The 67801-nt window shown below is 50.5% G+C and overlaps 5 protein-coding genes across 6 annotated transcripts; 4 read left to right on the top strand and 1 right to left on the bottom strand.

Moving 5' to 3' along the window:
• Window positions 1–3077: 3077 nt before the first annotated feature.
• Window positions 3078–5436, top strand: SLC32A1 (solute carrier family 32 member 1). The gene is made up of 2 exons (XM_065645891.1): window positions 3078–3455; window positions 4249–5436. Exons 1-2 carry the CDS (start codon window positions 3078–3080, stop codon window positions 5434–5436), a joined length of 1566 nt encoding a protein of 521 aa, XP_065501963.1.
• An 8937-nt stretch (window positions 5437–14373) lies between these two features.
• SGK2 (serum/glucocorticoid regulated kinase 2) lies at window positions 14374–27999 on the top strand. Of its 2 annotated transcripts, none has more exons than XM_065645565.1 (14): window positions 14374–14425; window positions 19077–19146; window positions 20382–20439; window positions 21260–21309; window positions 21899–21956; window positions 22548–22631; window positions 22950–23081; window positions 23907–24019; window positions 24555–24591; window positions 25160–25246; window positions 26610–26705; window positions 26982–27137; window positions 27537–27626; window positions 27844–27999. In XM_065645565.1, exons 1-14 carry the CDS (start codon window positions 14374–14376, stop codon window positions 27997–27999), a joined length of 1239 nt encoding a protein of 412 aa, XP_065501637.1. The 2 variants fall into 2 exon arrangements, with proteins under 2 accessions (XP_065501637.1, XP_065501636.1); XM_065645564.1 differs by lacking the exon at window positions 14374–14425 and adding an exon at window positions 15421–15595.
• A 1698-nt stretch (window positions 28000–29697) lies between these two features.
• On the top strand, window positions 29698–41591 carry IFT52 (intraflagellar transport 52). The gene is made up of 13 exons (XM_065645645.1): window positions 29698–29913; window positions 31774–31861; window positions 32121–32250; window positions 33044–33119; window positions 33207–33278; window positions 34123–34249; window positions 35250–35336; window positions 36059–36127; window positions 36874–37028; window positions 38040–38127; window positions 38633–38741; window positions 39272–39417; window positions 39919–41591. The coding sequence occupies exons 1-13, from the start codon at window positions 29795–29797 to the stop codon at window positions 39967–39969; spliced, it is 1317 nt and encodes a 438-aa protein (XP_065501717.1). The 5' UTR covers window positions 29698–29794; the 3' UTR covers window positions 39970–41591.
• A 749-nt stretch (window positions 41592–42340) lies between these two features.
• Window positions 42341–60710, top strand: MYBL2 (MYB proto-oncogene like 2). The gene is made up of 15 exons (XM_065645985.1): window positions 42341–42470; window positions 42568–42628; window positions 47826–47919; window positions 49072–49143; window positions 49503–49595; window positions 50243–50463; window positions 50624–50780; window positions 51554–51823; window positions 53039–53422; window positions 54998–55137; window positions 56113–56212; window positions 56842–56955; window positions 57510–57626; window positions 57865–58011; window positions 60068–60710. Exons 1-15 carry the CDS (start codon window positions 42341–42343, stop codon window positions 60194–60196), a joined length of 2229 nt encoding a protein of 742 aa, XP_065502057.1. The 3' UTR covers window positions 60197–60710.
• On the bottom strand, window positions 43175–43927 carry LOC135994770 (uncharacterized). Its single transcript, XM_065645614.1, has one exon. It carries the CDS (start codon window positions 43925–43927, stop codon window positions 43175–43177), a length of 753 nt encoding a protein of 250 aa, XP_065501686.1.
• Window positions 60711–67801: the final 7091 nt, after the last annotated feature.

The raw sequence follows: 67801 nt of genomic DNA, 5'->3' as shown, positions 1-67801 counted from the left end.
TACGTGCGCCCCACCAGCGGGGGCGCGGGTTCAGCTTCCCGGCGTTAGAACTGGGCGTGGGATTATCGAGTGGGCAGAGAGACACCTTCGGAACCCTCCACTCCCCCACCTCCAGCATCCCCCCGGACCTGCTGCAGCCCCCGAACTCTCCTACATCCCCCGAACTCTCCTACATCCCCCGAACTCTCCTACATCCCCCGCACTCTCCACTCTCTTCGGCCGGGGGGTTAGGCTGAGGGGTCCGTCGGGCAAGGAGGGGCCACTGCCGCATCCAGCAGCGGAAAAAAAAAAATATATTCCCTGTCCCCGGGGCATCCCCGCCCGGAGAAACGGTCCGAGGCCGCAGGCGGGGATGGGGGAACGGCCCAACGTAGGGAGCCCTTGCCCCGGGGTACGACCCTCTGCACCGGCCCGGAGGAAAACGACTTATTTTCAATCTCCTTGTAGTTTTAAAGGATTTTTTTGATGTTGTGTTGATTTGGTTTGGTGGGGCTTTTAAATTTGGTTTGGGGCTTTTTGTTTGTTTCTATTGCATATTTTTCGTAAGAGGTGCCTCCCGAACCTAGCACATCCCTAACACCCAAAAGCCCATCTCTTCCACCCTTGGCATGATGACAGTGGTTGGGATCCCCCGGACCCCCGGCATCGAGGGGTGCTGGGGGGGACCGCATTGGGGCTGCGGCTGTGTCCTACCGGCTCCCAGCCGGGCAGGACCGAGGGTCGGGGGGCCGAGGCAGGGGAGGGAGTGTGCCAGGGCGATTTTATGAAATATTCACGCACCAGACAGCAATTTAGGTGAATTTTCGTTCCTCCCTGATGCCCCCTGCAGCCTCCAGAAATAGGTCTCCTTCGTGTCTTCTTTCACAACGAACTTGTCTTAGGCTAAATTAAAAATAAAATAAAATTTAAAATTGTAATAATTAATAACAATAATAAATCGTTGAATTAACCTCCCCAAGTGATCATCGTAGCCGTCGTTTTCCAGAACTGTCAGGAGGTGAAACGGCGGCTGCGGTAGCCGAGGCGATGGCCCCAGCCCCCGGCGTCCTCCCCCGGTTGATTTTCATCCTCCCGGTTGATTTTTATGCTCCTGGTTCAGTTCCAGCCCCGCCCGGCCCTGCCGCGACCCCGGCTGCGGGCAGGACGCTGCTAAACCCGGGGCGAATACGAGCCCCGCTTGGCTTTCTCGACCTATTTGTGCACTGACATGTCATAATTCCGCCGCAAAGCCAAGGATGCGCTTCGTTCAGCCGCCTTCCTCCCCTCGCGGGGACGGGGCTGCTATAAAAAAGCCCAATTTTGGGGGGAGGGGGCCGTCTGTCGGAGTAGCCCCTGCCGCGCCAAGAGCAGCGACCGAAAAACCCCCTTATCCCCTGAGGGATAAAGCCTTCATCAGGGATATTAATATATATATAGTATGGGCTTTTTTTACGGATTTCATCCGCTTTGCACCCAATTTCCTTTCGGATTCTGGCAGGGGGGAAAAATGTATTTAAGGTTTCGTTCCCCACGTCTGCTCGGTGCTGCATTCCCACCTGCACTCGCAGCCCGAGCGCTCCCTCCGCTCGCCCTACTCCTCAAAAACGATATTAGGAAATAATCTGGCGCTGGCTTTTCCGCCCATCTGTAGTAAAAAAAAAAAAAAAAAAAAAGTTCTTTTTTTACCTTCCAAAGCAGCAAACGAAAGACAGATTCCCCACCTCCTTCAAGGAACTTCTATATTTTTTTTTATAAAACAACGATGCAAACGATCTCCCCGCAGCAGAAGGGGACATGCCCTCACACACAATCCCAAAATGCCAACACTCGTCCTGCCACCCGGTGCTTGTCTTTGCCACAGGACAGGAATTTCTCGTTGTCGTTGTTTATCGTGTTGGCTTCTCACCTCGGAAATATTTTAAATAAAGAAAAAACCCTAGGGCTTTTTAAATGCAAAGAATTATAATGGTTTGGAATCAAAACGAAAATATCGTTGGGTTTTTTTTAAGAAAGGAGATTCTCTACATTAAATTTTGGGAAGCAAGGGAAGCAAGAAAGCCGCAGCCGAGCACTCCCGCAGGGTGTCCCGCAGCTGCAGGGCGGTGCCGGAGCGGTTCGGGGGCAGAGCCGCTGCCCCCCCGGCTGCCAGTCCCGGCCGGGAACGGGAACCCGTTCCCCTCCTGTTTCGGAGCACACAGATGACAGGAATCGTTGCAGAGCCCGAAACCCGGGTTCCCTGTGCGCGGATTTCCGCACAGCGTTGTGCTCCCCAGCGGTGGCGGGATACGCTGCCCCCGCTGATATCCCCAGTCTCCAAGGGGGCCGCACGTTTTAGGGGGGAGAAAAAGAAAAAAGGAGGGGGTGCGAGGAGGAAAATTCCGTTAAGAACCAGCCAAGAACCGTCTGTCCGCCCCTTCAATGGAGGCTCTTTTGTTTCTCCGTGGGGAAGGGGCTGGCGGCCGGGGGCCCGAGGCGCGGGTGTGGGGCAGGGTGTGGGGCAGGGCGGGCAGCGCAGGGGCTGCGGAGCCGGGGGGGGCGGATGTCCGCGCTGCGGCGATGCTGGCGGGGCCCGGCGGGCGTGGGTGGGGAGGGGGTGGGGGGAGAAGGTTGGGCTTGGCCGGGGAGGCTGGTACCTCCCCCAGAAATGCAGCAATTCTCTCCCCTCTCCCTCTTCTCTCCGCGAGGTGGGCGCACTGCGATGGAGACGCGGCGAGCTCTGCCAGGGGCTTGCGTTGCCCGTCTGGTGACAGCCACCGGCTGCTGACAGCCTCCCCCCACCAATCCCCGCCCGGCTTGCCCCCCGATCCCGCCGCAGGGGCCGGCGGAGAGGCGCGGAGCAGCGCGGAGTAGCGCGGAGCGGGCGGCGGAGCGGGCGGGCCCGCACCTCCCGCCGCGGTGTCATGCCCCTGGGCACCCCGGCGCGGAGCCGCCCGAACTGCGCCGGGACTCGGAGGTAGCGGCTCGGAGGAGCCCCCAGCAGCGGCCACAGCCCCTCGCCGGGCGCGGAAGTCCCGTCCGCCGCCCCGCCGCTCCCTCGCCCCGTCGGGTGTCTCCGTCCCCGAGAGTCACCGAGCAGCGGAGTTACCCGAGCAGCCACCATGGCCACCCTCCTCCGCAGCAAGCTTTCCAACGTGGCCACCTCGGTGTCCAACAAGTCCCAGGCGAAGATGAGCGGCATGTTCGCCAGGATGGGCTTCCAGGCGGCCACCGACGAGGAGGCGGTGGGGTTCGCCCACTGCGATGACCTGGACATGGAGCATCGGCAGGGGCTGCAGATGGACATCCTCAAGTCTGAGGGTGGCGAGGAGGGCGGCGAAACCCCCCTGGAAGGGGACATCCACTACCAGCGGGACGGCACCGGTCCCCTGCCGCCCTCCGCCTCCAAGGACGCGGGCGTCTGCTCGGAGTTCTCCGGGCAGGGCAAGCCCAAGATCACGGCCTGGGAGGCGGGCTGGAACGTCACCAACGCCATTCAGGTACGACCGCCACCGCCGGGCACCGGGAGAGCGCTCCCCGGCCCCGCTCCCAGCCCACCGGCAACCCCGGGGTGATGGCAAACCCGCTTTGGGGAAAAGGAAAAAAAAAAAAGGGGGGGGGAGGGAGAGAGGGAAAAAAAAAAAAAGAGAAGAAAAAAAGAAAGAACAATATAGGGGAAAGATAGAGAAAAAATAGAAGGAAAAAAAAAGCAGAAAAAAGAGAGAAAAACAAAAAGGAAAAAAAAATTGAAAAGGAAAGGCCCCAAACCTGAATTTCTCTGCTTTGACCCCCATCCCTGGAATACAGACCCGGGGAGGGGCACCGGGCCCCAAAACCGTCCTGCTGCACCACCCCGTGTGTCCCGGGGTGTGAGGGGACACCCCGGGGGGGCCTGGGCCGGTGGTGGGGCTGCACCAGGATGCACAGAGAAGGGTTGGGGACAGAGAGAGTAGAGGTTGGGGCACAGCCCAGGCGCCAAAGCTATGCTGGCTTGTTCTGGGTGCTGCAGGGTGAGATGCTGTGGGTGTGCGTGAGTGTGCAGGTGTGATTGTGGGGGTGTGATTGTGGGGGGTGGTACGTCAGAGAGGAAGGGGGGGTGTGTAATCGTGTGTGGCCGCGACTGCGTGGCGTGACTGTGTGACCGATTGCGTGGGTGTGATGGTGTGCAACCAAGACAGCGAGTGTGCATGTGACTGCAACTGTGCGACTGCGTGTGCCCGAGTACGGGCGCCTGCGGGTCCCCTCTGTGAGATGGAGGGGACGCAACACGGTTTCCATTTTGTCTCTTTCTAGGGGATGTTTGTTCTGGGCCTGCCCTATGCCATCCTTCATGGTGGATATCTAGGACTCTTTTTAATAATTTTTGCTGCAGTGGTTTGCTGCTACACTGGGAAAATCCTTATTGCCTGTCTTTATGAAGAGAATGAGGATGGGGAGATAGTCAGGGTGAGAGACTCCTACGTGGACATAGCGAACGCATGCTGCGCGCCCCGCTTCCCCACCCTCGGTGGCAGAATTGTGAATGTGGCTCAGATCATTGAACTGGTCATGACCTGCATTCTCTATGTGGTGGTCAGTGGGAACCTGATGTACAACAGCTTCCCCAACTTGCCTGTCTCCCAGAAGTCGTGGTCCATCATCGCCACGGCAGTGCTCCTGCCTTGCGCGTTCCTGAAGAACCTCAAGGCAGTCTCCAAGTTCAGCTTGCTCTGCACATTAGCCCACTTCGTGATCAACATCTTGGTGATCGCCTACTGCCTCTCCAGGGCACGCGACTGGGCCTGGGACAAAGTCAAGTTTTACATTGATGTGAAGAAGTTTCCCATCTCCATTGGCATCATTGTCTTCAGCTACACCTCTCAGATCTTTCTGCCTTCCTTGGAGGGGAACATGCAGAACCCCAAGGAGTTTCATTGCATGATGAACTGGACTCACATAGCAGCTTGCATCCTTAAGGGACTCTTTGCCTTGGTTGCCTACCTGACCTGGGCTGATGAGACCAAGGAAGTCATTACAGACAACTTGCCATCCACCATTAGGGCAGTAGTCAACATTTTCTTGGTGGCCAAAGCCTTGCTCTCGTACCCCTTGCCGTTCTTTGCGGCTGTGGAAGTCTTGGAGCGGTCCCTTTTCCAAGATGGAAACAGGGCCTTCTTCCCCAACTGCTACGGGGGGGATGGGCGGCTCAAATCCTGGGGCCTCACTCTCAGATGTGCCCTGGTAGTTTTCACCCTGCTCATGGCTATCTATGTCCCACATTTTGCCCTCCTGATGGGTCTTACTGGGAGCCTCACAGGCGCAGGGCTCTGTTTCCTGCTCCCCAGTCTTTTCCACCTCAAACTCTTGTGGAGGAAGCTTTTGTGGCACCATGTCTTCTTTGATGTTGCCATTTTCGTCATAGGTGGTATCTGCAGTGTCTCTGGGTTCATCCACTCTTTAGAAGGCCTCATAGAGGCCTTCAGAACCAACGCTGAAGACTAAGGAGGGGCCAGAGCCAGTTGCAGTAAGAGAATCGCGTTGAACATCCACATAGCCAAATAATTCTGCATCCCTTTAATGGAAAGAGTCATTATTTTCGTTACGTGCATCCAACAATTTCTATGTCACAGAATCTGCAAATTAAAGGAAATAAGAAGATATGAACGTGTCCACCCTGCCATCTTTTTAAATAAGCTAAGAGTTAAATATATTTTTTTGTTATTTAGAATTTTTTTGAAGGAAAATGTCTGGTGCCCCATCCCTATCTCCTCACTTGTTGCCTGAAGCTTGGCTCCCCGCAACTGACCTGTTGGGAAAGAGTCGCAGTTTTCAATACTCCTTACAGATATGCAATTCAGTGTTTCAGGAGCTGAAACACAGGTGCCGATCCGACGGGATTGGGTTACTGCGCTCACAGATGGAAGCAAACCAGCCGTGGGTGCTGGGAGCAGGGACCTTCATTTTACACTGTGTGAGATGGATGTAGATGAGACCCAGATTGTACGACCAGCCCAACAAGTCCAAGCAGCGGCTGATGACCAGTGATGCCAGTTACCTGCAATGTTTACACCGTAGTCACATAGATGTCAGGACTGCTTAATTCTTCCATCCAAATTCACACTGAGGAATGGCACTTCCCATCGGCTACAGTATTTTGTCTCTGGTTGAAATTGCAGACCTGGAGTCCACTTCTCGGTGACTTTTGTTTTGTTTTGTTTCAACAATTGTTATTTCTAAATTATCAGAAGTTTTAAAAAAATAATATATTGTTGGATTTGATGTCGTTCAGGATACAGGAACAGAATTACGACACAATTCATTCTGTGCAATCTACCAGATCCGTGGAGCTGTTTCCAATGTACATGTGGTGTCATTGTGGTAAATAAGATGAAAAATGTATATCAGAAAAAAAATCTATCTTTAACATATAATGTGGTACATAAATATATCAAACAATAAAGAGAAAACATAGTCGATGAGGCTGGCCTCGTTCGTGGGGGGCTTCAGAGGAGCTGGGCAGGGGCAGAGGGAGGTTTATCCTCACTGATGGTGGGATTAAGCTGTTTGCAAGAGGCAGGACACATATTTTGGGAAGGGATCGTTCTACAGTTGGGGGGGCTGCTTTCAACCCCCACTCCCCTCATCTTGGCTTTATTCCCATAGCACTCACGTTCCAGAGATGGATGGAGTTCGCAGATTCTTGTTCTTGTGAAGGAGAGGAAAAAGCCCTCACGAACTAAAAAATGCAGTAGAGGGGGGGAAAATAAACGAAATAAGGGGCTTGAACCGAATTAACTCTGCCCTACCCACAGGTGTGGAGCCTCGGGCTGATCCCCGCGGCGGGGGCGGTCGCCCCCACCCCCGTGACCGAAACCACCTCGATTTACACCGATTTGAAAGCCACAACAACTAATTCGTTGCCTGCTCGATGTGGCTGCACAGCGGGGATGGGGGGGACGAGACACCCACCGACAGCGCTCCCGCAGCCCGGGCACAGCAAAGGTCCCCGTGGGGCTTCTTTTATTGCCCCCTAAATCATGTCGAGCCCCGGTAGGGACTGGCCGGAGCTGGCGGAGCTGCCCCTCGACGGCAGCGGCAGCTCCGCAATGCGGTACCCGAGGGTGGGAGGCGGGGGGGTTGGACAAGCCGGGGAAAGGGGCTGCGGGCAGGAGGGAGTGATACTTCTTCCCAGAGAAAACAGCATTTCGGGTGGTTTCCCGGGCAGCCTTCGAAAGGAAAGCGCCGGGAAGCTGTGGGGTTTATTCTGCACGGGGACAGGGATGTGTTGTGCCGTGTGGGGGGGGCATCGCGGTGGGGTGCCTGCCGCATGGATTAGCTGCGTTTCCCTCCTTGCTGGGCCTCTGTTTTTGGAGGAATGCAGCTCTGCCCCATCCCCATTCTCAACCTCACCCCCATCCTCAACCCCATCCCTACACTCTTTCCCATCCCCACTCTCTTTCCCATCCCCATCTTCATCATCTTCACCCCCATCCTCATCGCGGTGAGGTGACCCGTGATTACCCGCCCCTCCGGCAGGCACCGGCAGCCGAAGCTGCCCTCACCCCCAGCCCGCCCCCGGCGCTGCCTGCTCGGTCCGCCCCCGCCGGCCGCCCGGGGTCTCGGCGGCGGCGCAGCGCCCTCGCCCGACGGCGCGTCCCGGCCCGGAGCCATCGCACCGGCCGGCCCGGAAAGCGGGCAGACAGCCCGGCCGGGGGAGCTGAGCGAGCAGCTCCTCCTTCATGGGTGCCGGCTGCTTACTCTTCTGCCCCGAGCTCTGTGTTCCAGCTCTGTTTTCTCTCCAGGGTGCTGAGAAGGGACTTAACATAGGTGGAGATCTAGCCCACCTTCTCCCTGCGCTGTGTAGGGCTGAGATAACCTCTCGGCTCCTGGAGAACTGAGGAACCCTGGGAGGTTAACGCACCCCTCTGCACGTCTGTGGTTTGCATCTGCTTTGCATGCGGTGGTTTGAGGATCCTTTTCTCTCTGTGTTCCCCATTTGGATTGCAGGAGGCACAGGGATGCAGCCAGGACAGCTGCCATGCCGCAGTGGGAGGGCAGCTTGCTCACCTCTCCTCGCGGGCAGCTGCCTGTGCCTGGATGCGGGATGCTCACCGACTAACCTCTCCCGTGCCTTTGTGTTTTTCAGGGGCCGAAGGTTCTCTGGTTCAGGGCATGTGATGATGGAAACCATTTTATGAAGCTTTAACTTTGCAGAGCTTTTAAACCTAATTCAGCGTATTTTTTTCCCCTTGTGAACAGAAACAGCTCCTGCTCTGAGTGTATTTGGGGCTCTAAGATGATTTGTGCCTTTTTTGTGATGGCGGGGGGAAAGTGAGGGCAGCTGAGGGCTCCTTGCTCTGCCCCTGCCCCATCCCTCAGGGTGCAGAGCAGGGGACCAGGAGCAGAACGTGCCCTCAGCCCCTGCAAGGACACCTCAAATCCCTGAGTCCTGCCCGGGCACAGTCCCCCAAGCCCCTTGTTCCCCAGGCAGCTGAGATACCCCCTGGCTGGAGGGACTCGGCGTGGCATTTCAGCCTTCCCCGTGATGCCTGGCAGCAGGTTGAGCGGGTCCCAGGGATGACAGGGAACCTCAGCGTCTGGCTTGCTGTGGTTTTCAGCTGTGGTAAAGCCAGTGATTATCCAGTGAGCCCCAATGGGTTTTGTCTCGCTGTCAGTTCTGCTCAAGCGCTTTCTCCGTGTTTCTGCCAGGTGCCGATGCGCACTCGTGGCTGACGTGCGACGAGCTGGCGAAACAAGCCCGCTCAGCAAGCTGGAGCCATAAGCCGAGGCTTTGTCCTTTAAACTTGTCCGTGGCTGGAATGAGTGAGGCTGTTGGTGCAACCCTTGTGACTTGGGCTTGAAATACAGGCAGTCCCCTCCAGCCTGCTGCAGCAGACATTTTGATGCTGTGCTCATGCTAGTGAAAGCGTACGTGAACCGTTGCAGGAGATGCGCAGCCTTTAAAGTAGAGGATGCAGAGGAATGAGCAAAATAAACCCCAAAATAGCAGCAGGTTTAACTTGGACAAAGCAGAAATATGAAAAGCCAGCATGATGGTAAAGTCTGATCTCTGTTCCAAATGGCTTTTGTCTGCAGCTTCATAGCTTCTGGTCATGTGCTACAGCAATCGTCTAAACCTTCTCATCCTGAAAATGAGACAAACAAAGGCCCTCTCTGCACTAGCAGGGAACAGATTTCTTTCTCTCTCTGTGTCTTTACAGTTCCTCAACTACAATAGAGACCTCTATTGGGGTTTGTTCCCTGAGACATGAGGGTAATATCAAATCTCTGTTATCCTCATGCACCCGCATGGCTGTGCCACCCATGGGACCGTTGGTGGAGGGGTCTGGGGCCCCTCCTCTCCATGTGCTGCCAGAGCTCACAAGGGGTCAGATGTGGCTCTGCCTTCTCCCCACGCACACAGAGCCAGAGCCATTGGCTGTGGTAGCAGTTGGCTACCTTGGCCTCGTGAAGCTTGGATGCCCCAAATCATGTATTCCAGACATTTCAGAAAACACCTGTTTTGATGGCAGCACCAATGTTCTACATCATCTGATTTTATACATTTTTTTTTTAATCCATCTGTGTATTCAAATCCTACCTCAGCTCACCCTTTTGCTTTTATAATGGCCTCCTGGTCCAGCGACCCTTTTTCTTCCTCCTGTCTGCTTTGAGATTCACAGGCCCAGCTGAGATGAGCGTGTGCTGATGGCGAGAGGTCAGTAATTTAACAAACACTTGAGGAATTGTGCTGCTATTCATGTTTCCTCAGAGCTGTGGGACCTATCGACCAACTACACCGTGGTCCACTTCTGCGAGAGGGTCAGGCACAGGAGGGCTTTTCGGGGTGAAAGAAACCCTCCTGGGTAATCAGAAAACGCCTCCTGAGTATGAAGTTTGTATTTCAGGTGAGGAGCTGGAGGCTCCACCGGTAGCCAGCAGTGACTCCTCCAGCATGTTTGACCATCACACCGTTATTTGGGCACCCACGCAGGGATGTGGTGACCACGGGTGCTGGGCACCTGCAAGGGGGAAGGGAGAGGAACAGGGAGCAAATGGGGGAGGACATGAACGGAGGGCAGTAGATTTTGGCTCCAAGAGGGTTTTGCTGGGCTCAGTTCTGATGTGCCCACAGGGCTTGGTCCTTGTCAGCTGCTCAGGTGCTTGTTCCTGCCTACGTGTGGCCCAGGATGGGGAGCGTGGAGCCACAGGAAGGTCACACAGCAGGCAGAAGCGAGGTTGTAGGACTGTCGCACCTGCAAAGTTCAAGCGTCTAGAAGTCCCTGGCTCTCCCGCTCTGGATGCAGTGCTGCCAGGGAACAAGGCTTCACCTCACTCAGCGCCTTCCTTGCTGGCAAGTTCCGTGGATTGCTGGTGGATCGACAGTGGGTCACGCTCACGTCCAGGAGCTCTGGCTGGTTTGCGAGGTGACCCATGCCTCGTTACCTCTGCTAGGACCTGGCATGTGACCCGGCACAGCCTCTGGTGAACAGAGCACTTTGTTCTGACCCTTTGCACTTCCCTGCCAGCCAGCTGCCCTCTAATCCCCCCAAGGAGGGATTTTCCTCTCCCACCCTGGCTCCCTGTGCCTCGGTCCCCTCGGAGAACAGTAGCAGGGTAATCATTTACTTCCTGCCACAAGCCACTCCTTCGGACTTTTCCTTCGACCTTCAGACCAAATTGCCAAAATAAAAACAACGGGAGGGAGAGCGGTACACGCTGCTTTCCACAGCGGGAGCGTTGGCAGCACCCACCGGCCACACTGCCCGAGCCCAGGAACCCGGCTCCTGCGCCTCCTTCTCTGCAGGTAACGTTGATTTACTTTATCTGGGATGATCATGAATCTCCCTTCTCCTGATGAGGTCCAGAAGCTGTTTGGTAGAAGCACAGGGACTCTGCTGGCCTGTGGGAGAGCTGCTCCCAGGGTCTGGCTCAGGGTCAGCAGATGGAAGCAGAGAGGGTTTCGTTTCCAGCTGTGGAGGAATCCAGAGAGAAGAGAAGCAACCTCCTTGCTCCCCCTGGAAATATTGTACTAGGCGGAAAGGTTTCTTGCATTAACTGTGCTTCCCTCAGGAAACTTCCATCACAAGGAGCTTCCATCACCCTGTGTGTGTCCACAGCCCCACATCAGCTCACCTGCCCGGGTGAGCTCCCGTGGGGAGCAGCCACAAGTGTTTCTGACCCTGTGTGATTTCAGGAGCTGGCAGATAAGCAGAAGTAGCTGGCGACCGATCGTGTGTGTCCCCATGTCCCTGAGCCCCCGGGAAAGGAGCCTTGTGTTGCACTGGGCTTTTGCAGCCAGCACCAGAAGGCTGAGATTTGCACCAGAAATTTCAGGTGGTTTTGGCTGCATCTCTGCAGCCAGGCTGGGCCTGGTGAAGCTCAGGGATGCCGTGCCCAGCATCCCTCTAACGGGGCATCCCGGAGCCCTCGCCGGCAGGACAGGGAGGGCTGTTTCTGCTCGGTACCGGAGCAGGGGATGAGATGGGCTCAGCAGGTTGCAGCACAGAGCTGCTGCTCTTACACAGGGACTGACGGGACCTGACGATTCATTGAGCAGCACTTGGCCCAGTTTGGACTGGGCTGCTCACTGGGTTCAGTATATAAAGCTCTGCTGGAGACAATCTCCAACTGTGTCAGCACCAGTTGCTTCCTGGCTTTTGCATGCGGATAAAGAGAGGTGAAAACTTGTATCCCGTGCAGTGGACGGGGCCGAGGATGGGGACAGAGCAGGGCAGAGGGAGACATTCCCAGGGACGCTTTGCCCACGAGCTTTCCTAAAGAACCCAGAGCTGTGTCAGCAGCAAGGGGCCTGTTTTCAGGCTCTCTGAGCCGTCTCCAAGCTGCTAAGCCCTGCTCAATCCGGCCGGGAAACTGCCTCTGTGCCCTTGTCCCCGCCAGGCTGGTGACACTCGGGGCTGGAGCGCGCAGCCTGCATCAGACCGTGCTGCAGAGAACAGGGGTGCTCATCCCCCCCAAAAACATTGTTGATTTGTTTTAAGAAAGGCTCTAAAACATAGTGTGCAATGCGTCCTGAAGTCCTGCTGGGGAGGGGAGGAGAGGACAGCAAGCAGGTGAATTGCACCTTCCCCAAGGACAAGGCTGGGCAGCCAGGAGAGGAAGGGTCGCTTGATAGTCTGCTCCCAACTTCATGTTATTTATTCACTGACATTGTGCCCACACTTTAAAAATGCTTGGAAGCAAGAATGTCCCAGCAAACTAATTTAAAGGCAATGATAAGATCAGGCGTTTCTTCCTCTGAAGATGTAAAGGCTTTACAAGAGATCGGTAATATTCTGCCACATTCATATTTGTAGAAACAGAGGCACAGAAAGTTGCAAGAGTTGCTCAAAGCCATTTTAGCTGTTCTTCAGAATAAAAACCTGATCCCAAGTGGCCTCCTCTTAGCTCCTTTCACCAAAACATGGGAAACCTCCCAGCTCTTATGTGGGATTCCTTGGCAAAATCAAAGGCAAGGCTTGAGGCAGAACCCTGGCTTTTGGAAGCTAAAAGAAAAATGTAGATGGGAAAAAAGAAATTTGAAGAATCCCAGTGGTCACCAATAGTCTATTTAGTCTTTCATGAATCCTCTTAAGATGAAGAAATAGGCTCTGACCTTTTAAAGAATATCCTATCCTATCCTATCCTATCCTATCCTATCCTATCCTATCCTATCCTATCCTATCCTATTCCTTACCCAGCAGAGATAAGCGAGTAGCCAAACATTTTAGGTCACCTTTCACTGCAGGTCGACGGAAACTTGCTATGTGCTCTCTAGTGAAATGTTTGTTTTACTCTTATCTGGCCCCTTCCCTGCAATTCCAATTGCTCAGGACTGTGTGGTTCCACTTCAGTGACACTTCTATGGTTATGGTTATGGATATTGCTAGATAGGGAGATTAAGAGAGTGCACCTTTCCCTATAAAAGAGCATATATGCATAACGTATAAAATATTAGAAAGAGGAAAGGGTACTACTCTGTGTGCAGAGAGGGGGGGTCTGGACCTGTTGTCCACTGTGTCCTGCCTCGGAGAAGCTGCAAACGTGGCTTCCCTGAGGTGAGCGGAGGGACCGGGCTCAGCTGTTCAGGACCACCCAGCCCTCGACCCCTTGCAGGGCCTGGGCATGTGGAGGCAGCTTTCCTCCCTTGGCATGAAAAGGAAAATATTTCCAAGCACAGGCAATGCTACAAGCTGTGCCAGTGCAGCTGAAAAACCAGCTTTCTGTAGCCATGGCTGGTTCCCACTTTGCCTGATTTTTCCACCATGGTCCGACTGAGCCCTGCCCAGACAGGGGACATGCACAGAAAGGGTTAAATCACCCCAGAGCTGCTCGTGCCTCTGGACCCAGATCCAGCCAGAGGTTTTCCTGGCACAGAAGTGCTCTCTGGAGGGCAGGGAAACACTTCCCGTGCACAGAAGACCAGTAATGCTGGCAAAACCCAACCCCGACACCAGCAGCTCTCCAGCTTTACTGGAATTGTTTAATTTTGTTTAGGAGCCTGTAGGTGCTGAGCAGGGGAACAGGCCAAGGCCAGTCCTGGTATAACAAGTGCAGGGCAATGCCTGCAGCACCTGTAAGGATGTGTGCCTCCGTGCCTATATAATGTACATGCCTATATAATGTATGTGCCTATATAATGTGCATGCCTATATAATGTATGTGCCTACACAATGTATGTGCCCTGCAAGCGCTCCCACGTCCAGCAGCCCTGTCAGCATGGCATTGATGTGTCCCATCGCAGGCAAGGGATGCTGCTGGTTGTGACTGTGGATGCCTAGGGACAGCGCGAGGAGGAAAGTTCCACCTCTCTGGTGGTGTCTGATGTTGAATCCCCAGGTGAGGACCTGCTCTATGCCAGGGATTTGCTGGTGGCCCGTGTGTCCCTGGGCTTCCAGGGAATGTCGTCTTTTGTGCCAGGGAGCCATCAGTCCCAGGGCAGTCACCCCAGGCACAGGGAGGACAAATCGACTCTCAGCACCTTCAAAGCATCAAACAACAAAATCCTTTCTCGAGAGCAGAAATCTGTGAATTTAGCAGTTGTAGGGTAAATCTCTTCTGGTGTACAGAAGTCAAACAGCCAAGCAGTACCACCCAGCTCTCCTTGAGCACCCTTCTTCTGCCAGTCCCAAAGCACTTTCCAGAGGGGTGCACAGAGAGGGACACTGGAGCGGTGGCAGAGCCCAGAGTGACCTGAGCACCCCGATCCCCACCAGCCCAAGCATGGTGGGTGTTGGTCGGGGAGCTGGTCCCGTGTCCCAGGGCCGTGCCCAGCTGGTGGGCAGCCAGCGCTGCACCCGAGCGCTTGATCCTCCTCCGATTCCTGTGCCCTTCGCCTTTGCAGCCGGAGAAATATCCGTGTGCTCTGCTGCCCGAGGACGCCCGGTGCCGGTCGCTGAGCTCCAGCCTTAAGGAGAAGGGACCATTTCAGCTGGCTTTATGTACGTGGCCTGGATGGAGCCCTCCTCCACCGCCCTGGGGAAGACAAAGGGTAATGCTCCTGGCTGGTACGGTGTCACTACACCCCTGGGGACAGCGAGGGCATGGAGGGCTGGGCTGTGGAGCACCTGGCAGAGCCCCATCGCACACCTTCCAGGTGGGCTCCAGCCTGGCTCCCAGCGCCCGTGGGACCCGCAGGTGGCCCAGGAGGTGGTTGTGTGCAAGGATGTTGGCTGAGCAAAAAATTAAGGCTTTGACCTGAGAGAGAACGATATTTCAAGCAACATGCTGCTTCCTTTCTCTTGTTACACATTAGAACATGATATAGAACATGATATGTTTCCGATGTTTTGATCCTGGTAGCTGTAGTTTGGGGAAGGGGTTTGTCCTGTGCGGACTAGTCACTCTGCTCCCCCAGGGAAGCTGGTTTTCCTCCTGCTCTAGCTGCACGTGGGAGATTTTATAGGAAATGACAACGGAAGCAAAAAGCGACTGCTTTGTTTTTAATGAAGAGAGAGGGAAGACACCAGCCCTCCTCTAATGCCTCCTTTTGCACAGAGCTTGGTCTCTCTTCTCCCATATCACTGCATGTCTCTGACCCCAGGTGTTCCCCTCCACATGTATTATGTTTGCATTTAATACAGCTGCAAAGCACCAATCTGGCTGCCCCAGGCTGCGCTCTTCCAGCATGGGTGGAAGATGCTGGAAGCAGCAGCTTCTAGTGGGTTTGACCTGAACCAAACAACAGTTTTGACCTTCCTCCAAACCACAGGACAGCAGACAAATTTCAAGCCTACTAAGGTATAGAAGATCATTCTGAACACCTGAGATGCTGCCTGGGATGTAATTGGCTCCCACCCATCACCCGCACCCCTCTCTCCTCATCCCAAACTACCACTCCCACTTAAGTTCTCACTCCTGGGGTATACCCAGCAGGTGTTTCTTCATTTTTTGCAGCTGATCATCCTTTCCTGCTCTCTTTAAAGGGCTGCAGGGTGGCAGCAGTGGCCTAATCACTCTGAGAAGGTGGGGCTGTTTGTGGGTTGAATGAGTTGCTGTAGGAGACCAAGCTATTCTCCTCTGAGTTTTAGGAAAGAGCTGGTGGCAGGTTGGGCTGGTGCAAGGATGGGAAGTGTTGAGAATGAGGTGTCTCTGTGCTCGCTGGCTGTGGACTGCTTCCCCTGCTTCAGGACACAGCCTCCGCTGGGAGATGTGCTCCCAGGTGTGTTTGATGTTTTATTTTCTATTTTCATGAGATTTTTTCAATATGAGACTATTTGTCCAAGCTTTAGCTATCTGCTTTATTTATTTTTTTTCTCTCCAATTTTGCATGTAGTTTTTCTTTAAAATGTGGAGGGTTGCTTGTGAGTTCCAGCTTGCTTGAAGCCAGGGTTGCTTGGCTGGGGTTCCTGCTCTGGTTTGCTGTGTCCCCGGGGTGTAGGCAAAAGGATCCACAAGAGAAAAGCAGACAAGCTGGGAGCTCTGTAGAGGGCAGCTAAGAAAGCTTCCCCAAGTGAAGAAGTCCTTTAAAGTCTTTCCTAACCTTCCCCTGGACTTGCTGTGTGCTGTAGTACTTCAATGGGAATGAAAGCAGAGCTCAGTGCTGGCCTGGAGGTATCTCTTAGATCTGTAGCACGGGAAAGCTTGAGGTTGGTGGGGTTTTTTTTCTTTGCTAGTCAAAGCATGTGTTTCCAGGAGTCATCCTTCTGAATTCCCCCTGTGCCCCTTCTCTGAGCTAAAACTGGGGCATCTCCCCCTTATGCTGCTTGCAGCCGCTGTGCTGGGTGAAAGCTGTGGGCTGCCTTATGAGCCCCTATCTCAACCTGCTCCTCCAAAACCTGTGCTGCTCCCCAAACACCACCTGCTGCCCTGGTGACAGCCTGCCAGGCCGCCTCGCCTCTCCATGCTGGCAACCAGCCCTTTCCAGAGCAGGAGAGGACGAGGCACTTGCTCGGAGGGGTTTGCAATCTAGGTTAGGTAGGAGATGCTGCGAGCTGTGACATCAGGGGAGAGGGTGGGAGGCAGCTTTGCAGATGACGAGTCTATGAGGTTGCCTCTCCGTGCAAGGTACGCGTTGCATTAGTAATGTGTTTGTAGCAAATAACGCTGGGCTAGCATGGGAATGTGGGTCAGCGCTGGCAGAACTGTTGAAGGGAGAGGGAGCTGCTCGTGCTGTGCTGGGAAGAAAACGTATGTTACTGAGGGGCGTTTGGTGGGGGGAAATTTAGCTGCAGCAACTGCTCTAACTTGTAAGTAGCAGCTTTATGTTGTGTGAGTGGGTTCCTGCTGCCTGGGGGTGCCTCTGGCCTTGGGTGTTGGGGTGAAGTAGTCTTTGGGGAGTGGGGTGCAGGGTGTGGATGTTTGTTCCTGGTGTGTTACAGTCACATCATATGAGGAAACTCCTAGACTTGCTTGCTGATGCTCTCTGTGGCCCTGGCCATGCCTGGAGCATCCCTGCTGCCCCAGCAGGCACAAGGAGGGATGCAGCTGAGCATGTACAACCAAGGATTCCAGAGTATTTTCGTGACCTATTTCTGATTCTGTTGTTCAGTGTGTGTGCGCTCAAGAAATCTTTGTGCTTTAGGGGGAGTGGGCTTTGTGAGTGATAAGGAAAAGCCTGTTTGGCTGCTCAAGAGATTTAAACCAGAAACTAACCTGGCTTTGAAGGCGGGCTTCGGCTGAAGAAGGTGGCTCTGAGCCTGAATAGAAAGATATGGGATGTGGATATAATTATCCTAAAAAATGTGCATGGTACTTCAGTGCAGAAACACAGACTCTTGCTCAGAGCAAGTGCACTTAATGAAATAGCTTTGCTAGAAAACGCTGCCCTTGGTCAGCAGGGACTTGTTGAGTAGCTTCACTTCCAGCAAAGCAGCAGTGGAGCAGAATGGGGCTGGTGGAGGGAGGCATGAACGGGCTGCCGGGCTGTGACCTTGGAGCGCTGTGCAGCCTTTGCTCAGTGGTGATACTCTTGCCTGGCTGCAGCTGTGGGGATCTTGCTAAAGCAGCCTTGTCCAAGCCCCTTGGAGCAAGTTGGGAGCTTGTCCTGCATCCTGTGCTGCCAGCAAACACCTCAAACCAGGTGGATGTGTTTGTGGTTTGCCCATGTGCCCCCCAAGATGCCTGAGCTGTGACATCTCCACCTGTGCCTGAAGGGAGTCCTTTGTTTTCCCCTGAGTCTGGGATCAGAAGAGTGTTTATGGCAGCATGTGGACCCTGGGGCCAAAAACCAGCTTGTGAGGGTTCAGATTTGGAGAGCAGGACTGATGTCCCTTTGCTGTGACCATGATATCTGTCTGGTCTGTTGAGCAGCCCGTGGGACAGATGCAGCCCCTAGGCAGGCATTGGATGACCTTCAGCAGACCTCAGTGAGCCAGGGAGAGCCAGACTGTCAGGGAAATAAAGACTGTGTCAAGGGGGAGGAGATGGGGGTTGATCTGTCTGGGTGCCGCCTGCTGGGACAAGCTCTTGGACCTGCTCCAGGGCCAAGTATTGGCCAAGGTCAGGGTCTCAGACCAGCCTGATGTGGTAAGCCCATTCACTGAATGGTTTGTTTCTTTAAATGCCTGCTTTTTTCTTCCCTGTCCATTCAGAAATTCTAAAACCACATCCTGGTTATCGGCTCCTGATCAGATCTGGAGGTCCCAGAGCTGCTGGTGGTGCCTGGTTGGTGGATCTCCAGAGTGTGCAGGTCCTGCAACCTGCCAGATCCTCAGAGCCGTGTGGGGAGGGCTCTGCAAATGGGCTTGTGTTTGCTGCAAAGCTTGTTGTTGTCCTACAAATTCCTTGCCCAGGGAGATGGACTCAGGCAATTGCTGCTGCCGAATCCTTGGTCTGTAGAAGAGCTGTTCCAGGATGACAATTTGCTTGTATCTGCGAAGGTGGGTTTTTTTTTTTGAGGAGGAGCGAGGGAAGCGCATGTTTCTGTGGACGTTTTGATTCTTTCTTACTCTTGAGTAGCAATATTAAGGCTGAGCCAGGGAGTTAAACTGAGTCCAGGAATATTTTTATCTACTCCTAAGCAAAACAAGGAACTCCTCTGCGCAGGTTGCACTTCTTGGGCTTTTCTCTTGCTCAGCCTGTGCAGCAGAGAGCAGGTCCAGGACTTGGCATCTCTGCAAAGGGCGAGGTGTTGATGGGCGGTGGCAACCGCCTGAGCAGCAGGGATGATCCCTGGTGGGAATCCCGGCTTCTGGCACCGGCTGCGTGTCCTTGGGCAAGTCACTTACTCGCTGCGATGTGTGTGTGCTGGCTTACCTCCTGCGGGGCCCTGAAAGGTTTCATTCATGTCCCTAATTACTCGTGGAGTCCTGAATGAAAGGAGCAGTGGATATGCCAAGTGCGTGACGTATCCCAGTACAACATCGTCCTTGTGAACGCTCTCCTTGTCCCTCCTGGGGACCCAGGGGTGGCTCAGGAGGCTTGAGGGTGGTGCTTTAGCCCGCGTCTCCCCTGCCATGGGAGAGAGCGACTGTTTTGCGGCACTTCTCCCCATCCTGTGAGCTATTGAGGGCTCCTGGCAGGGCTGGGAGGGGAGCTGTCCTGGTTCCTATAATTTCCTGGTTATTTTGGTATGTGGGTGGAAGGGGGAGGAGGGTGGCTGTGGAGGGAAGAGCAAGGTCAGGGAAGAACAAACATGCCTCTGTGCACTTGTGATCGTGCCGCCAGCTAATCGCCTTCAGTGCTCCAACTTTTCCTCGCAGAACTCATCAAGCAGGGCCGTGAGAGGATAGGACAGACCATCAAAGCCTCCGGCTCCAGGCTCTGCTCATAGTGAGTATGAAAACCTTGTAGTGAGTATGGAAAACCTCCCGGCGGGATGAGAGCCCTTTAAAAAGCTCAGCCTGATAACGCGGCGGTGAATGGAGCTGGCTGGCACCGGGCAGATGTGGGCAGGCCCTGGGGACAGCTGCCAGCACCCGCTGCCATCGCCTGCCCCGCTCAGCCCGGCCAGCGAGCAGAGGGGCTCTGGGATGGCGGCGGGTCTGTGCATGGAGATGTGCAGGGGTGGAGAGGTGGAGCACCCACAGGTGAGATCTGGGGGGGCTGGTGGGATTTTTGGGCATCCTTTTTTGGAAGGGGCAGGGTGGCTGGGGGACAGGGGCTGTCAAAGCCTCTCTGTGGTGTATGAGAGTCTGATGGGGCTGAGGGGGAATGGACAAAGCACTCTGGGACAGAGGAGAAGGGTATGGAGCTTTTATTTTGCCTTCTGTCATTTCTTTAATCCTGGCTTTTGCAAGGAGCATGGGGGAACCCTTAAAACCAGAGGGAGGAATCTCGGGGGTGGCAGGACCCATCCCTCCCTAGCAATGCTCAAGCAAGCTGGCTCTGAAACAAGTGTTCAAGTCCAACTTCTCCTGCCCCAGCAGCACTGGGTAGATGACAGTCCTGTGCTTTAATGCCTCTGCTCACCGAGCCCACCCCAGATGCCATGGCCAGCCCCTCTTCCTGCAATGTCAACAGCCCCAAGCTGTCCTGCTCTGCCCTGGGGGAGCTGTCTCCAGCTGCTGCCAGCCCAGATGATGGGGGGACCCATTGGGACTGTCCTGGCTGTCCTGTGGGGATGCTGGCTGGGTGGCAGGGCTGGGTGCTGCAGCATCCCTGTATAGTGGAGAGGGGGCTCTGTCTGCATCGAGAGGGGTCTGACCACGGCCGGAGGGGTTCAACCTTGTCTGGCCCCGATGCTCTGCTGCTGCTGGGGCTGTGCTGGTCTTCATACGTCAGCACCCTGACCAGTTGCTGCAACTGTAAATTGAGGGTTAACTGTGGCATTTGATATGCTTGTGCTTGTTTGAATCACTGGTGCACCTGGGAATGTTCTTGCCCCCGTTTCCTGTCAGTGTGCATCCCCGGTGCTGCCCAGGGTAGCCAAGGAACTCAGCTGAGGTCTCCTGTGATGGAGGGGAACACGCACTGGGGTTTGTGTTGGTTCCTGGCAGGTTAATGGTGTGAAGCTGTTTCTCTCTTGGATTTTGTTTCCAATACTGGCTTGCTCTTCTTTTTCCAAGTGCTGAACGAGTTGTTTTTTTAATGGATCGTTCCCGGAGCCCGGACAAAAGCACCCAGGTGAGACCATTGTACTGACCCAGCAAGTCCTCACCATTGGGATGAAGAGAGGAGCTGGTGCCTGCAGTAGAAAAGCAAGGAGAGCCTGCATTAGCTTGCTGGGAGTCTTGCTGCTTCCTTGCCTCTGTGAATGATGCTGGGTGGAGAAAAAGGAGAGCAGAGAGGCCCTATACAGCCTTCTGGACCAGGCATAATGCTCCCAGAGTCTGAGGAAGGGAAGATTCTTGAGGAGCAGGAAGAAGAGGAAGGCTGTATGTACCTCCTTCTCATTGGGAAGAGGGAGGCTGCATCTCTGGGGTGCTGGGTGTGCATAAGGCCACTTCCAAGGCTCCGGACTTGGCAGTTTTGGAGCTTAGTGGGAGCGGGCAGAGAGCTGCAGGGTTTGAGGGGATGCTGGCGTCCTGCTGCAGGGGTGCTCCTCTGTCTCAGATGTGCACAGGCAGTGGGGAGTGCCCTGTTTCAGTGCTGCGGTGAGCAACCAGACCATGCAGTGCCTTTCCTCTGGCAGCACAGCAGGGCTGGGAAGCCTCAAGTGAGGAGTTAAGCAGTTGCTTAGTACTCTTGCTCTTTGGGCAAGTATGGGATGAGGTCTTCAGCCCAGAATCTAGCTTACTGCAGCATCCAGCTCAGGGATGGTATTACTTAATGCAGAGCTCTGTTCTCCCTTTCCCCATCACTTAAAAGTTTGCCAAAACATCCACTCTGTCTTTTGCTGACGGGTGTTTATCAGTGGCTCTGTGCAAGTGATGCTGGATTGAGGAAAGGAAAGCACAACCTGCAGCATGATCCCTGTGAATAACACGATTGTTATCTTCCCTAGCCTCCAACATCAACTGACAACATCAACCTTGGACCTTCTGCTAACCCCAAGTAAGCTCCCTGCAGAAGCCAGGTAGGGTATGGAGCGTGCAGGGAAGAGATCTGTCAGGGGAATGCCTGTGTCTCGTGTGGGTGGTGTCTGCAATTCCTCACAATTACATTACTTGGCCTTTAATGCCATGTGTATCACCAATGCACCAGCTTTCAAGACAAGCAGCTATAGTGAGTCCCTGTTATCATAATTGCCCTCTCCTGTCCATGTCTGCAGCCCCTTGTCCGACCTCTCTTGAGGGGTAGGAAGGGAAGACCTTCGTCTCTGCTGGCTCCCTGACTCTTTCTCTAGAAATGGGGACAAGCTGTGTCCCCTGTAAAGGTGCTGTTTGGTCCTGACAGGTGCTTTCACCTGCTGCTGTGTTCTGCAGATGGGATGCTGAGGGATTGCTCATCCTCTGCTGGGTGCAGGACATACACAGTGTGAATCCCCTTCTTGCTGGCTGTGAGCAAGGGCCACCTGTCCAGTGCCCTTTAATCCCTTTCACAAGCACTTGTGTTTCCATGAAGGAACTCCGCTTTGATGGCAGTGTTGGTGTTGCATGTTTCTCTCCCAGAAACATTAACTTGCTTCATTCTTGCCCAACAGTGCCAAGCCAACAGACTTTGACTTCCTGAAGGTTATTGGCAAAGGAAGCTTTGGAAAAGTAAGTGTATTTGTGCAGGTGGGCTGTAGCTCTCTGGAGGCAGTTTGGAAACAGATTTCCCTACTGGAAGAGTTTCTGGCTGTGTCCTTTGCTTGCACCACTCCTGAGGGGTTTGGCCTGAGTGGGACTGGGCCCAGAGAAGACCTGAGATAGGGTTTGCATAGCCCATTCTTATTTTGAGCTGCCCTGCAGCCTCTCTAAGGACAGAAGGGTGAGGTGTTTTATGCTCAGAATGGTGATGAACAGTAACTGATTTAAAATAAGCCTCAGACTTTTTCAGCTAATAAAAGATCTCTAGACAAATCTGTGCCTTGATAGCAAGGATCCATTATTAATGGGATTGTCCACTAATAGTCCAAACACACTTTTTAGGTAAGAGAACTATGTGGAGATGTCATGTTCCTTTTTCTGACAGTAAGAAAATGCTGGCAAGTCAGTGGGCTGGAGCTTGGTCTCTACAACTTTGTACTTGACCCCCTCAAGTTGTACTCTGTGTATAATAACTCGCAAGAGTGTTGAGCTAATGGGGAAAACACTCACCAAGTGGCACAAGGTGAGACTGAAACTGGTGACCAGGACCTTCTGTTGCAGGTTCTCCTGGCTAAGCGCAAGTGCGATGGGACTTTTTATGCTGTGAAAGTCTTGCATAAGAAAACCATCCTAAAGAAAAAAGAGGTACGTCTGCTGTCCTTGGCTACTTCTGCAAATAGAGGTCAGCGTATGAGCAATCCTGGTAATGCAATTGGTGTGTATTGTGGCTGAGTGAGCATTCATGTAGACAAGTCACATGTTAGACATGGATTTCTTGGTGCCATGGGAAAATGGAGAAGAACTGAGATGAAACAGGTTAGAGAGGAGAGATTGGTTTCCTTTCTGGAGCTGACCCCCTGGAACTTGCAGCTTCTACTTGCTTTCAGAACAGCAGTGAGTCCATATGGCGGACTGCACTGGACCTTTGCCTGAAGCTCTAACTCCTTTTCTACTTCTTTACAGCAAAACCACATCATGGCAGAGCGCAACGTGCTCTTGAAAAATGTCAAGCACCCCTTCCTTGTGGGACTCCATTACTCCTTCCAGACTTCGGAGAAGCTTTATTTTGTGCTTGATTATGTAAACGGGGGAGAGGTGAGTGCACGTACAGGCCTTATTTTAATCTTCTCTGTGGTCCTTCCCAAACAAACTGCTTTATTGCCTGAAACTTTCTTGTCAGAAGATAATTATGTTGAAGTATAATGTTGCCTTGGCTGCTGGCAAGGACCAGCTGGGAGTGGCTGGCACTCACCTGTATGTTGAGTGAAGATCTTGCTGGATATGACCCATGCCAGCTGATTCCTGAGGCAAAAACGCCGAGAAAAACATGTGCTGGGGTGTTTTAAAATTCTCTGGAGAATATAGGAAGTGCTGATGTTGGTGAGCTTTGGGCAAAAGTCATCTGTGGGCCAGCTCTGGATCCCAGTCTAGAGCTCTGGTGATTCCACTGCAGCAGGTCAGACTTCTTCTGTCCTGTAGAAGCTCCTCTCTCCTCAGCTGTGTTTTTCTGTGCTACCTGAAACTGGCTGGGAGATACTGTTAACATGGATGTCTTTTCCAAGCCTAACTCATATTGGGGATCTTAGCGGGTTCAACTCTGTGCATGTACCTCTCTTCATGGCCATACTACACCTATAATTGACCTGTAGGTTGTAGCATACTAGGAAATTTAATTAGATCAGCAGATGACCAGTTTTGGGACAATGTATTAAGTAAGGGGGTGATATGAGGAGGACAAATGAAGCAATTTCTGGAAAGGTGTTTAGATTGCTAAAGTCATTTGGTTTCGGCTTATTTGGTGCTGTTCATGTGTCACTTCTGCAAATCGGTTTTCACTCTAGTAGCTGGCTTTCAGGCTGGCTCTGGTTATCCTTCAGTTTTTTTAGAGAAGAGACGATCCACCTTATGATCTCTTTGTAGCTCTTTTTCCACTTGCAAAGGGAGCGCTGTTTCCGTGAGCCCCGGGCTCGATTCTATGCTGCAGAAGTCGCTAGTGCAATTGGGTACCTGCATTCCCTAAACATCATTTACAGGTAAGGCACATCTGCCAGGGACAGCAGGGACACCAAGTTTGCCCAGCCAGGCTGTGTGCAGTGCTGGGGAGAAAAAGGGCTTCACTGGGGCCCTGCAAAATGCAGGGCTGGGGTAGCTGAAGAATCTCCTGCCCCAGACAAGACAGTGCACAACTGGCACTTTATCCTGCAAGAGGGATGCTGTCTGCATGGAACTTGAAGGGCAATAAATATTCCCAGCCTGATAGTGCAAAAGAGAAAGGTTAAGTGTACAGATCTAAAATAAACCTGGCTCAATAAGTAAGACATCGTCTCTCAGTAGCAATTCATCCATAGATCTGCAGGCTAACGCCTGACCTTGTATGACAGCAGTCCCTCTATGTTTGCATGTATGTTGATACCAAACAGTGATGGGAATCTGCACTCTGTGAAGGTCTTGGTGAACTGGATTGGGAAGTTTTGTTAGGTCCTGTTCTTAACTGATGGTGTTTCAGATCTGGCTTTCCTAAATATTTGGCCAAATCTGCTCAAACAGCACTTTTTTTTTGTCTTGCAGGGACTTAAAACCTGAGAACATCCTTCTGGATTGCCAGGTATATTCACAGCTTGTGCTGCCTTCCTTCTGCCTTTAAAAGCACCAGGACTATAAACAGAGGGCTACAGTTCTGCAAGCTGGGCTATACTTGCTTCACTGTATGGGTTTTGTATGTATGTATTGCTGCATTTCTGTGCAGATCCTGCAAGAGGTAGTGAGCCTGCTCTCTGCAGAGCTGCACACTTGGAGCCCTCTCGGCTTGTTCCCAAGAGCTGGGACCTGACTTCTGGGCAGGGATTAGGGATGCTAAGAGCAGGGATCGAGGATGCTAAGAGCATGTCATGGCTGCTGCTCTGGTGGTGACTGCTGTATCCACTGGCTCTGCGATAAAGCAGTGGTAAAGCACAGCAGTGCTGGATCTCTTCATAGCTATGCAGCTGTAGCCAAACTAAAAAAAAATCCAGACCCTTCTCTGTAGGCTCCTGTACTTGTACTGTAGGAGGGGAAGCAGATGAACAGTGGCGAACTAAAACATGCACGAGATGCAATGTGAAGGCCAATGCTTGGAAGTCCTGTCTCCTCTCTAGAAAGAGTGGGCCAAGCTGAAATTTCCCTCCCTTCTTTAGGGACATGTAGTATTGACAGACTTTGGACTCTGCAAAGAAGGAATGGAGCAAGAGGAGACAACATCTACTTTTTGTGGCACTCCTGAGGTATGGCGTGTGCTGGGCTTTCTCTGTGACCTGGGGGCTCAAAGCCTTCAGAGACTTGCTGCTCTGGGGCTGAGACTTGTGCGTGTGCTCAGCTTCTCAAAATATAGTCTGAATTAGAACATTTTGGGCTCTTTCAGGCTGTCAGCCTGAAGCTGGAGTACAGATAAAGCTTTCCCTACTTAGCAGAGACATTTCTACCTGTGACAGCTGCTAGGTACTCCAAACTTGCTGTGCTATCAGGGCAGGGATCCCTGTGCTTGGAAGTGGCTGGTCTTGTGAAACTGGGGCTGCTGCAGGTGCCTGTGGAGACAACCTTGACCCTGGGAGCCTGTGACCAGGCTGTTTACCTGCTCCGATACCCTGGAGCTGCAGAACACGGATCCTGCTGGCACCGACACATGCAGGACCTTGCTGTGCTCCTCTGTGTGTCCTTGGTGTGCGGGAGCTGCAGAACACCCTGTGCAGGGGAGAGGATCAGGCCTTTTCTTCAATGCACCTCAAACAGGTTTTGCTACAACCTGTCTCCAGTCTGGCTTCTAGGAGGATTTTTTTTTTTCCTGCTTCTTGCTGAGCTGGGGATTTTGGTAGCGCTTTGGTCTTGGTAATACACCTGTCCTGCTGCCCCTCCTCGGGTGGCTTGAGGAAGGGTCTGTAAACAAGGCCTTTCAGTGTTCAAGCTCAGTAGAACGGACAGGAGTTTCCTGGTGGTAGCCCATGGCTTTCAGTGTGGACTTGCTTGTGCAATAGTTCAGCATGAACCAAGCAGGAATGTTTGAGGTTTGTTTTGTGGATTTTTTTGTGTGCCTGGCTTGTGGGTTTTTTTTTTTTGGATGAGTTATGTGTTTTGGGTTTTTTTTCTCCTCTCTCCTAGATAAGGAGACTGATAGTTCACACTGATAATGCTGTGTCAGACCAGGGTCAGTGTGCTGCTTGCTCTGCAGGCAGCTTGAATTCTTGATTGTTGCTCCCTGATGATGGTTATTGGCAGTTTTGCTGCTTTGGACAGACTTACTGAGACTGAAAGCTGCAGCTTTCTCAAAACCACGAGAGCTTATTAGAGGTGTAATGTGCCACTGCAGGACAGGCTTCACAGCTGAGAGGTGGGTGGCAAATCCTTGTGCAGGTTCTCTATAGGAAGAGAACCTTCTGTAGCCAAGAGAAATGCTTTGGGGGTTTTGGTAGGTGCCTTTCAAACCCATTGCTCTGAAGCAAGTGGGGAGTCTATCAAAGCAGGGTAGGAATTGCATCTGTGTGCTTCCTAATGCATTTGCTCTGCTTGCACTGCAGCTATGTTTGCATACTTAGGAGGGCAAAGCCCTTCCTTTAGAATTTGACTCCAATGTTTGCTTCTGACTCTTCCCAGTACTTGGCTCCTGAGGTACTAAAGAAGCAGCCGTATGACAGGACAGTGGACTGGTGGTGCCTAGGGGCTGTCCTCTATGAAATGCTGTTTGGACTGGTAAGTTTGGAAGTGGTCTGTTTTCCTTTACATGCTGGAGAACTTATTTTCAAAAGTTGTGGTGTGAGATTGGTCTGGTGTTCACATGGCACCTGATATAGACAATCGAATTCTGAATTAGATGACCCGGTTCAATCATACCATTGTCCTTTTGAAAAGAAACATGTGGCAGGTCTCCCTCACCTACTTGCTGCAGGACTCGCTTTGACCTGCGATGTGTGGTTCCTTATGGTAGCTCATGTTTTACCTGGCTGCTTCTCCTCTCTTTCAAATTAGCCTCCTTTTTACAGCCGGGATGTGTCTCAAATGTATGACAACATTCTGCACAAGCCACTCCACATCCAAGGAAGCAAGACTGTGGCAGCTTGTGACATCCTCCAGGGACTTCTCCACAAGGACCAGAAGAGGAGGCTGGGTGCCAAGACAGACTTTGTAGGTGCTTTTCATTATAGTCAGGAGGGAGGATGGGTAGAAAACGTTTCTATTCTGAGCCTTTCTTTTGTGATAATGGCACTGTCTTGGAAAAAAGCTTTCCATGCAGGTTGATGTCTCTCCAGCCTCCTAAAAAGGGCCTATGGGGTTGACTTGGATTTCCCAAGGCAAAGGTGTGGTGGCAAGCTAGGACACCAATGTGTGAGGGTGTTTTCTCCCTTTAAGGGAATCCTGGACCATGGTCTCCATGTATTAAGGAATTGCCATGTGGACCCTACATGGATATGTGATAGCTGCAAGGCTTGCTTCAGCCACTTGATGCTGTGAAACCAGCTAGCAGGTCCTCAAAAAGGAGGATTGGCAGAAGAGTGACTCTTTCTCCCCTCACTTTCTATGCAGCTTGAGATAAAGAACCATGTATTCTTCAGCCCGATAAACTGGGATGACTTGTACCACAAGAGGATTACTCCTCCATTTAACCCCAATGTGGTAAGTGGGTATTTCTGTTGGTATCTCTTAGCTAGTGGTATAAAAGAAATCATCTCTACATGTCTTATACTGACACTGAGGGATGCCGAAGTGCAGGTTAGGAACTGCAAACGCAGTGGTGATGACTCTGAAGAACAGGTGTGTTAGACTGTCTGAACACAAGCAGTTTGGGCTCTGCTCACTCAAAAAGATTGTGTATCTCTGCTCCTCGCCTTAGGCTGGGCCAGCTGATCTGCGCCACTTTGATCCAGAGTTCACCCAAGAAGCGATCTCCACCTCCATCACCCACACGCCTGACCTAGCAGCCAGCAGCTCCAGTGCCTCAGATGCATTTTTAGGGTTTTCTTATGCACCAACTGAAGAGGACATCTAGGTTTTATACAGGCTTTGAGAAGCCAGATTTTAACTGAATGGGTTTTATGTTTGAGTTTTTTCAATTTTTTTTTTTTCTCTGAAAGGATTGGTACTGTCCTTTGCTTGCGGTTTAAGGAAACTGGGACTAATACACTAACTGGCTGGGATGGAACAGAGCTCTTAACTCTTGCTGTTTGGTGGATTTCTCTCTAAGTGACTGTTCCCCTGACAAGAGAAGTGAGACACTGATTATTATTTTCCCCTGAGTGTGCTGTGTCACTTGGCAGAATGATATTCACTCTGTGGTTGTATTTATGGTTGAGGTATGTACCACCATTCACATCAACAGCCTCTAACTGGACACTGTTTTGTTTTGGAGGAGCTGACTGCCCAACTGCTTTGCCCTCCTAATACAGAGGGAAGCATCACACTACCAAGAGCAGTGGCTTCCTTGCTTTAAGTGGACTGTGCCACTTAAACCACCCATCTTGGACTAGGCTGAGAAATGGTTCCAGTTATTGCTCCAAAGGTGGCTGCAGGTCTGTAGCTCCTGACCAGTCCTGTGGCCTTTCACACCAGCCCGTCCCTCGCCAAGGTGAGCAGATCATCTCTCTCTGGTCCAGGGCTGGGATGCTGCTGGAGGAACAAGGAGGCTGTTACGGAGGAGATGGTGTGTGGGGAAAAGGTTGGGTTGCTTAGCAAAACAAAAATAACCTTGCGGTCAAACCCTCCTTGGGGTAGGGGCTCCTTTCACAGCACGTGTGCTTGACTTGCCTGAGGCACGGAAACACTGCACAGAGCATGATCCAGAGCAAAGAGGGCAGCCCCGTCACTCGTGTACAAGTTATGTATTCTGCCTTAATTTAAACACTGCTGTATTCATTGAATGTCACTTCCTACTTTCCTTTTTTTGAAGTCATTTTGTTGTTGTTTTGTTGTGGGGAGGGGAAAGGGGGCTCAGAGCTTCTAACTGCAACATGGGGATAAACAAGGAGGTTTCTAAAAGGTGTGTGATGCTCACCCTGGTGGGAAGCTTCTGCTGGAACTTTTTTCCTTAATTACCAAACTTTGTTGTACCTGCTGAAACCATCAACGATGTGACATGGTTTATATTAAAATGCATACACTGCTGTGCCTCCATCTCTGTGCTGTGTGGGAGGGAAGTGTGGAGAGCAGGGAGGTGGGTGTTGCTGTGCCCGAGAGTGGCTGTGCTTAAGTACAGAGTCCCTAATTTTGGTAGTGGTGTGTGTTTTGTTTTGTGTGGGGGGTGTTTTTGTGTGTGTGGTTGGTTTTTGTGGGGTTTTCTTTGTTTGTTTGGGGGGTGTATGTGGTTTTTTTTTGGTTGTGGGGTTTTTTGTATTTTTTTGCTTTTACTGCCCCAGAAACATGTTCCTGCTGTGGCGTTGCCCAAGGGGACAGGGCCTGCCCTGGGCTGATGCCAGGCACGCGTTAGCCAGGCCCCAGCGGTCCCCGCCCGGCCCCGGGGATGCACCGAGAGCACCCGGTACCACCCGCCGCGGGGCGCGGAGCCCCGCTCCCCCCCGCCCGCCGCAGTGGTACCGTCCCGCTCCCCCCTGTTTCCGACGAGTGGGCCAAACCACCACGGCAACCTCCGCGCGGCGCCCCCGCGCATGCGCACTGGTGGCCGGCGCGTCGCTACGCGGTAGCGGCCGCGTCCCCGCTCGGTGCCGCCGCAGAGACATCCCCCCCCCACCCCGTTCCCCGCGCTGTCCCCGGGCCCGCTGCGGCCTCCCGCCGGGGACTGGGAGCGTTGGAGGTTCGCTGTTGTCCTTCGGGGTAGCCCCGGTGGCGCTATGGAGAAGGGTGTGCGGAATGTCGTCGCGTTCAACGCGTCCAAAGGGGAGAGCTTCACTCTGGGCAGCAGCTACAAGTCCCTGCGGAAAAGGCTTCGTGGCAACTGGAAGATCCAGAGGTGAGGGGAGAAGCCGCGTCTCTGTGCCCCGAGGGGCCGTTGGGTGTCTGGAGGGGAAGAGGCTCCGTCAGCCGGGCCTGGCCCTGCGGGGCAGCGCGGGCGGCCCGGGAACCGCCCGTGTCCTGGGCTGCGGGTGGAGGGAGCGGGTCCCGCTCCGTTCTGCTCTGGTGAGACACCCTGCAGTGCTGGTCCAGCTCTGGGTCCTCAGCACAGGACAGCCATGGACCTCCTGGAGAAGCCCCTCAGTTCCAGAAGGACAGGGAACTGCTGGAGAGAGCCCAGCGCAGCCACGAAGATGCCGAAGGGAGTGGAGCATCTCCCGTGTGAGGAAAGGCTGAGGAGCTGGGGCTCTGGAGCTGGAGAAGAGGAGACTGAGGGGTGACCTCATTAATGGTTATAAGTATATAAAGGGGGAGTGTCAGGAGCATGGAGCCAGGCTCTTCTCGGTGACAACCAATGGTAGGACAAGGGGTAATGGGTGCAAACGGGAACACACGAGGTTCCACTTAAATATGAGAAGAAACTTCTTCCCAGTGAGGATGCCAGAGCCTGGCCCAGGCTGCCCGGGGAGGTTGTGGAGTCTCCTTCTCTGCAGACATTCCAACCCACCTGGACACCTTCCTGTGTAACCTCATCTGGGTGTTCCTGCTCCGGCGGGGGGATTGCACTGGGTGAGCTTTCGAGGTCCCTTCCAACCCCTGACATTCTGTGACTCTGTGAAATCATCCGAGGCTGGACCAGCTCTGCTGGGAGGACAGGCTGAGAGAGTTGGGGTGTTCAGCCTGGAAAAAAGAAGCTCCAAGGAGGCCTTCTTGTGCCCTTTCTGGGCTTACAAGGGGCTTTAGAAAGATGGGGACAGACTTTTTAGCAGGGCCTGTTCTGACAGGACATGGGCTGATGGTTTTAAGCTAAATTCAGCTGGACATGAGGAGGAAATTGTTGCCCCTGAGGGTGGTGAGAGCCTGGCCCAGGTTGGCCAGAGAGGTGGTGGATGAACCATCCCTGGAGACATCCCAGGCCAGGCTGGACGGGGCTCTGAGCAACCTGAGCTGGTGCAGATGTCCCTGCTCGTGGCAGGGGTGGCACTGGGGGAGCTTTGAAGGTCCCTTCAACCCAAACTGTTCTGTGATACTATGAACTCTGATGGAGAGACCAGCCACTCCTGAGCCAAGAGGCCGGGGGTGCCTCACCCTGCACTGGGCAGCCCCGGGGTAGGGGCACCTGCAGTTTATAAAGAGATCCTGAAATTTCTGTAGGGTCTGCACTGAATACCTGAAAAGTCTTTTAGAGTGTGTATCATAAGATGAAATCTCTTTTTCACATTGATTGCACTCTGTGGCATTAGCTGTAATTTCACTGGCAGATGCTGTGCATAGTTGTCCTTGGAGCTTTGAGCTATCTTATCTGTAGAAGAGACAGAGTTGAAGTTAATAGGATGAAACTCCTGATACAAACTTTTGAGTCTATTTAAAGTTTGGGATAAAAAGAAGTCAGCCCTTAGTCATCCCTTTTCCTAATGATATTTCCTGTCTGAGTAGTACAAAATCTGTCCAGAACAAAAAGAAAAAAAGAGTAAAAGGAAGCTCATCAGGTGCAAAGTTTAATAGCAGCTTTGGTGGTTTATACCAGTTCCAGATTTTCCAAAGTACCTTGTTAGAAAGGCTTTTCTATTTAATGAGTGGAAATTTGTAAAGATTATTTTTACTTGAGTTGTTAACTTTAAACCCAGGTGAAAGGATGCGAACTGACTGAAGTGATTTGCTTTGTGTTTATTTGCCAGTTCTTTCATTTTTCTTTAAGTAAGTTGTGGTTCAGGAATATATCCGAGAATAACATGTATCTTTATTAATCTGTTTATAGCTTAAAAGATGAGATCACGTCTGAGAAACTGTTTGGGGTAAAATTGTGGATTACAGCAGGGCCAAGAGAAAAGTTCAGTGCTGCTGAGGTAAGAAGTCAATAATTGTTTGCAAATTAGTTATGTTTCAGTATTTGTTTAATGTGAAATAGAAAAGAACAACACAGAAGAATTTGCAATAGTACTGCTGTATACAAATTTACACAAATTGAAATTTGAATGCTTTTTCTTTCAAGTTCATTCCAAATAGTCAAAATTATTCACCTTCCCTCATCTCAGTATAACTTCCTGCTGTCATGTGTGTTGCTTCTGTCACGTGTATTTTTTCTGGATCTTTGCTGTCTTCTAGTTTATGGTTCTCAAGAAATTCCTGGAGGATGGTGGAGCCATCCTGGTGATGCTGACAGAAGGTGGAGAGTCCAGATGTGGCACAAATATTAACTTTTTGTTAGAAGAATATGGGATCGTTTTCAATAATGGTAATGGCGCTCACTGACACCTTTTCTTCCCTTTTCAACAAAATCTAAAGTGTAAGTTCAGCCTTTTTAGGTAGAAGCCAAGCAGGTCCCTCTCACAAAGTACCTTTTGGTCTAAGAGATGCTTTTTATTGAAATGTACACGGCCGTGTGGTGTTGGACCACACCAAGGGCTTTCCATGGGTGTAGTACCTTGCTAACAACTTGACCATCTCCATTCCTTTGCTGTAGTTGTCCATTTTAATGGTATTTACTAACAAAAATTAATTCCACTGACATTTCTTAGTTAAAAAGCCTTTCATTTCAAACATTTTTCCATGTGTTTTAATAGATTGAATCACTTAATACCCTGAATAAACAGTGGCACTTTTCTATAGCAGACCAATAAAATGCTATTCATTACTATTGATGTGAGAAAACAGAACAAAACAAACAAACCAAACAAACAGCTGTGTCTTGGTTTACATGAACTATTTTTAGGGTCTTGGGTCAAATTTCTAGACCATGCCTTTTTTGCTTCAACAATATTGGATTCATCACGCTTTTAGAAGATGTATAAAAAAAGAATTTGAACTTGTAAAACTTGATACATATTCTTTTAACTGGATCATACTTTTGCATCTTCTGCTTTCCAGAAGACATTGAGTGCTTATTTTTATTTGAACTTGCAAATGTATTCCTGTTCTAAATCTATATGTCTAAAAGCAATCCAAGAGCTAAACTCATTTTTCATTGCTATATCTAGCATGCTGATCAGCTAAGATGTAAATTTCTTTATTTTTTTTCTTTCTTCAAGATGCTGTAGTACGAACTGTATATTTCAAGTACCATCACCCAAAAGAAGCACTGATCTCTGATGGAGTCTTGAATAGGTAAATATTTGGGATATATAAATCTTTAGAGTAAACTCTTAGAATCCCTATTGTTTTCAGTAAGTTTTGCTTTTCAACACCTTGTAGGGGAATCAGTGAAGCTGCAAGAAAAACAGTGCTTGAGACAACAGATGAAGATGGAAGTGGAGGTGACTCACAGTAAGTGTTTTCTTTTGAGGCAGCTGATGCGAAAAGATTTAGAATAATTTGGAATTGGCAGGTTTATAATCTAGCAGGAGTATGTTATGCTTGTGTTGAGGTTTTCTGATGCATTTCTTGTGTCAGCTTCTTGCTTCTCAAGGTTATATCTGGAAAGAAGAATCTCTTTAACAGTGCTGGATAACCAATGAAGGAGCAGGCGTGAAAGGGTTTGAAGGGAATTAGTACTGTCCTGACCAAATCTATTTTGTCCCTTGTCTGTGGACTTGAATTTGATGGAACAATGTAAATATGGATATCCTCTAGACAGTGACTGGTCTGGCTACAGGTGTGAGCAGCACTACGTCTTTTTAAGGAGTCTTAATCCAGGGTAAGATAGGCATTTATCACAGTGCTGCAGAGGAGTGAAAAGGCATTGAGAAGAGCACAGCTTTTCCATAAATAACTCTAAATGTTTGTATTCTTCCTTGCAACTAGTTTTTAGACTAATAAATGACCGTGTGGTTGATCATAAAGAAAAATGTATGTGTAAAAACATTTTATGTATTTTTATTTCAGAATATATATTAATCTATGAGTTAACTACCTTCCTCTCAGGTACAGGACCGTGCAGACAGAAATCCAGGGTGTTCTTTGTTCCTTATTTAAGACAAATCATCAACCTGGAAAAATCCATAGAGACTAAAATGTCATTATAATGATCTGAATGTTCTAACCCATGCCTCTTGGCATTCCCACAGCAGTGCACAATTACAGTTTGCAGTTTAGGGAGACAGACTGAGTTTTATATGTCCAGCCTACCTGATAGATGCAGGTGCTTACTGAGTGTCTGTATTTCCCGCAGAGCACTCACTTTTGTGTATCCATTTGGTGCCACGCTGAATGTGATGAAACCAGCAGTGGCTGTTCTGTCAACAGGATCCGTCTGCTTCCCGCTCAACAGGCCTGTTCTTGCGTTCTACCAGAACAAGGTACAACTCTGCATGTGACAAACCACGAGTTCTCCCCCTGCCCTGCACAAAAACTGTGAGTGGATTTTCTGGGAGCACTTAACAAACCCACTTCTAGTTTTGATGCATCTGCAAACGCCAGATGGGCCTACTGACTCCTGTGTCCTTCTATAGAAAACTTTTTTGCATGTGGTTCAGAGGAAAATTGAGTTAAGGAAGAGGACTGTCACCTTGGAACCAGTAGATTTTTATATGTTATCTTACCTGTCCAGCCCTGTTAATTAAAAAAAAACCAACCAACCAAAAAAACCCCCAGAAATCTAGTAGTAGTTGATGGGTACAAACAAAGGATTAATATTGTTAGTGAATGTGAACATGTTAACACACTATTTACTATGTAGATGAGTTTCTAACACTGCTGTGGTTCTTCAATATCTTTGTTAGGAAGGTGATTTTTTTTTGTCCTGATGATGCCCAACTTCATCCCCCCATGTTGCAGCTGAAATAAACCCCATAAACCAAAGGCAATCAAAGCAGCATGAAGTGAACTTACAAGTACACTTACTGCTCGCATTTTAATATTTACAGCTGTCAGAGTAAGATATAATAAAATTCCTACACCCACACAATATTTGCACATAGATCTGCTAATAATGCGTTCATTTCACTTAATTTCTTTTTACTTGATTGAAAAAAAGAGTATTCTTTTTCTGTAAAAATAACCTAAGTGCAGCTATTGTTGATGATGCTCTGGTTTTTTTTTGATTGCCAGCCAATTGTCTGTCTACTTTTATGGAATGCAGAGCAGTATTTTTAATAAATTTATGAGCCTTAAGAGCAAATACACTTACAATGCTGCTGCACTCTTGTGAGCTTGCCAAGTTTGAAACTGCTTTTGCCACTACTTATTCCAAAACTTCCTAGTTCTTTAAATCACTTTGCAATTAGACATCATTAACAATTGCCTCTAAAACTGTGATTCGAAAGGAGTTTTTTGCTATATTGTGTGTTTTGTTGATAGAGTCAAGGTGGAAAGATAGCAGCACTGGGATCTTCGCACATGTTCAGTGATCAATATTTAGATAAAGAAGAAAATGGTAAGATCATGGTAAGTTTTTTTTTTTGTTTGTGTTTTGTTTGTTTGGTATTTTTATTTATTGTTTGTCTGTTTTTAGTTTTCTTAGTGGATATCCACAGCACTTACAAAGCAATCCAAGCTCACTAGCTCCACTTTAGAGCAAGATAGCTATGAAATGAATTCAGTATGGAGATTCTAAACCAATACTAACATCCTGAGGAATATGTTAGAGCGCAAGTAACAGGAGGAGGTTTTAAAGACAGACTTTATTATTTATGTTATAGTGCACTGAAAAGCTTTTGCTACTTCTGTTCACCACTTTATTGTTACTATTATTTAAATATTCAGTAGGGGTTTTTTTTTGTTATTACTTTCTCATAGCTTCCTTAGTGCTTGATTATGGCTACGTGATTAATAACGAATGTTTGCACATATAGCTCCTGATACCTGGAGGTTGTAAGGCACTTTCTAAAGTGGGAAATGTAACATTGTTATGTGTGAGAAGGGGAGTTTCCTGCTGAGGTGCTCATGAAAGTCTGCACCTCATACCAAGTATGCTTATTGCCGTGACTCATTGCTTCCGTATGGAAATACAAATAAAGCTTGTGTTTTCTCCAGAGATATTATTTCATTTATTACCTCTTTTCTTCCTTTTCACTATATGTTATTTAGTAGATTTAATATGAATGTTTAAGCATTATAATAGATTACATGGACTCCCCAGAAGTTAATTAAGTTTTGTCCTTCTCCAGGATGTGCTTTTCCAGTGGCTCACAACATCAGATATCCATTTGAACCAGATGGATATGGAGGACCCTGAGGTAAGACATCCATCAAAAGGATGTAAATTATATTAATAGTGTGATCTAGCAGCACCAGTTTTGGCAAACCATGTATTTAGCACAAAACGGCCAACAGGTAGATGGATGGTGTTGTTGCTGCGGACCCTTTATTCAGCATCTTGAGATTGAGTAGATGGATGGATTAGGCATAAAAAATAATGGTATTGTGTCTCTGTCAGACTTAGATTGCTACTCATTATCAGATTTCACTTGTGAAAGTCTGTTCCCAATTTGCTCATGTTGATGAGATCATTTGCTGCTCCAGCATGAGTTTGCGCTTCACTCTGAGCCCTCAGACATGAGGAACGTGCGTGAAGCGAAGGCAGATTTTCTGTATGTGAGTAGGGATCGACCTGTGTATCAATTTTAGTTGCTTTTTTCACTGATGTTTGCAAATGCTGTTTTTATGTGGAAATATCATGTGATAAAATTGCGTACTCTGTGTGCATAAAAAGACAGGTTTTCACAGTTGACAGGTGAGCTGGTTCTTTTAATTTTAAAGAATTAGCAGAAATCCAGATACAACGTCCATGTGGCGAGTAGCTTTACAGCTGGGAGTGGAGTTTGCACAGTCCACCAGTCCAGTGAGCTGCACTGCAAATGGTCATGCCTGGTAGAGACTGAAAGAATTATTTCTAGGTGAGATATTAAGCGAGATATATACTAGAAAGAGACTATGGGTCGGTCTTTTTAAATCACAGATGTGTGTATATGTGTGTGTTCAGATTTCAGACTATACCATGCTCCCAGATACAGCTGCACTGAGCGAGAAGCTGCGAGTCTGTCTGCAAGAAGGAGACGAGAACCCAAGAGACTTCACAAAGCTATTCGATACGTCCCTTTATCAGCTGGATACAACTGCCCTCCCTTCAGTTATCAAGTCAGCAGCTGTGATTTTTTTTTTCTTCCATTGTGTATTCTGCATTTTCTGTTTGTGCTCAACTGTGTCTGCTCAAGAGCAGAAAGGACTGAGCTGTAGGCAGCATTCTGAATGTGGATATACCAGAAGGTTGATTTATATTAATACAGTCTGACAGTGATGTTTTCTCTTGCTTCTTGTCTTAGCTGCAGTTTCTGACATAGTGTTTTCCTTTTTTCTGACTCCTGCTGATTCAGTGAACTGATATTTTTAGTAGAACTATCTAAAGTGATGTCAGGTACTTTCTGGAGTGATAACTGAGAGCTGGTTATTTTTCCACTTATGAATGGCTTTGCATTTACTGAATCTGCATTTCATTCATCTTTGCATTTCCAATAATTCTGTCTTGAGATTGATCTGCTGCTTAGTTTTACCGGTTTTGGATTGCTAGCAGCTTTGTCCCTCATAATTCATGTTACCCTACCATTCATGTGCGAATACTAGCAGGCTTAACACAGATGCCATGAGACTCCACTCTGTTACAGATGCTTTCTTCTTACTCTGCATTTCTTGTGTTTTTGCTGATGTGAGTTAATAGTGGAATCTCCCTTTTCATCCCATCACAAATAGCTTTAAAATAGCTTTTGGTTACAGACTTCCTGAAAAAACTTTTTGAAATCCCAAGTCTGCTTTTTTGAACTGGATCACTTTTTTCTCCTGTGTGTTCATATCTTTAAAAGTTACTTGAAGAACTGAGGTGTGACTTCCTTCTTTTTTATCATCTTATGTATCCACTTATCATTATCTTCTTCTCTGTCATAAGTTTAATTAATTTGTTCACTGTAGAAGTCATTTATTACTGATAAGCACTTTTCTGGGATCCTTCTAAAATGAGACGTCCTGGTTTTATTATGCTATGACTGCACAATGTTGACCCTGGTGTCTTTATAAAAATCAATCTCTATAATCTGAAAGTGGAAATGGATGTTGTATCGTTTCTTCTCTCATACTTTGCCTTTTTCTGTGCTGCAGAGCTTATGAACAGCTGAACGTAAAACATGAACCTCTCCAACTCATTCAGCCTCAATTTGAGACTCCGCTCCCTGCCCTCCAGCCAGCTGTGAGTGATCTCCTTGCTGATACGGCACATGCAGAACCCTTCTGTTTCTTGTAAAACCTCCTTATAGCTGCACGGTTGCAACTGAAAGTAGCGTCTCAAGCACTGCTCTTTAAAAACACAAGTCCAACTGCATGAAAAAGAAAATACCCTTCCCAGAATTAATGTGAATATGTTTCCAACGTGAGCTGTTATGGCGAGCTTAGTACCTCAGCTATCACCTGGATCTCGCAGAGCAAAACTGAAAACTGCAAATGCAGTATGTCTAGTTGTGATGCTAGGTGATAATTCTGGCATACTTGTGGCTGAACTCTTTTGGAATATTCAGTTATTTTTTACAAAAAACAAATGGATTTTTTAAAAAGGTGCACTTTTGTACTTTGGAGTTGCTTTTGACTTTATAAAAGGTTTCTTCAAGTCCAGTCTAAGTCCATAACTATTGTCTTAGAGATCTGTAAAGTGTAAGAAAAAGATGTGGCAATAAACTGTGCTAATTCTTCACTTCAAGGTTTTTCCACCTGCTTTCAGAGAATTGCCGCCTCCTCCTCTGGAGCTGTTTGACTTGGATGAAACTTTTGCATCTGAGAAAGCTCGTCTTGCAGAGATTACAAACAAATGTAAGCGGAGCAGGCTGATTGTTGACACATTTATATATAAAGTCGAAGTTTTTGGAGGAAAATTATTATATTTAATTTTCAAACACGGGTCTTGTTTATGAAAATCAACTCGTCTCATCCTGGGCCAAGAAATTGGAAGGCCTTGGAAATTGATAAAATGGCTTTATGTATGATGGTATTTTATTTTGTTTGTTACATGACATTTTAATACATTTCTGCCTGCTGTTTCCTATATCACACATAAATTGCTTTGCGTGCTCTTGCTGATTTATTTAACATCTTTTTATGCTTTGAAGGTAAAAAGTTAATATTATAATTATTAGTTAATAATATTCTAAAGACACCTTAAATCTAAACAGGATGAGAATGTACTAGCTTCAGGAATACATCATGGCTATTCCAGTGAACTTAGTTAAAGGACTTAACCTTCCAGAATGCTAACACCAAATGAGATTAATAGTATATTTTTGCCCAACTGATACGGATCTGTGTGATATTCAACTGCCTTCTTCCTTGGGATGCTTGTTTAGGTACTGATGATGACCTGGAGTTTTACATACGAAAATGTGGCGATATCTTAGGAGTGACAAGTAAACTCCCAAAGGAGAAGCAAGATGCCAAACATATCCTGGAGTACATCTTCTTCCGAGTGGTTGAGTTTAAGAAACTGAATCAGGTATTTTTAATAACAGAATTACAAGTGAATAGTTGATAGTGTCAGCACTGCAGCTCATAAATCTTTGTAGCAGCTACACTTGTCACACTGAAGTGTGTTCCAAAATACTTACGACTTTTAATCTGTATAGAATGTGTAGTGCTCAATTTATTAAGTCACTAATTTATTTTTATTGGAGGATTAATACATAAAAGTGTAGTTAGAGGGTTCATTAATGGTGCGCTGTGTGGCAGCAGTGTGCTCTCATGTATGTTCACAGCGCTTGCTAATGCCGCAATGTAGCCGTGAAAGCAGCATTGCTGCCGGTGGTACTGTGTTGAAATAATTCCTTATAGTAAATTTGATGCTTCAAAGGCTGTTTGGAACATATTGGCAGATCAGCTGTTTCTACTGACAAGTATTTCCTGTTTCTCAAATAGTCTAGGTTAAGACAAAAATCTGACATTTCTACCCTGTTGATAAAATTCTTTTTTTTTCCCCTCTCCTTTTCCCTTACCTAAGGAACATGATACTGACACAAGTGAAGCTGGATTCCAAAATGCTGAGACCTGACTTTCCCCAGTTTGAGATAGACCTTTTAGTAAAAACATTTTTTTCCATTTTTTTAAGCCTCCATGTTCAGTATATTAATTGGTTCAGTATGTTAATTGGAGCCATCTCAGTAGTTCACTGAATGTTCAGATCATTTATGTGTTATCCTGTGTGTTTATCGTGTTAAGTGTTTTATTGTTTATTAATGCCTTTTGAGGAAGAGCTTGTATTTTGCAAGCACTTTCCAAATGATTTCCTATTTTTCTACTTCTTTATGAAAAAAATCTCATACTAAGAAATTGTGGTTTGGGTCCTCCTTTCTGGCTCCAGGATTTATTTTCTTGTAAGGCTTACTGGGGGTTCTCCTGGTGTACATGTCCTTAATTGCACTGTGGGAAAGATTGTGATTTTTGGTTTGCGAACTGTGGAAAGAAAATACAGCCATAAATATAAGAGCTGCTGAAAATATGCTGGACTGTCACTCCAAGGCAGTCTCCCTTTGTCTCTCAGCCAAAGTGAACCGAGGAGAGGTAGGTTTGTTACTGTAGAAGGAAAATATTTCTTCCAAGGGAGGGAAAGAATTGAAAATAAGCAATAATGACATTGTTGCAGGTCATTGCCTCATAGGAGATTGAAAATAACGTCATTTTGAAAAGAAGGGACAGCATTTGGATGAAAAAGGCTTCTAAGATTTAACAGGTTGTTATTAAGAAAATGTGATACTGTGTAGAAACTCAGGAATATTTTTACTTACAGTTATTTGATATCTAGTCTATTCCCAGAGAGAGTCAGCTAGGTAATGCACAACAATGGGAATTCAAGTGAAATTCGTTGACCGTGAAATGTTGAAGCTCAATGCACAGCAAAAATAGAGCCAAAGATACCAGTGGTGAGAAGAAAAGATTGGTCAACTCTATTAACACCACGTGGCTTTGTTGCAAGGACTTTTTTTTGTATCAACACTATGAGATTGCACTTTAAATACCACCCTTTGGGATGTCAATCTGACACTCAAACTGTGGAACTTAAATTCTTCCCCCACCCAAGCCTCTACGCAGCCTTTGCGACAGTTGTGCTTTATCTTGCTCTGCCATGTCTTCTAACTCAAAAGCTGCTTTTTCCAAAAGATCTGCTCATCTTTTATCCCACAAAAAGTGATTTCATTTTACGTTCCTCATGCTTCGGATGCCAGCTTGGCACAGGGTTTTCTGAAGGAGGTGCCCCAAGGTACCTGCCAAGTTACTGACCAGTTGAGATGTGCTAACAGAATGTTAGCAGAAGTTTGTATATGCTTATTCTGCAGACATGCCTTTTTTATAGCAGCATGTTTGAAATTTTCCATTTCTTCTATTTATTTTTATTTAATGGCATAGTTGTGGTTGTCACACAACGTACTGTGTACGTTCCAGCTCCAGGTTTACACAATAAGCTGAATCTTTCCTCTGCAGTCAGCTGGCATCGACAGCAGTGGAACCAAACAATGTGTGATCTTCTTGCTAATTATAGACCCGGTTTGTACTGTTCTGTGGTGTTTATACTTCAAACTGTAAATACATTCTCTTTCTGGGCCCTTTTCTGAGTTGTTTGTCACCTGTTCCTGGTGTTGTAACATGGTTTAGATAGAAGTCGTCTGAGCAGCCAGGGAATACAAGCAGCTCCCTGTTGATGTTGGTCTGTAGTGCCACTCTGACAGCTGAAGTAAAAGAACAGATTATTTTTCACTAAACGGATGGGTTGTTTGGTTTTTTTTTTTTTGGTCCAGAAGCCCTAGTATGACATGTATGTGGAGGCGACAGCTTGCATCTGCCTTTCAAAGCTGTCCCTTTGGCCCTCTGGAAGTATTTAAACTGTTATGTTGTAAACAGAAGTGCTTACTTTGGTCACGGGAATACGGTACATGTAAAGTTTACGGCTGACTGGTGAAATTTTGAAGGAGTAGAAGAGGGGGAGGGTACTTAAGAAGGGAGGCGAGGCTGCTGGAAGCTTCGGCACACAGCCATGGAGTTTAGATATTGACGAAATTACTGCTCTAATTCACAAAAGTTGGTTACAAGCAGCCGTTGCTGCTTTCCCTTTCTTCTCTCTGCCCTCTTGTGCAATGGGACTTCTCACCCCTCAGTCTCTGCCTAAAACATGAGGGGAGAGCATATATTGGTTCTTCAGTAAACTCAATGCCCTGGAAGGCTGGTTTTAACGAGTAATTCTCCATGCCTTGGTGTCTGTTGTAGTTAGAGGAGGTGGGGGGAGGAAGAAGTGGCCGCGTAAGAGCAAGAAAATGTATAACGGGTGAGGGGGAGGTTGCGAAGGAACCTGTCCTTGGGCGCTCCGTGTCCCAAATGCTCGCGGGTCCGAATTGCAGCTGGGGCGAGGATTAAAATCCTGTACAAAACCGATGGCGGGGCCGGCTCGGGAGCCCCGCGGCCGCTCCCAGCAGCCGCTCCCCCCGCCGCTGCCGAGCGGCGCGCTGCCGCCCGCCGCTGCCCGGGCCCGGCCCGCCGCTCCCAGCCTGTTTTTCTCGCCGTGTGCCAGAAGAGGGATCCCCAGCCCCGGCGGCGCCTCCCTGCCCGCGCTCCCCGCGGCGGGGCCCGGCAGCCGGCCGGCGCCTCCGTCATGGCCCAGCGGCGGCGGCCGGGGCCGCGCTCCCCTCCGGCACCGGTACGTCCCGGAGCCCCTGTGCCAGGTAACGGGGGCGGGCAGGGCCGGGCCGGCGGCTGCCGCGGGGCCCGGCCCTGTTGCGGCGGCCCCGGCGGTCGGGGACGGGCCCCCTCCCGCGGACGGGCCGTGGGGCTCCCGTCGCGAGTGGGGGAGGCTGGAGGTGGCCGCGCTCGGTGGGTTTTACCGGCAGCCGGGCCTCAGTGCGGCTGGAGCCCCGGCCGGCCCTGCGCCGCGTTCAGCAGAGAGCAGCCGCACAGTGAAATTTATAGCTTTATTGCATTAATACAGAAAACAGCGATCGGGGCGGAGCGGGGGGAGCCAGTAGGGCTGCTGCTGCCTGTAGGGAGCTGCCTTCAGCAGCCTCCAGCCAGCAGCACCCCAAGCAGTTTGCCGTTTCAGTCTCCCCAGGCTGAAATATTGAACCTTTCACCAGGTGGTGCCTTCAGCAAACCAGCCCCTGGCTCAGGGCAGGAGGGCTCCATCATCTTCTGTGCTGCACCGTGGATGGCAGCTCTGCACTGTGCTCCTCTGCAGCACAGAAGGTCCCCGGGCAGGAACCCCGGCAGGAGCATCACAGAATCTGCTGCAGACACGCAGGGATGGGGTCAGGATCGCTCAGCTGGGTCTCGGGGATGGCAGACCTGTGCATCAGCAGAGGTTGCCTCTTCAAGGCTCCAGGCCAAGCCAGAGGAATTACTACAGAGCTCTCCAGGGATGGCGTGTCTGGTTTGGAGCATCCCAGTAACCTTAACTCCTCGTTGCTCACATCGAGGGACAGGCTGCTATCCAGGGGGGGCTTTATGGCTGAGATCTCCCATGTGGGTGCTGGCGTCTTCCCGAGAGTGGAGGGGTCGCCAAGGAGCTCGATGCTGTTGGAGAGCAGGCTCTCCTGCAGCTTGGAGTGCATTTCCTTCTTGCATGGCGTTGAGGTGCTCTGCGATGCCACGTCCAGCAGGCAGCCAGCTCTGCTGAGGTGCTCACAGGGCAAACCAGACAGATCAAACGTGGCCTGACTGTGGTGGGCCTTGCAGAAGCAAACAAGACTGAGGTCAGAGGTACCCTGGGTGAGGCTGTGCAGGTCGGTCTTCACACAGCTGCTCAGAGACTCTGACTGCTTGACAAGACACAGAGAACTACCTTTTGTTGTGCTCTCCGAGTCCGTGAGAAGCTCCCAGGTGTCTGGTTTGGAGGTGCTGCTAGAGTCCGTGTAATAACTGCAGACGGGAGAATAATGGGTATGGCTGGAGGCCCCAGCCACAAACCCATTGTCCAGGATGTCCTTTATGGTCAGGGTGCTGGCACCGTGTCTCTTGGTGGACAGCATGGTACACAATCACACCACTATCAAGCTTGTGGAGACCAGGACGTGCCTATCAGAAGAAACATGTTACTGTTCATTACTGTTTCCTAATGAGTTGCAGACTTTGAGTAGCAGGACTGTGCTGTGTAAAATCCTCTGTCTTGCTTAGGAGAGCAAGGAGCTGAGTGGGATCTAGGACAGGGAGGTGAATATCCAGCCTGTCATTGTCTTCTGGAGCAACATGAATACACCACAGCCTGTTTATTGCTCAGAGGTCATCATGGAGCCTCCATAGAGTTGTATTTATTGAGCCTCAGCTTGTGTACCACTACTTTTAGCTTTATACAGGGTATGGAGCATCTCAGTAAACTTCTCCGTCTGTCAGTGGTACTGAGATGGAGCCGGTTTTCTCCAGAGATAAGACACTTCATCCTTGTTTCTCAAGTCAGAGGGTTATTAGCCCCAGTTAGAGTTGAGTCTGAGAGTGAGGCACTAAACCCAGGCTCTGGTTAGGACAGGAGAGACTGAAGAGCAGCTCTCATCTTATTTTCAGTCCCACACATGGTGACCCCCACACAGGTCACCCAGGCAGGTCTGTGGGGACAGGCTGTCCTGGCAGGTCTCACACTGCACACCCCTGCCTTCTGCTCCATGGGCAGGGGCTCCCTCCATGTCCCCCTGCCTAAGAGGGAAATTCTCAGCACCAGCTCAGTCAGAGAGAATGGGGCAGGTCAGGGAAGGCTGCTGTGGTCTGAAACCATTTTTACACTGAACACTTCAAAAGCAGAGATAAAAAGCTCCTGAATTTACTGCAATGGGCAGCTATATAGTCAGTCTAGAAGGAAAGTCTTTTTAAAGAGACTTGAAGTGCTTTTTCCTTAAAGATAATTTAGGTAAATTAGTATGTGGGAAATAAAAAGTACATGCTAAGAGGATAGACTAAAAAGCACTACCTACCTTCAGCTTCTATAGAGACCCCCTTCAAAGTTTTGATCCTTTTTTGCCAGAGTTACTTGCAGAGGTTTTATAGTTCTGGTAATTAATTAACAGGCTAATTTCCTAATTAAGCTAGTTTGGGAGCGGGTGGAGTTTTTGTTTTTAAGTACAGGGGTAGGGGGCTGTGACAAACTGCTGAAGGTAAACGGAGTCCTGCCAGGGCTGGGTTGTGTTTGTAGCCAGGCAGCCCTGGAGAGCAGGGAGGAGGAGGATGCACGGAGCCTTCCTGCCTGGACACCGCACCCAGGGAGGCTCCCCAGCAAGGTGGCATCTCTCGTAAGTTTTATCTTGTTTGCTCTGAAGCGCTGGCCAGGCACATCCATGTACAAAGGCTGAGGATGTTATGATAGATAACGTATGGGCGCTAGCGGGTGTGTGTGTGTGCTGTGTGTACACAGGTGGGGTGGACACGGCAGGAATCCAAAATGCATGTGTGTTTGGGGACAGCTGTTACTGGGGTGGCTCCTCCTGCTGCTTTTTCTCTCCCATGTTCTGTGCACGGTGTGACAGTGCCACCGCCTGGGCCCCGTTCTGTGCACGGTGTGACGGTGCCACCGACTGGGCCCCGTTCTGTGCACGGTGTGACGGTGCCACCGCCTGGGCCCCGTTCTGTGCACGGTGTGACGGTGCCACCGCCTGGGCCCCGTTCTGTGCACGGTGTGACAGTGCCACCGCCTGGGCCCCGTTCTGTGCACGGTGTGACGGTGTCACCGCCTGGGCCCCGTTCTGTGCACGCTGTGACAGTGCCACCGCCTGGGCCCGGCATGCAGGGAAGAGCTGAGCTTTTCTGTGCTGACCTCCTCTTGTCTCTTCTAGAGTGTCAGACCTGTGCTCCTGCTGGGGACCCCCTAGTGCACCCCTGGAGCAGCACACACAACGTAGGGAAGGTGCTTGATTTTAATTTGCTGGGGTTTTTTGGGGTTTTTTGTCTATTTTGATGGGAGGGGGCTGTTAGGGGTCCCGTGTCCCATGGCTGGTTGTGGCGTGAGGTGACCACAGCAGCATGGTGGCAGAACCAAAAGCCCCCTTCACAGAATCCCAGAATGTCAGGGATTGGAAGGGACCTCGAAAGCTCATCCAGTGCAATCCCCCCGCCGGAGCAGGAACACCCAGATGAGGTTACACAGGAAGGTGTCCAGGGGGGTTGGAATGTCTGCAGAGAAGGAGACTCCACAACCTCCCTGGGCAGCCTGGGCCAGGCTCTGGCACCCTCATCGGGAAGAAGTTTCTTCTCATATTTAAGTGGAACCTCCTGTGTTCCAGTTTGCACCCACTGCCCCTTGTCCTGTCATTGGTTGTCACCCAGAAGAACCTGGCTCCATGCTCCTGACACTCCCCCTTTCCATATTGATCCCCATGAATGAGGTCGCCCCTCAGTCTCCTCCAAGCTAAAGAGACCCAGCTCCTCAGCCTCCTAGAGCTGAGCTGAGCAAAACCCTGTCCTAGAGCCGAGCAAAGTGAATCCCCGTCCTTGAGCTGAGCTGAGTGAAAACCCATCCTAGAGCTGAACTGAGCAAAACCCTGTCCTAGAGCCCAGCAAAGTGAATCCCCCTCCTAGAGCTGAGCTGAGTGAAAACCCACCCTAGAGCTGAGCTGAGCAAAACCCTGTCCTAGAGCCCAGCAAAGTGAATCCCCCTCCTAGAGCTGAGCTGAGCAAAACCCTGTCCTAGAGCCGAGCAAAGCGAATCCCCCTCCTAGAGCTGAGCTGAGTGAAAACCCACCCTAGAGCTGAGCTGAGCAAAACCCTGTCCTAGAGCCCAGCAAAGCGAATCCCCGTCCTTGAGCTGAGCTGAGTGAAAACCCATCCTAGAGCTGAGCTGAGCACAGCTGCGCCCCCGGGAGTTCTCGGTGCATGCCAGTCCCGGGGGGTTGCAGCGGGTTGTGCAGGGCTGGAACTGGCCCCTCGGCGGCTGATTTGGGGGGCTCGGGGTCCCCCCGGGGGCGGGGCGGGCGCCCTCCCGCGCGCGCCTCTTTGTGCGGGCGGGAGGCGGCAGCGCGCATGCGCGGCCCGGCCCCGCGCGGGCGGGGGCCGCCGTTGGCGCGAGATAGGAAAGCGCCGCCGCCGCCGCCCGGCCCCGCCATGGCGCGACGCAGCCGCGGGTGAGTGCGGGCCCCGCCGGAGCGCCGGGGGCGCCGGCTGCCGGCCCGGGGCGGAACGGGGGCGCGGGGCAGCCCCGGGGATCCGCCGGAGGCTCCTGTGCGCCGGCCGGCCCGTTCCCGCTCTCCGGCGGGCTGCAGGCAGAGCCGCGGCCCCGCACCCCCGGGCTGCCCGTTGGGCGCGCCCCGCGCTGAGGGCTGAGCCGGGAGCGGGTGCGGGCTGTGCCCGCTCGGTGGCGGGGCAGGCCCGGGGTGATGTGCAGAGCTCCCGGCGCTGCTCCCCGCGCCCCTTCTCTTTGCTCCGGGATGGGGTCGGCGGGGACATGGTGCCAGTCCCTCGGTGCAAAGGCTTCCCGGGGGGACGGGAGGGAGCAGGAATCAAGAGAAACGCTCCTTCCCCTGCTCGGAGCAGCATAAGGTTCAGATTGGGTATTAGGAAAAAATTCTTCCCAGAAATGGCTATTGGGCATTGGAACAGGCTGCCCAGGGCAGTGGTGGAGTCACCATCCCTGGAGGGGTTTAAAAGGCGCATAGATGAGGTTCTTATGGACATGGTTTAGTGCCAGGGTCAGGTTATGGTTGGGCTCAATGATCTTGAGGGTCTCTTCCAACCAGAATGATTCTGCGATTCTATGATAAAAATTGCTAGCATGCACTGGGAGACCGAAGCAGAGGGACCCCTTTAAACTGGGGGTGTCTGAGTGAGCGTCTGCGGGGTGTCAGGGCTCAGTGCAGGTCTGCAGCTCTGCTCTGCACAGTGAAAGCTGCTCCCTCTGCTGCGTTTTTATGAGAGGTAGAAATTATAATCTTTGTTTCTCCATCTCTTCAGTGAGGACCAGGATGAGCCGCATTGCCAGGATACCGACTCGGATGTGCCGGAGCAGCGGGATGGCAGGTGCAAAGTCAAGTGGACACAAGAAGAGGTGAGTGAGAGCCCGGTGCTTGCTGAGAGCAGGTCCTTTGGGATGAGCCTCTGGTTTGGCACCCAGGGCTTGGTGCCCCCACCTCAGTTCTCACCCACTGACCATGACACCACCTCCTGCTGCCTTGACACTGGAGAAGACCATGTATCTGTTTGACCGATGTGAGCCAAGGTCTTTATGTGAATGGGGAGTTCAAGTGAGGTTGAAACGTTGTGGGGAGTGAGAGCTGTGGCTGCTTTAGCTTAAGCATCTGAGCCCTGAGTGAGGTGCCTGCAGCGTTCTTGTGAGCAAAGAGGGGTTCCGGGGGATGGCTGAGGCCTCCAGCGAGCTCAGTCACACCATGGAAATGTCCTCCCTTTTCTGCAGCAAAAACAAGGAGAGCTGAGACTGTTGGGATCATGGCTTAGTCATCCTGGCTGAGAGCCTGATATTAGTTGGAATATTTTCTTCCTTTCTCCCAGTTCCTTCATTGCCTTTTTTCTGTGTGAAACCTACAAGGTGTCCTGTCTCCCCTGGGATGTGAACACCAAGTAAGATGGTCTTTGTGCAGAGATTAAAGCCTTGGGCTCGTTTTGGGCCGGGAATTATTTCACGCCTCTGCCCAGCTGGAGCACGCAAACAAGGACATCTATAATAGGCTTTTTGTGAGCTGTACATCGGCAAACCTGGGCTACTGTGGGGTTCAGAAAGAAATGCTGTAGAGCCCAGCAGCACTGCAAGCCTGTAGACCACTGGGCAAGTGGTGATACACTTAAACCAGTCAGCTTTCTTGGCCAGGCAAAAGCAGTGGCTGAGCTGGGAGACAGACTGTCTGGTTAGGGCTTTGCTGGGGCTGGATAAACAGGTAGGATTGGCCACAGAGTTTGAAGCAGATTGTACTGGAACAGAGCTGGGTTCTTGTTTTGTACTGACTGTATGAGCATGTCTGAGTACAGAGCCCAGAACCAAACACACTTTTCCACTTGGGTTTCACGTACTGGGGCGCTGCTAAAGGACAGTGTGAGCCACCTTCCTCTGCTGAATGTAGAAAGCCAAGAAACCTTCTTGACAGTTCAAAATATCTGGCTTTTTTTCTTGATGCTGTCAGCCCAGGGGTGCCTGTGGCTCGTGTTGCCTCTGTGTACATGACAGTGATGTCTTTGTTCTTTGCAGGATGAGCAGCTGAAGACGTTAGTAAGACATTATGGGCAGAATGACTGGAAGTTCCTGGCCAGTCACTTTCCTGTAAGTGACCCCTTTCCCAGCTGGAAATTGTAGTGTTTGTATGTAGCTTCTTGTGCTCAGTGTGCTGGTTGTCTGTGTGGCACCTTGTACAGTGGGACTGGGTTCTGTGACTGCAGCTCAGGGTTGTGAAACGGTGCTCCTTCAGAGCAGGGAGACATCATTGTATTGAGTCTGTTGGAGCTGGGATGAGAAACTAAGGTTCCTGTCCCTATCTTCGGCGGCTTGTGCCCTAGTCTCTATTCTACATGTGCTTCTGCAGGTTTTCTGTGGGACAGCCTGCGTGTGTGGGGACTGCTGTTTCTCCAAGGGCTTTTGGAGCCTCTGATCTAACGCACGGCTACTCTTGTTCCTTTTCCCAGAACCGCAGCGATCAGCAGTGTCAATACCGGTGGCTGAGGGTGTTGAATCCAGACTTGGTTAAGGGCCCTTGGACCAAAGAAGAGGACCAAAAGGTGAGGTGGGGCAGGAGAGGGTCTGAGCATTGGGCTCTGACTGTCTGCAGAGAGGATGGAGGGGTCACACCTTCAGGTCTTGTAAACTCTGGGTAATTTTGGCCTGTTGTGAGCAGACTAATGCAGCATGGTCATGACGAGCAAGTCTAGGCTTCTTTAGCTAAACACCTTCTCCCTTTCACACAATACTGCTACAGCAGGCTGCCAAGGGAAAGAGCAGAAAAGAGAATTAATTCATCTGCCTGCTGGCACATCTCCACCTGACCTGGCCTTGTTGACCTAAGAGAAAAATAGCACTGGCATTTCATGTGCCACAGCAGCCAGCCTGAAGTGGATGTCTGAGGTTGACTGGGTGAATCATGACTTCTGTGAGCCTGTTTCTCTGCTGATTCCAGAGTGAGCTGAGAGGGACCAGCTCAGATAGACTCATCATCTTGAAATACATAGGAGAAGTTGGAGTTGCTCTCACAAGTCTTGTTACACTTGAATGTCAGTGCTGGATCCCTCCAGCTTTTTCTCCTAAGGAGCTTTTCTCTCTCTGCCCTTACCTGGTCACAAGAGAGGTGAAGAGCAAAAACTGGAGATGACCCTATTGACCTTCCCCTCCTTTATTCCACTTGCTTATTTCCTTCTTGCTCTCTTCAAAGGTAATTGAACTGGTTAAAAAATACGGCACCAAACAATGGACCCTGATAGCCAAGCACCTGAAAGGGCGGTTAGGGAAGCAGTGTCGGGAACGCTGGCATAACCACCTGAACCCGGAGGTGAAGAAGTCCTCGTGGACAGAGGAGGAGGATCGCATCATTTTTGAGGCCCACAAGGTCCTGGGGAATCGTTGGGCGGAGATCGCCAAGCTGCTGCCTGGGAGGTAGGACCTTTTTGCTCGCTGGTGCCTTCAGAGCTGGGTGGCCCATGGAGATCCATGTGTTGGGCTCACGAGATGGGGCTGGAGAGCACGTAGGAGCTGTTAGCTGTGCTGTAAAGCTGCTGTAAATGGTGATTTCTCTTTCCTTCTGCTTTCTCTGCAGGACCGACAATGCTGTGAAGAATCACTGGAACTCCACCATCAAGCGGAAGGTGGACACAGGAGGCTTCCTCAATGAAACTAAGGAGTCCAAGTCACTGTACTTGCTCGTGGAGGTGGATGAAAAGGAGAGCCAAGGTCAAACCAGAGCAGGGAGCCAGGTACTGCACCAGCACACTTGCAGCTGGGTCAGTCCCCTGCTCTGCTCACGCGTATCAGAGCTGTTCACCCACCCTTGTGCTGCCTCGCCCACTGCCTTTGCCGCAGCCTGGTGTCTGCACTGACAGTCTGGGCCTTACCCCAAGACACCAACTCTTGGGAGATCTCTCCCTCCAGCAGCTGGAGGTGTGGTGTGAGCCCAAGTGGGTTATCCAGGCAGAGGACAGCAGTCTGCTAGTGCTGTTATCTTGCCAATCCCAGCATCAGGCCTGTCTTGGAGACTGAAAATTCTTTTTCTTTTTTTTTTTTTTGGCTCTGTTTTACTGCTCCTGGTGGGAGAAGGAGGCTGCCCCCCGACAGTGTGGGGGATATGGTGAAGAGGTGTTGTCTTCCTCTTCTCTAGAAAAGGAAGCAGGGGAGGTACACCCAATTATTTTTTTTCATGAAGAAAGCATGTAGTTTTCAATGGCAGGCTCTTGGAAAGTAGGAAGTGCAGAATTAGTGCTACCTGCTCAGCCTTCATTCAGCTTTCTTCTGGGATACTGTTCAGTGAAATCTTAATTAAATGGTCCCGTGCTTGTTGCGATGCATGGACTCCTGCTCAGGTGGTACATGAGACAGTGAGGGAGAACAGGGACTGAAACAAACTGAATGGCAGGTAGGAGAGCAGGTGGAGCTGAATATGGCCAGGGACTCTTCTTTTTTGTCCCCAGGTCTTGACATTGTTCCCTTGGTTTCTACTAACGGCCGCGCTTCCTTTGTTCTATGCATAAAGACCATCCTGCCAAACCAGCCAGTCAATGTCTCTGAAATAAAGGAAGAGGATGTCAGCGATGAGGAAGTGACGGGCGTGCAGGAGTTACCCTCGGAGCTGCCGGCTGCTGAACTGGTAGAGCAGAACGTGGAGGGGACGCCAGATGACGCGGTGCTTGAGGATGCCTCTTCGCTCGTCACATCACCGTACAAATGGGTGGTTGAAGCTGCCAACTACTTGTACCCAACATCTGCACAAGCCTTCAATGAAGCTCTGGACATGATTGAATCTGTGAGTAACAGACCCTTGTTCCTCCAGCTAATGTAGAGAGAATGATCTCCGTGCTTTCCCCTTGAGTAAATGTACTCGGTTCCCTTGCTCATCACCATGGGCATCCCGAGGAGGGCTGGGTCTTTCTCTGGCCTCTGGCTTCGCACCATCCCCTTCCCAGGGCTGGGTTAGGCCTTTCCAGCTCTGCCAGTATTGCTCTGGAATGCACATTCCCTGAGGTGGGTGTCTGTGCAGGGTATGGGAGGCTGTAGACGCTGACAAGCCTCATGTTAAACCTTCTGTCAACCTATGTCCCCAGCTCTCCCTTTTGTAACAATTTGGGCTCATGGGCTTTCCTTTCCCTCCTGTTATGAGATGGGATAGCACAGGACAGACTGGGAAATAGGCCAGACCCACTTGTAGTGTGCAGGACAGAGCCCTTCACATTGGGATGGCACCACCGTTTACTTTCAGTGGAGGTAGCTTCACTGAAACTAATAATTTTGGGCCAGTCAAGCAGTGCTGAGGTCCCCAAGGTGATGGAGGCACGCCAGGGCAGGGGACTGACTAGAATCAGCAGAGCACTTTGCTGCCATCAGAGAGAAATGTCACTTTAGTCCCCACCCTCCCCGAGGAGCTGATTGTCCGTGAAGGATCCGCTTTGCATGTGTATGGGAGGACAGAGTTAAGCCCAAGGCTTAACAGCCCATCTGTGGGCTCTTAGGGGGCTGCTCTGTGGTGCTTTGGGTACTGGTGGGGTTGAGCTGTGCAACAGCTGATCTCTGAACCGCTCTGGTTATTTTTAGTCTTCCAGCAGTGCGGGTTACAGCAGAGCCCTGTGTCCAGCTGTACTGCTGTGCCCAAGCCTGTGGCTTGGTTTTGGGTGACAGTCGCTTCATTCAGCCCCTATCCTCAGCTGCTTTTTTGTTTTGTTCCCCCTGTGTGGGGGTGCAGCTGTTTGTGCAGCTGTGCTGTGAACTGAACTGGGGAAACCAACCTTGTGGAAATAAAAAAATCTGCCCCGCGCTCAAGCAGCAGCTTTCAGCTGGGTCTGCACCCCGCTCTGCTCTCAGCTGTGCTGGAGGGTCTGAGCTCTCCTCTTGCCAGCCTCCTTGCAAAAGCCTGTGCAATCTCACAGACCCAGTTATTTCACCTCCCAGTTCATCTCTGCGTCCGCACCAGTTGCTGCTCAGCTTTCCTTTTTGGGCGGCTTCTGATGATTTCCCTTGCGTGCAGGACCTAGACGGGTGGTGTGATCTGACCCAGTTTGACCTGCCTGAGGAACCCTCTGCCGGCAGCAGCGGCAGCAACAGCCCAGTGAGGCAAACCCCCAGCAAACCAACCCCATCCCTTCCCAGCGTGACTGAGTACCGTCTGGACGGCCACACCATCTCTGACCTGAGCAAGAGCAGCAAGGGGGAGCTCATCCCCATCTCTCCGCACGCAGAGGTGAGCTTTGGCACGCCGCCCTCTGTGCTGAAGAGGCAGAAGAAGAGGAAGATATCCCTCTCCCCCGTCACAGAGAATGCCACCAGCACAAGCCTGTCCTTCCTTGACTCCTGCAACAGCATGACGCCCAAGAGCACTCCTGTCAAGACACTGCCCTTCTCTCCATCTCAGGTACGGAGCAATGGCAGAGTCCAGTCTGTGCTCCTCTGCTTGGGCTTGGTCATGAGCTAATAAGCGTGTTAGTGCTCTGTCTGCTTGCCTTAATGCCAGGTATCCCGATCAGCTCTTCCAGCTTTGTATTCCTCCTCCCTTCAGTGAGGCAGTGCCAGCGCACAGAGCGTGTCTGTTTGCTAAAACAAGGCTCAGAGCTGGTCTCTGGCACTGCTTGTCTTCAGAGTTGCTTTTCCTGCAGGAGCAGCAGCCTGTATCTGCCTCTGGCAGCGCTGCTGGAGCCCAGCTACCCTGTGTGATGGGCAGGGCATGTCCTCGCTCTTGGGATGCAGCATCATGTGCCTGCCCGCTCCAGGATCACTGGAGAGCATGGGGCTGCTGTCCCCGGGGCATTGCTGCCCCAGCTGTGGTAGCAGAGTGGCAGCAGCAGAAAGCAGCTTTCCCTGTTTATTTCTATTTAAATCATGCAGGCAGGCTTGGCAGCACATGCCTTGGTCAGTTGCTGTGCTTAGGAAAATGCTCCTGGGTTTGTCCTTGTTCCAAAAGGGACTGAGGATCTTTTGTCATGGCTCCTACAGTGTCCAAACACATGTGCACACATGGTCTGCAGTGTACACTGTCATGAAGCACTGTGGTGGTCAAACCCACTAGCGTCTCTTGGATTGATGCGGGGGAGTTCTGTCTATAAAACAGAATAAAGGCGGCTGTGTTGTTGTATCCTCCAGCACGGTTCCCACAGCTGTTCAGGCCTTGTCTACCTGTGCTTTCCAGGCCTTAATTTCTGCTGTTTCTCCAGCTCTGGGTGGCACATGGAAGTCTGACACCCAGGTTCAGGTGGTTGTCAAAGGCAAGGCCAGCAAGAACTGGGAAATCAGAGCAGGACCTGAAATGTGCAGCTCTGCGGAGCGTGAAAGGCTGGAAAGCCTGGAGTGAATCTGAGAAGGCAAACAGCATGTCCCGCCTCTTGGGCTGAGCTTCAGCTGTCAGTGAATGTAACACACGCAGCTCCGCTCTCCCAGTAGGTTCTTGGGTACAAACTTCATTCCTTCTGGGTGTAAAGTTGTCACTTATTAGCTGCCATGAAGTAAAATCCTAGCAGAGATGAGGCAATTTGTCATTTTCTCACAGTTTAGACTGAAGACAGCTCAATGCAAAATCTGTTAACTTGTACACTGTTGTGTTTCCCTCACATTTGCCAACCTGAGGTCAGAACTGACCTTTGGTGGGCTGGCATTACTTCACCATTTTGCTTGGCCTTATCTGGGCCAGTGCAAGGAGAGACTTCTCTCCCACCCTGTAGCTGCTTGTAGTCATATCAGCTCATGCCTTGTAGGAGGTGAACGATCTTTATAGGTGTGAGGCACCTTCTGGCAACTTTCATGTGTGTGTCCATGTCCAGGACTGTATGAGTCTGTAAGAATTGTGGTTTATATTGTGACAGATCCCTCTTGTGCTGGGTGGATAGTCCCTACTTCAGATTTTCCCCCATATTTAGGAAAAAGTAATGACTTGTGATATGTTGTTGGGATGCCTGAGACTGAGTGTCTTCTCTTTCTTGTTTCCTGTGCTGTGTAGTTCTTAAACTTTTGGACCAAACAGGATACACTAGAACTGGAGAACCCATCTCTGACCTCCACACCTGTGTGCAGTCAGAAGGTGATTGTCACCACCCCTCTGCACAGGGATAAGACTCCTCTGCTGCAGAAGAACTCAGCGTAAGTCCTTTGCTCCTTCTCCTCCATTGCCACCCAAACAGGATCCTCTTCCTGATCCAGGTCAAACGTACCTCCCCCAGTGCTCGTGCTGGAACTACTGAGAGAAGGGCAGAGCAGGCTGGGGATTTCCTTAAAACAGTGTGTTTTCCCCCCACAAAGACAGCTCCTCTCTGAGCTGCAGGGAACAAGTGTGGAGGCTGCCTGGGGCCGCAGCCAAGTGCCCAGCATTGTGCTCGGCTGCTGGGTGTGCTGCTGCCGTCTGTGCACGTCTTTGTCTGGGAGCCTTTGCTGTGCTGTGAGCGCTGTGCCAGCAGGGAAGGGGGTTGATTTCCTCAGCAAGAGCTGGTCAGGTCCATCCCTTTAGCTCTGCACCCTCTACTTTGCCTGGCTGGAGGAGCAGTCCAGAGTGATGACTACCCAGGTGAGAAGAGGGCTCTGCACAGGGGGTGTTTTGCTGGCAAACTGAAGCAGCAGAGTGTTTGGGGGTGCTGGCTATGCTAGCAAAACTTCCCTGTTGTTGGCACGGTCCAGAGCAGCTCCCCATGCAGGCAGTGTGAGCTGGCTCGGCTGCTCCAGGTGTATTTTTGCCCAGAACTTCTGCTGGTCCAGCTGGGACTGTCACGAGCCCAGGCTGGGCCTGAGCAGACCTGCCAGCAGAAGTGTTCAGAGTAGTGCTGGCCTGCAGAGCTGTGTCTCACCTCACAGAGCTGCTGTGCCACTTTCTGACGGTGTGCTTGGCAGCTGGCAGGGTGGAGCGGTATAGCTGGCACGTCTGAAGGATGTTTTCCCTGCTAAAGGCTCCTCCGTGCCTGTTTGCCCTGCTCACACCCCAGGAACAGTCCAGGCAGGTGGCTTTTGCTGCCACATCAGACTGTGCAGAGAGCTTCTGTAATGAGAGGGCTTGGAAGGATGTGGGTTACTTTGTCTGGGCTTCAGCATGTCTGATCCTTTGTGTTTTCCACTTTTTGCTGCCAGGTTCGTCACACCAGATCAGAAGTATGTGGTGGACAACACTCCTCATACCCCCACACCTTTCAAAAACGCCCTGGAGAAATATGGACCAATTAGGCCTCTGGTAAGTATTGGGCAGGTCTCCGTCTTGCCGATGGCAGAAATGCAACAAACACAAACAGGACATGGGGTGGTCTGCAGTGGAGCTGTAAGCGAGTTATCTGTGCCATAACAAAGTGCAGTTTGGTACTGCCAGGCTGAGGTGGGCGGGATGAAGGGGGCCTTGTCATGGTAAGTAGCCACAGGACTTTTAGCTCCTCTGTAAACCAGCTAAAAAGGCCCAAAACTGCCCTTGAATCAGACTGCAGTGCTTGACTACTGATGACCTTGAGGAAAACCAAGGGAATGATCTACCTAGGCATCCCCGAGGAGCTGGGTCTGTTAATGCGGGTTTTGTGGAGGTGGCAGTTGCCAGTATCCCAGGCCTTCTGTGCGTGCTGGTCTCTCAATGGCACATTTGGGGTTCAGCTAATAAGAGCCTTTCATGCCCGGAGATCTTGTAAATCTGTCAGGGTAGAAGAAATCTTGTCATATCATTGCCAGCCAAGAAGTAAATAAGTCATCTTTGTGCTTGTCTTCCCACTGTGGGTTCCTCTGATCCCATTATTCCTTGAGGAAAATATAATACTCGTGAGTCTGCCCAGCATAAAGATTTTGACTGTCTTGAGCTTTCTCTCTGCCTTTTCACACCAGCCCCAGACGCCTCATCTGGAAGAAGACTTGAAAGAGGTGCTCCGAAGTGAGGCTGGCATCGAACTTATCATCGAGGATGATGTGAAGCCTGAGAAACAGAAGAGGAAACAAGGGGTGAGCTGATTTCCCAGCCAGTACCTGCTGCTGAGCTGCCATGTGCTCTTGAGGGGTGTCTTGGCTGGTTTTGTTTATCCTGCTGTTGATGCCGAAGTTTTTTGGCCTCTGGCTGCTGCCTTTTAATTAGCAAGAGGTTAAGGCCTGCTTAAAAATCCAGCCAGCTGTGTCCTGGTTTATGCTGAGCTCGGGCATGGCAGGAGATGCCGTGTCCCTCAGCCACAGGAGAGACCCGTGGCACACTTGGAGCATCTGCGGCAAGTTGGGCTTCTGGAAGGCTGCGGGCTGGTGTGCAAAGTCTCTTGGCTCAGTTGCCCTGGTGGATTTCTTTTCTTACTGAAAGGAGCTTCCTCTTCTGAATGGGAGGCTCTGGGTGCCAGCAGGAGAGCGCTGGAAGCTGCTGTGCCCTGTGGTGGGAAAGGCTGCTGCTCACCTTCCTAAAATGCTGGAGCAATGCAGACCTGGAGTGACGTGGGCTTGGTGAACACCCTGGGCCCTGAGGATGGAAGCTCACTAGGTTGATTCACACCAACGCTTGTCTTTGTGTCCCCCAGTTGCGCAGGAGTCCCATCAAGAAGGTTCGGAAGTCTCTGGCCCTGGATATTGTGGATGAAGATATGACGCAAAATGTGCCTGCCCTCCCCAAGACTGTCTGTTTCAAAAGAGCCCAGGTGAGAGATCCTGTGTTCAGGTGTCACTGTCGAAGGGTTAGAGCTGGCTTCTCCAAAAAAAAAATTCCTGTGGAAAGCAGTAGTGGGAGCTTCGCCATCTGCAGCTGCCGTTGAGTGGTACATGTGAATGTGGACAAAGGGCTGGATTTGTTAGCTGACCTTTTGGCTTGGCCAAATATCATCACTGTTGGGGTAAATTAACTCGTTTCCTTATGCTTTTCTTTTTTTCCCTTTGCAGCCTGTGAATTTCCTTTCGAGGTCCCTCAACATTACCGCCTCGAGCAGGAAGAATGACAGTGGTTTGCTCAACAGAGCCTTCGTGCAAGTGCAGCCAGAGAAGATGTCCTACAGGAAAATGCCGAGCCATTTCAGACCACCGGCACCGGTGAGCCCTGCAGGCACTGCCCTCCCAACCAGGGGGGTGGCTGGTGGTGCTGCGGCCGTTGTCCCTCCTCGGGAGGAGGAGTGAGGGAATGAAGCTCTGGGTGCTCCTGCATAGGCACCCACGTGCTGTCAGGGTTGTCTTTGCACCCACGTTTAGAGATGCTGAGCCAGCGGCATCACGCTACACCTTCCTCCTGTCTCTTTGCAAACCTGCCCTCCTGGGGCTCAAAGCCCCGTGGCTGCTTGTTTGGCCCTGGACTTCCTCATGGGAATCCACATCCTTTCCCAATCCGTCAGGGAATTTAGAGGGTTTAACCAGCAGTGAAGGAAACTTTCCTTTTTCCGGCGAGCGCTCCATGAGCAGGCAACAATAGGCTTATCTTTTGTGCTTCTCTGCGCATAGCAAGTCTGTGGAGTGCCGTACAAATGCCAGACAAAATGGGTATTTCCCATCTCTCTGATTTTCAGGGTGTTCCTAGGTTGTGAGGAAGGCTGTGTGCCATAGGCAGCATAGGCTGGCTTTATCCTGCCCTTTATCTGAACCCGTGGCGGTGCAGAGCTCCTGCCGAGGTTGGTGCTGGCGTTACAGCCACCCTGTGCCTCAGCTCCCTGCTGGAGCACGTCTGGGCTGTGCTGGAGTCCTTGTAGCTTACGAGTGCCCTCTGTGGCATAAATGGTTTCTTGTGCTCTCCTTAACCTGCACCATTTGGTGTGTCTACAGGCAGAGCGCACTGGTAGAGGGGTATCCCAGCCTCGTTAGGCAGTATGGCTTAAAGAAGGGGATTTGGACTGTGATTTTTGCAGATATTTGCTTGGGCCAAGTGATGGGAGCGCTCTGGTAGCTTGAATGGGGATGGAAATAAATGCTCTCCTTGGCGGGGTTGAAATCGCAACTGGGCCCGAGTGTGGGGGTGTTTCAAATCCCAGAAGAGCCTGAGTACAGTGTTGCCTCCACTGAGCAGCCTCAGCTCAGCCTTCACTAACGGGGAAAAGCTCTTGCTGCTGACAAATACTCCTCAGCCAGAGTAATTCCTTTCCCTTCTCAAAATAAACCCTACTTAAACACTTCCAGTTCTCCTCCTGTCCTAGGCAGGGTGGTGTTGCTCTGGGAGCGAATAGATCCATATAAATAAAGCTTTGGGAGTGAACTGAAGGTGCCAGTAGAGCAGCTTGTGTGGTGACAGAGTACAGGTGAGCCGTGAGATCCCGTTGCCCAGAAACAGCAGATCTGCCTGCGGTGTTACTGGGCACTCAGGATTTATTGTACCGGACTGGTGTTGCTGGCAGTGACAGTTATTTATTAAGGAAGCTCACCTGGCTGGGGACTGAATCGAAATCAGCCCCGAAGCCATGCTGTGGCTGTGTGGGGTGGCGTTACCGTAAGCTACGCTGAAGCTTGACCTCTGGTTCTTTGCAGTGCATGTAAATGGGTATTTCCAGTTCAGGGCATTGTGTGTCTCTTGGCTGGTTTATCAGGAGATTTGCAGGGGTTTTTCTGGAATGCAAAAACACCTCCTGGGTGCCCTTTCTGCACGCAGTGCCTGAAGCACACCTGATTTTCAGCTCTGCCTGTGAGCTGCAGAGCCCTGCTGAAACCACAGGCACCAAATTGCTGTTATGGATGGTCTTGGGCCAATCTAGACCTGGGGCTATGCAGGAATTGAACTGGTCAGGCATAAATCCCAAAGCTGCTCTTGAATTCCTTCCATCCCTCTGGATTCTCTTTAGCACAAGGAGCCTTAGTGGGTTTGTGCCTTGGGGTTGTTGTTGCAAGCCAGGTAAGGGAAAGCTCTGAAAGGGCACATGCATAGTCCTGAAATTGAGTATTCACCTGGGAAACCACTGAACACAACCTCCCTTTGCTAGAAACTACTCAGCTGTGATGAGTAACTGGTGCCGTGCAAGTTCCTCCTGCTTGCAGGATGAGTGTTTGTAAGTGGGAGGTTTTACTTCCCTTGGGTAGCAAGTAGCTATTTATATATTTTTGCAGTGTTTTAGAACAGGGTGTGGACATTGTGTTTGTCCTCTCCATTAAACATGCTTTCTTTTCTCTGTAGATGACCAGGGCTTGGAAAGCAGTGGCCTGTGGTGGAACCCGAGACCAACTCTTCATGCAGGAGAAAGCTCGACAGTTTTTGGGCATGTTGAAACAGAGTCACACATCAAGGACCTTAATCTTATCATGAAGGATTGCTCTGCTTTTTTATTTTATTTTTTTAGGTTTTTTTATAAATGGAGGGGAAGGGGAACCACAGGAAAAAGTGTCCTTTGCCAGGCCATAGTGTGTGGGGTGGATTTTTCCTTCTGTTCCCAGGCAGATCTATATTGTAATCAATTGGGCTAACTGCTGGCTAATGTGTGGAGTGCAATTTTTGGGTTCATTATGGAAAGGCAAACAACGGAGGGCGGAGAGCTGACAGCAAGACCTCTCTCTTGGAACACCTGGGTTCTGCAGTAGTAGAAGCACATGGAGACTGACCTCCTGCCTGCCTGGATTCCGTGCTGGCTGCTCTGGTACCTCGAGAACGGCTTTTGTGAAGGTTCCTGCACGTCTTGAATCTCCCCTTCCAGCTTTCCCTGGGGATGGAGCCATCTCCCCTCGCTCTAGGAGGAGGAAGGGAGAAATGCTTTGGGGTGACCCCTGTTAGGAGCTGGTTCCTCGCTCCATGGGGCTACTTTGTACTGCTGCACTGTGGGTGCCTCTCCCCAGGGCTGTGCCCCCTCCCCAAATAAACCATGGTGCTAATATCACCCTGTCCCCGGAATCTGACTCTGCCCAGGGCTCACGATGCGCGGGGGGAGCGGGATGCAGCAAAGCACTGGCTTTCAGCTGGGGTCTCTCCTGGCAAATTGCTGAATTCATGTGTGGCTGGGGATGCTTTCCTCTTCACTTGGTAATTTAATCGGCTGTTCAGGAGTGGTTTTGGTTACTGTATGGGAAGGTGCTGGAGCATGTTTGAGTGTAGTGTTGGCTGGGATCTCCGCAGAGCTACAGGATCAGGTGGAGGCTGCAGAGAGCCGTGGGCAGGAGAACAGCACCAGGAGCGTGGGATGTAGCGAGGCCTCTTCTGTCCTTCGGAGGCCAAAGCTGCGTCCCTGTAGCTGTTTCAGTGCAATAACTAATAGGGTGTGTTGTTCCAACATAGCCAAGGATGAAATGCAGCGATGGTAGCAGTGTATTATACTTTGCAATTGGAAATTTGCTGGAAATACTGAAGAGCAACTTACCAGTCAGACCAGCACATGAACAACTCTGGGTGAGCCCTGTGTGAGGCTGCACTGCGATGTGCCACCTCTGTAAGTCACCAAAGCCATTGGGGCAGATCTGCCTCTGGCTGGGGGTCACAGCCCAGCAAAGATGCAGGGACCAGGGTATCTGTTCATACCAGTATCCTTTACCAGGATCACTGTCCCTGGTCCCTTTGCAGGCTGGAAGAACAGAGCTGGGCTGCTTAAATCTCATTTCAGGTTGTGGCTTACATTGGAAATAGAGTAAAAAAATCCTTCCTGACAAACCTGTTAATAAAACCTTGGATCCTGGGAAACGAGGGAGTTTTAGAAATCTACCTCATTTTTCATTTCTACAAGCTCTGCGCCAAAGTAAATCCATGAAGTCATTTTTATTTCTGTTTCTCAGTGCTGCGATGTTTGCTTTGGAAAGACGGCTGGGACTGCTTGTCTGAAAGCCTGACTTTTGCAGCTTCAATTCTGTTGTTATTTTAAGAGAAATCATCATAAAAACCATCCCTCTCCCCTTGGGATTAAGCAGGCTGGGCTGTACCTGCTCTGGGTGACTACAAAACCAAGCCTGGAATTGCATTTCTTTCCTGGAGCTGACATGAGCTGGGAGGCTGGAGGAGTCGATGTCTGCTGGAGAATAAATCTGTGTGTGAGCCCAGCACAGGTGTGTGGGAGCTGCCCCTAAATTAAAGGGTGGTGAGGCTGAGAAGTATTAACTGCAGCTCTGATGCTGTAAATCCAGATAGCGTTGGATGTCCTGCAGGAAAATACTGAGGAAAAAAATGAGTAAGGCCTGGCATGGGTAATGAGTAAAGAGACAATTAGCTTTTAATTGGAAAATGGAGCTGCTTCTGGTGTGGATGGTACCAGCCTGGCTTGGCTGTCCTGGGGCTTGGGAATAGGCACCATTCCGCAAGTGGGGGAAAAAGGCCCAACTTTCTTTATTTTTCTATTAGTTTGAGTGCTTTATTTCCAGTAAAAATCTTGTAGAGGTTGAACTTCATGCTGGCTGCGGCATCCCTGGACTGGAGCTGGAGACTCCTCTTGGTCCACGGCAATGTGTCCCCCTTAGTGTCCCTGGCTGTTGTCCCTTTGAAGCCCCTGCAGTAAGCCAGCCCTCTTGTGCTGCACAGCCCGCAATCACAAAGAGAAACCTGGGAATTTAATTTAGCTTTACTGGAAAGCCTGGGATGGCAGAGTCCCGGGAGCTGCGGTGCCTCCTGGCTTGCTGGAAAGCTGCCCAAACCCTGTGCTGCTGCTTTCTTTTAAACTTTGGATTTCCTTTTGGTATTTTACATTCCTCGACAGAGCAGATGATACTTCATTCGAATCCAGAAATTGAAAAAGGATTTTTTTTTAATTGATTTTTTTTTAAATTTATTTTTTTTTGTAGCAGGGATGAGGGGAATAGCAGAGCTGGAGCTCCTGGGTCACAGCAGTGCCCAGACTGCAAGCGGGACATCGCTTCCAGCCAGGACAAACCCTAGAAAAGCTGGGGAGAGCAAAAACATTGGGATAAGGAGGGGAAAAAAGTGAGAACAGCCAGGATTTTTTATTGGCAGGATGGAGCTGGGCAGTGCTCGGTGGGGCAGAGTGGTGCTGAGCTCACGCTGCTCCATGGCCAGCAGTGCAGGAGCCGCTGGGCGCCCTCAAAGGGCTTGTTCCTGCTGCTTGGGGGGATTTTACAGCCTTTTAATCTTGTTTTCACAGCTGATTCTGCTGAAGCGCTGTGCAAACAGCAGGTTGCTCACAGGAGGTTATTTGGCACAGCCCCATGGGGAGAGCCGTCCCTGTGCACAGCCGCGGAGGGATGCAAACGGTGAATCAAGGATTTTTCTCCTGTTTCGGGTATTTCCTGTAACTTAAGGAAATAAAAGAAAAAGGCAACTGAAGGGATGCACGCCAGGAAACCAGCCCTGGTACAGCAAGTGCTTTGCTGGGCTGGCACCGCTGATCACTGCAGGAGAAGCTGCTGACCTGGGTGATGACCAGCACAACCCAGGCTCGCCCCGTTGACCTCGTTAACACACAGCACTTAATAACTAATGTGAATTAGTTATTAGTGTTAGTTTGCAGAACAAAGTGAATTGCAGAGCACGAAATGACAAGCAGTTGCTTAGCAGCGAGGAGGTTTGTGTTTGAGCAGAACCCATCTCTGCCTGGTGTTTCTGCAGGGAGCAGGGTGAGTTTGTCCTCCCGGAGCCGCAATATGAGCCCATGTTACAGCTACTGGCTACTCCAGGAACATCTCAGCCCTCAACATTTCCAAACACACGTGGTCAGGAGTTGTCTCTGCCCCGGGGAGGATGCGCAGGCACATGCTGCTCCATCCCTGCTCTCCTCTGTCCTCTGTGGCTACCAATGTGCTGTGTTGGGGGGAAAAAAGATGGAATTTCCCATTGGTAGGTAAATTTGAGTTGGTTACACCTTGGTGGTGTTTCACGAGCTTTATCGCAGCTCAGTGCAGGAACAGGGCTGTGCTGGACCCCCTGTTGGACCCTGAGATGAGTGCAAGGGAGTGCTGAGGTCAGAGTGGGTGGCTGGGGCTTCTGCTGCCCCAAAAAATGCTCTGACCCTGGACACTACTCACAGAGCAAAGCGCCTCCTCTCCTGCTTTTGCTTATGGTATTTACTGAGCAATCACTAAGCAAGAACTTTGTAAAATTTCCTATGTGGGTTGTTTGGTGTTTTTTTTTTTTTTTTGACACTCTAACTTGTGGGTTTAGAGGTTTAGGAAATTAAAAGGACCATTTCAGCCTGGTGGGTACACACTGAGGATGAGTTGAGCAGCTCCTGAATTTTGCAAGACATTGACACCACTCGTGTTAAGAGCTGACTGCAGCTGGACAGGAAACTAATTGTGCTTTAGAAACTTTATTTTTTTTCCTCCCTGTTTCTCTAGTGAGGAAACTGCAATTCTTCATCTCCTCTAGTATGGAATAATAAAATATTAAAATACGGTATGAGGTTAAGGAAAACAGTTTGCTGCAGAAACTGGAGGGTTCAGAGTGAGGAAATGAATGTTTCCATTTGGAAAATGTTAGAAAAGAGAAATTCGAGGGAGATAAAACCCCCATTGTGAAAAGAACTACCTGGAGGACAAGCACAGACTCTCCTCCCCTTGCCGTGGGCAGTGTCTGACTTGTATGTGTGTAGCTGCCAGTGGTGAAATCCATCACCTGGATCATATGTGACCTAAGAGCTCGTGAAAGGCAAATTTCATTCTTTATAGTGGTTTTTATTTGTAAATGCATTAGCAGTGTGTGTCTTTGTTGTTGTGTTTTTAGTTTATTTTATGTTTTGGGGTTTTTTTTCTTGTGGTGTGGTGGTTTTTTTTAGTACTGCCCACTGCTCCCCTCCTTGCCACGGCAGCCGGAGCTCGAATGCAAAGTTCGATGAATAAAGGCGTGTTTTTACCATCCCGTGTTTGCAAAGCTGTCACAGCAGCGGTGCTGGCACGAGCGGCTGGGGACGGCGCTGCCAAGTGTGTCTGTCCGGGGAGAATGTTGGTCTGAAAACTCCACTATCAAATTAGGATCTGCAGCCCTGTAAAAATATAAAGCCTGTTATCTGTAATTCTGCAGCAGGTAATGAGTGCCAAAATTGGTGTCAAGTCTGCCCAAAAGGACTAGATAAGAGGGGGGAAAAAAAAAAATGTAATAATTTTAGGTGCAGTTCTGCTGATGTATTCGTCTACTGCCAGAGTTAGTGTAAACTGAGGTTTGGATCAAGCCAAAACAGCCCCAGTTAGTGTTTGGATCTGCTGTTTCCCAGGCCCTGCAGAAGCAGATGAACATATTGTCAGTATTTTTCTCTAACCGTTGCTAAATTTTCTTTACAGGTTAATTTCTGCCTAATAATCGCTGTCCTGCCCCATGGCTCCCTCCGGGTTGGTGCTCCTGCCTTACCCCCAGGACCGGGGCTGCTGCTCAAACCTCTCCTGCCAAACCAACCCTGCTCTGCCTTCAGGGGAGCACGCAGCATCCTTCCTCTGCAAGCAAAAAAACCCCTTATTTCCCTTCTCTTGCTGTCAGGCATCATTTTTTAGAAGGCTGTGACAAGACCCACGCTGTGGAAATGCAGCCGGATTAATACCCAAATTTACACTCTGGACCCGTGTTGAGCCGGGAGATAATTTTATCCCTTGTTGGAGTTATTTCTGGTCTGAAGGCTTATTCTCGGCTCCTGCCACTAAGGGGGGGTGTTGTCACACCGCAGAGCTGCCGTGGGATGGGGACAGACCCAGGCGCCGGGTCCCCTCCATCCTCACAGCCGCTGCTTCCTCGGTGCCAGAGACTGGAGCGAAGGACCCGCCACAGCATCACCCAGGGCAGGGCAAACATCCTCTTGTTTGATAGCAAAGCAGCGAGTGACCTGCATTTCAGACCCGTCTGGGACAATAAGGGCAAGTATCATCCTTCCCTTTCAACCAGACAGGTTGGACAACATAGAGCAAGAGAGACTGGTTGACCCACAAAGCCCTTTGAGGCCCAAGGAGGAGAGATGCTGGTGAAGAGCATGATGAGGATGCAGGCTAGTGGGTCAACACTTGGCAGGCTGGTGAAACGGGCTTTCCTGCTACAGGAACAAGTGGGCCAAGAAGAGAAGAAATGCTCCACAGCTGGGGAGCTGGTACCTCCCAGCCTGGAGAAAAGAGGAAAAAATGGTGCTTAGTGATTTGTTAGGGTAGGGCAGCTCAGGATCTCTGCTTTTGGGCACTGTCATATGGTCTGGTGCTCATGTCATAACTTACGTGCTCAAGTTGACCTCACGGTTATTCCCCTGCCCTGTGAGATACAGTAGTTATTTATGTTTAATTCAACTCTTTCCCTCGCTAGGGCCCCAGTCCCTTTGCCTATGAAATGCAGATAACCTCATCCATCTATTTTTTTACCTCTCCCTTCACAGGATATTGGGATCCACAGATGCCAGACACTCTTGTTTACAGCTTACTGGGGTTAGAGTTGTGAGTTTTCTTTAAAAATATATTCTGTTTTCAGTTTGTTATTTCGTTTCAAACATCATCCTTTTTCTCTTCTTCTTTCAGGGCCACCCAGGGATTTTATTCACAGAATTGGAATGAGCTGCAAAAGGGATAAAGATCATTCACAGGAACCTTGAAAGAATTGTCTAAGCTCTATGAAATGAAGATTAAAAATAAAACAGGTAGGTGAAGCACAGGCTTCAGCACAAACATTTTATAAATACTTGTCCGTGAAATCGAGAGCTCTTCCCACCACGCCATGCGATCTGCGTGGAAAGGAGCTGCCGTATCCATCTCGCAAGTGGGTAAATGGGAGCAGAGCCCGAGGGCAGGAAAATACAGCAGTTAGAAAATCTGCCGGCTCTTTGTGAAACATGTTCACGCTGCTTTTCCCTTGTGTAAACCGGACAGGTGAGGTCTTGCATGGATTATTTCAAAGCTGGCAGGTGTGAGTGGTGGCACCAGCAGAAAGCTCCAGCTGCTGGGGAAGACGAGCTGAGGAAGAGGGAGAAAGAGCCATAATCCCCTGCTGCCTTTAGGCAGCACCCTCTGGTGCTGTCAGTGTTGGTGTCAAACGAAGGGCTGTGATGATTTCTGCTGCCCCGTGTGACCCGCAGACCTCGGCAGCGGTTGTGTTCCCGCGCTGGGTTCTGCCCCTGGGCTGCTGGTGTCGATGGGACGACTGGTTGCAGCTGCTTTCCTTTTGAGCCTGAGCACCTCGTGTGAGCTGGGTCACACCTTGCTACCCTGCATCCTCTACCAAAAGCTCTTTTGTGTCCACAGACCTTGTTTAGAAGTCAGGCAACTATGCACAAGCACAGCAGCCCTGACACCAGCACCTCGGAGCAGCTGAGCTTCCCCGTGAGCTGGTTCTGTGCCTGGGGGGCAGATCTCTCCATCCAGCCCAGCTGCCCCTTCCCCGGCTCCCCTGGATGGAGCCCAGACCTGCTGAGCAGCTCCAGCTTTGCACGTCTTTGGTATGTACCTCTCATGGGTCCTTTCCTGGGCTCTGTGAGGCCAGGGCCGTGCTCCAGCAGTGATGTGCTGTGGGAAAGCTTTGCCCAGGTAGATTTATCTGTTACACCTGACCGGTGGGTCTGAAAGGCAATCGGTTGTGCTACGTGTTATTTGCTGCCTCTCGGATGAAGTAGGTCGCCAATCCGTCTTGAATTTCTTTTGCGTGATGCACAGGAGGAGGCAGCGAGGTCCTATTTCTTCCCTGTCCTCCTCCTCCCCACCCGCAGGCGATGGGAGGCAGGACCGTGAAATCCCAAGGAGAAAGGCCTAATCCGGCCCTGCGCTGGCTCCGGGTCTGCCCGAGCAGGTACCGCGACCCCGGGGAGGGTGACATTGTGCCAGGGAGACGGCTCGTTGTGCTGGTTCTGGTTTGCCTTGAGATGTTGGGCAGTGGCCGGTGAGATGCTCTCCGGGTGCTCTCTGCTAGTTGTCCCCAAGCAATTTGTCCTGATTTTGCGTCAGGCAGGGGATTCACGTGTGGTGTTTATGTTTGAAAAGCCATGCTTAAGCAGAAAATGTTTGTGTTATTCCTTCTGTTGCTTTTTTTCTG

This window comes from Caloenas nicobarica, chromosome 15 (genome assembly GCF_036013445.1).
Source record: "Caloenas nicobarica isolate bCalNic1 chromosome 15, bCalNic1.hap1, whole genome shotgun sequence".
Classification (NCBI taxonomy): Eukaryota; Metazoa; Chordata; class Aves; order Columbiformes; family Columbidae; genus Caloenas; species Caloenas nicobarica.
This window is presented reverse-complemented; position numbering and strand designations above follow the sequence as displayed.

What these genes read in the sequence shown, in the direction of transcription:
- LOC135994770 (XM_065645614.1), bottom strand. Translation starts at nt 43,927, where the DNA reads ATGCTGTCCACCAAGAGACACGGTGCCAGCACCCTGACCATAAAGGAC.
- SLC32A1 (XM_065645891.1), top strand. Translation starts at nt 3,078, where the DNA reads ATGGCCACCCTCCTCCGCAGCAAGCTTTCCAACGTGGCCACCTCGGTG. An exon ending in ACGTCACCAACGCCATTCAG is followed by an intron (nt 3,456 to 4,248) that starts GTACGACCGCCA and finishes GTCTCTTTCTAG; the next exon opens with GGGATGTTTGTTCTGGGCCT.
- MYBL2 (XM_065645985.1), top strand. Translation starts at nt 42,341, where the DNA reads ATGGCGGGGCCGGCTCGGGAGCCCCGCGGCCGCTCCCAGCAGCCGCTC. An exon ending in CAGCCTGTTTTTCTCGCCGT is followed by an intron (nt 42,471 to 42,567) that starts GTGCCAGAAGAG and finishes GTCATGGCCCAG; the next exon opens with CGGCGGCGGCCGGGGCCGCG. An exon ending in GCCAAGCTGCTGCCTGGGAG is followed by an intron (nt 50,464 to 50,623) that starts GTAGGACCTTTT and finishes CTTTCTCTGCAG; the next exon opens with GACCGACAATGCTGTGAAGA.
- SGK2 (XM_065645564.1), top strand. Translation starts at nt 15,421, where the DNA reads ATGAGTTGCTGTAGGAGACCAAGCTATTCTCCTCTGAGTTTTAGGAAA. An exon ending in GGACCTTCTGCTAACCCCAA is followed by an intron (nt 21,310 to 21,898) that starts GTAAGCTCCCTG and finishes CTTGCCCAACAG; the next exon opens with TGCCAAGCCAACAGACTTTG. An exon ending in ATTATGTAAACGGGGGAGAG is followed by an intron (nt 23,082 to 23,906) that starts GTGAGTGCACGT and finishes ATCTCTTTGTAG; the next exon opens with CTCTTTTTCCACTTGCAAAG.
- IFT52 (XM_065645645.1), top strand. Translation starts at nt 29,795, where the DNA reads ATGGAGAAGGGTGTGCGGAATGTCGTCGCGTTCAACGCGTCCAAAGGG. An exon ending in TGGATATGGAGGACCCTGAG is followed by an intron (nt 36,128 to 36,873) that starts GTAAGACATCCA and finishes GTGTGTGTTCAG; the next exon opens with ATTTCAGACTATACCATGCT. An exon ending in TGCAGAGATTACAAACAAAT is followed by an intron (nt 38,742 to 39,271) that starts GTAAGCGGAGCA and finishes ATGCTTGTTTAG; the next exon opens with GTACTGATGATGACCTGGAG.